Source organism: Pinus tabuliformis, chromosome 7 (genome assembly GCF_031772625.1).
Source record: "Pinus tabuliformis cultivar Carrire ecotype Pingquan chromosome 7, CPIR1, whole genome shotgun sequence".
In the NCBI taxonomy this organism is placed as follows: Eukaryota; Viridiplantae; Streptophyta; class Pinopsida; order Pinales; family Pinaceae; genus Pinus; species Pinus tabuliformis.
Window position 1 is genome coordinate 310057955 of NC_142293.1, and position 72089 is coordinate 310130043.

The following is a 72089-nucleotide window of genomic DNA, read 5'->3' on the forward strand; positions in this document are numbered from 1 at the left end:
AAAATGCTCATGTGACATATGTTTGTTGATTCTTGTATTCATGGAAAGCAAGCTCGACCAACCGGCCAGCCGCAATCTAGTTAGCATCAATAGTAGTTTTTGTCTCGAATTCAAGACTAAATGAAATTGAATTAACATTAGACATAGTTCTAATATGCTTAGTGAATAAAGGATTAAAAGCACTTGATTCAACGATTCAAGGGATTTCAATATTTTAGAAGTAGGCGGGTCCAAATATAGAAGTTTAGTGATATTTTTATCGATGATACCAATTCCCTATTGTTACAATCAAAGCACAGAGTCTAAAGTGACATGAGAGATAAAAAATAAGAAATCACGTCACCAATGATTCAAAGATTATTTTACAAATTTCTCAATCTCTTTTTTACAATATATCTGGAGTACTAATTTTCATATGTTAAATAATATATACACAAAATACCTAAGATAATATTTTTAGGAAAAATGCTATGTTAGTGAGAGAGTAAAATCTGTCATAATGTCCAAGTAAAATTGATTATATAGGTCAATGAAAAATTTATCATAAGAGTTCAAAGGTCAAAATAACTGATATATTTATTATTCATAGCAATGACATTGTGCTACAAAAAATGGATCATTGACTCCAAATAGTACATATATCCTTCACCATTCACCAAAGATTCATTATCACAGATCAGCCATTGAAAACTATTAACATGTACTATGATAAATAACAATCAAAATAGCTTGAAATGGAAAAACAAGTGGCTACAAAAACCACACACGCTCGTTACCATTTATGGTTGGTGACAAAGAGCCAAAAAATTATTTGGCACCATAGTTATAGCACTTAGGATTAGAAGAACCATAGTTTCCTTACACTATAGTTAAATTTGCAATTTTTTGCAAGTTGATATGCATTATAAGAGTATACAAAAAAATTAGAAAACATATATAAGATGTATGTTTTGTTAATTCATTAGATCATAAATTCACAATTATATATAATTGCAATCCAACACTATATAGCTTAGGAAATAAAAACCTTTGTACAAGAAAGCCAATCAACAAAAGCACATAACCTGAAAAAATACTTGTGCAAATAGAAAAATAATTTTTCTGGAAGATTTGATATATGCGAACAAAAAGAGAGAACACAGATGTTTCAATGCTCCTGTAGAGGTATTTTTTTTGACACAGAACATTTCATTGAACATATACAAAAATTAAGCAATTGAGGTACTTGTAGCTTTTTTTTCTTTTCCTTAACACAACACAATTTCAGAATTTACAGAAAATGAGAATTCAATTTAATATTGCAACAATGGAAAGCAAAACATGCGTATGTATATAATATGGTATACTAATTTTTTTGGAATTATATGATGTTATTGTGCAACTAAGATATTATGGTCCTATTAACAAAATGATACACTGGGTTGGCAAAAATTTTCGAAAGAACAAGTCCCTGTAGTAACTATGCACATTGGTTTCCATCTATGTCTCGGGAAAAACAAGCAAAAAGTTATTGAGCACCATAGTCGGAGCATCTAGCATCAATAAAACCACAATTTGCCTAGATTATAGTTAAATTTGCAAAAAAAAATTCTGAGTTGAAATGCATTTTAAGAGGAGACAAAAAAACAAGAAAACATAAATGAGATACAAATTTTCTTAATTCATTGCACAATAAATTTGCAATTGTATATAACTGCAACACAACACTATATAGCTCAGAAAACAAGAACAAAAAAGCTAATCATCAAATGAACACAACATGAAAAACAATTATGCAAATAGGAAAATAAGGAGGATTTGATGTATGGGAAAAGAAAACCAGAACACATATATCTCAATTCTCTTGTAGTGCCTTCTTTTAACACATAACATTTAATTGAGCATATACATAAATGAAGACATTGATACACATGCAACTCTTTTCTTCCTTTTTTTTCCCTAACACAACACAATTCCATAATTCACAGCAAATGAAAATCCAAGTTAATATTTCAACAATGGAGAGCAAACGATTGACTTATATATAATATGGTATAATAAGTATTTTGGAGTTACATTATATTACTGTGGAATTGAGATATTATGTTCTTATTAACAAAAATAAGATCATAGCTTGACAAAATTTTTGATATAACTGAAATATTATATTGCATAGTGTGAAAATTGGTCTCTTTTTCATTTGCAACAGGAAAATATGTCTGATTCAAAAGTTACAGGAAAAAGAAAACAAGAACTAGTTATGTAAAAAAATTTTATTCTTGATTGAGGTATTGTAGAAAATATCCAGAGAGTATTGGACTACCTGTTTTTTGTGTTTTGTAATTCTAGAACCTACAATAAAAGCAAAACTATACATTAGTGTTGTTGCAAGCATTTGTGAATTATGAGTTGGTGAAATACAGGGAGTAAAAATGGAAAGAGGAAGAATATCTTAACTGTCAAAATGTATGAACTTGATGTACAAAGGAAGATATATATATATATATATATATATATATATTGTCATAACTCTTTTATCTCAGCAATAATGTTGTTAACTGTTAAATTAAAAAGACCTTGAATACAAAGTTTTCTTAAATTGAAAACTATAGATGATATGCTTTGCATGTATTGTTGAAAGCTTGTCTCAACAATAACTGAGCAATGTTCTTTTAGCTGTGACATTTGCAACATAAAATCAATTTTGCAACTATCTATTTCCAGTGTGCATTCAACTTTATGCTCACAATTAAATTTTGTGTCATCTCCACAAATTGTGCATTTAGTCATGTTTGGATGAACACTTTGTTTGCATTTACTGCAAATTCACTAAAAAGGAGGAGAGAAAGCATTTTTGGCTTTCAACACTCCTGCGATCTATTATTTTTTATTTATTTATTAGAAAATTGAATTGTTAGGTTCAAATATATATCATCAAAATGCAAGATTTTGTACATCAATGTAAAACTATTGTTACTCGAACAAAGACACTATTAGGAAACATACCTTTATTCTTAACATGACAAAAGATAATAGATGCACTCTTGCAAATTCATCATTCAATGGCTCAACAAAAATTGTTGATCTAGAGAATAACTGTTGACTGCTTTTCACATCATTTCTAACAATGCTTTTGAATAAATAGAGCGGAGTTGTCTTTGATGCCAATTCATATTGTATTTTGAAAAAATGTTCTCTATGACTATCATTCAATAGCAACTGCAGTGAATCAAGTAACATATTTTTTGTTAAGAAATTTGTGCAAGAAATAATGAGATAATTTCTACCTTGATAACAATGGAACACAAAGATACAAGAACACAGTTTCAAAGAAACTATTAGCTTTTGCTGAAAATGCAAGTATAGTTATTGTAGCAGGAGACTTACAATTACATTGTCATCTGCAGCTTCACCATCTTTTATATTGAGTTCAAGTCATTTCTTATTTGCTGATAGCCTATCATTATTGCTCCTATTGAACCAACTACATATGTATCATTTAAGACAAGAAGACCGTGTATTGTTGTATCTCAAGCTAGTTTACGTTTTTTGTAAACATGTGCAATTGATTCAACCGTAGTTTTCTCCTGTAACACTATGCAACATTTTTCATCTCCTCATTCATAAATTCCCTTGTTTCTTATCGCAAAATCTGTAATTCGAACATTGTTTCCAACAGTAAACATGTTTTGGAAACTCTCTATAAGATTGTTTCTCATGTTCACTATGATAGTCAATTGACCATGGCTATCAACCAAATCAACATGGAGCAATGCGCCTTTGCAAGAGAGTTAGGGATTTTAGTTTGTGCTGGTCCATAAATAACCAAGATATCACCTTCAAAAGTCTTTGCATATGCTCCTGAGCATATTTCAATGATTGATGAGGATGTTGGTTCCATTGTTTTTGTCCTATTTTTATGCAAACTTAGAACAATATGCTCTAAAAAATATTGCCATTGATTTAATGCAAATATGTCATTTGACTATACAAATATTCAGTGCAACACAAATCTAACCTTTTTGGATTCTCATCTTCCACCATTTCTTCTTTGAATGATTGTTTGTTAGAGCTACGTGTTTCCATGATATTGTTCCAAATGACTGGATCTATCATTGCCAAAAAATGAAAATGCAAGTGATTAAGTCTGAAACAAGTGTATTAAGAACCTTTAAAAGAATGTATGCTCTAAAGTGATATATATATGTATGTATGTATGTATGTATGTATGTATTCTATTTTTATAGTACTATTAGCCATTGTTGGTGGCTATGTAGTAAATGTGCATAAGTTACAATAAAGAAATGTTTTATAGATTTCATTGACAAGTACACATAAAGTTCATTCTTGGAATGTGTTATTAAGAATCACTATGGCCACAAAAACATTTTTTTTGTCAAACGTAGTTGAACAAGAATTAATGAAATATAAACTAGAAGCTAAAGCAAATAATACTATTCAATATATAGAACAAAATGTCACAAAGTGAAAACCAAAATGCGTAAATTCCATGCTAACTATGACATAAAAAATTACAATTATGGAAGACAAACTGAACAAATTTATGTTGATGGTTCAAAGACTTACTAGAATTTGATATTTGCATTTTTTTGTTGTTTCTTGTTGTGCAGAATTCCTTTGTTTTTCAATGCTTGCAAATCAAATCATATGTCAAAGGTTCACATTTGCGAATGTGACAAATATTTTGACAAGTCAACAATGAAATTGTAGAGCATGAACATTGCCAAAATGAATGAAGCCAACAACAAAGATATGGTAAGAAAAATTGTATGATGATATGTCTAATAAGCATCGAAGACATGGAAAGAAACAATATTAGCTGAAAGGTTTGTCCAAAAGTGGTCTAGCATTGAGCTATAGTCAATTGTTGTTTTTTTGTATGAATATTGAAGTCATTACTTTGCATAAATGAAAGTAGTTTTCTTTTTTGATGGCTATTTTCCAACATGTCCAAATTGGAATCACCAACAAGCAAAATTCGGTAGTTGTTGCATGTGCGATCTAAAATGAACTTGATGAAATAAATTATTTCCTTAATGCTTGCATTTGGTGCAATGTATACATTTGCAGCTATAATAATTTTTTTTTTCAACATGGAATGTTGCAATTTTTGATTCAATTTGGCTTCTTGTATAAGTGAAATGATTGTCAACTACAATATTTTTCTGTAGTATGTGAGAATTCCATGTACATGGTATAAATATATGCAGTGATATTTTCTTGAAAAAAATGGATTTGATGGAAGCGATTTTGTTTTTGTTTCTTGGAAACAAATAATTTCAGCACTCATTAGATCATATTCAACAATGATATCTTCAAAATGCAAGGAGAAACTACGAGTGTTCAATGAACATATTGTCAAATCGTCATTTGTTTTACTTTGATATATGCTATATTCAAGCTCATAAGAGGCATTTTGTCTAAGTCTATTTAGCTCAATAGCAACTTTGTCATTGAGGTAAAAGTTCTTATGTTCCAATTTGTTTAAAAAATACAAGGATTTAATATCTTTGACATGAGAAAGTGCAGTATAGACGAGTCCATGTTTCCTAACTCCTTTTGGATCAAAAACCAATTTGTCCATTTCTAACCCTTGTGATTGATGCATAGTTCGTGCACATGCCACTTGAATAGGGAATTGTTCTCTTGTAGAACTAAATTTGTTGTTTATTCATTATTCGTACAAACTCTAGTAATAGGTGTTCAGGTGGACATTATTCCATCTTTGTACATATGTGCCAATTTTTTTTCCTGTTAAATAGTGCCAATAGCTGGATCAGTAAATTCAATCCAAATTGCGCCATTTTCAAATGCCGTGGATGCACTAAAAATTCCTTCAACACCATTGACCAAGCCATCCTGAATATTGTAATTTCTGCTAGTTAGTTCAATAAGAATAATTTCTTTGAGCACAATGGAAGATGGCAACTACATTTTGATGTTTTTATTGTCATTTATATTTGTTGATTCAATTTTTCTATCTTATGCATTTAATATGATTGCTTCTTTGTTGATGAAAGACAACATTATTTCATTATGTTCATGTACATTCTTGTTTAAATAGAAGAGGTATGGAAAAGTTGGATCATTTGGTGCCAATCTATAACAATGTTTGTTCAAGAATGAAATATCATCATTAGTATGTGAACATGTCCTAATTTTGTTTAATATGGACACAAATTCTTTATTGTCTTGTCACATTACTTGTTTTAGTTCATAAGTTTTCACATTTTCTTTCCAAAATTTGTAAGGAACACTAGTTACTTTAAGACACAATTGTTCAAATATCCAACAATCACGTACAGGTTGTGCTTGACATAGGTCACCATGAAATATTATGTCAAGGTTCCCAAACAAGGAAGTTGGAGTATACATGATTTCGCGAGTTCGCTTGTCAATGTTATGTAGAAATCGAGAACCAATTAATGAAGCCTAATCTATCAAAAAAAATTTAAGTTGTTCATATTATTTGCTCAATACATCAAGTGTATTAGAAGCCAATGGCACCATGTGGCATGGTGAAAATGGAAATGCAAAGTTGAATGGACTGTGATACCAAATGCAATGTATGCAACTTTGCGAGTGATTGCAAGTATTAGACCCTTTATTTTCAAGGGCTCACTTTGTAAGTCTTTGTTATAAATACATACTAGTAAATGGTAAAGTGCTTGTGCAGTGAATGGCTTTCCTATACCTACACCTCCGGTGATGAACAAATAGAAATGCTTACCAAGATTATTTTTTTTCCATAGAACTATTTGTTTGATTATTGATTGTTGCTCTTGATTTAATTGTCTCATAATTTCATGGTATGCCAATGTGTCCAAAACAAAGGGATGCTTAATGAATTCATTATTTTTTGTATATTTAGTTTGAGTGTTTTTGAATTTCATTTTCTCCTACAAGTCTCGTTGAATGTCATATTTTTCATTAGAACAAGCCCTATTGTCAGTTTCTAATGGAAAGTGAAGCACAAATATTTCATCACTTTGCGAAGCAATTATAGTAGAAGCAGTTTCAATATCACGCCATGGCGTGGTTAAATGAGAAAATTGCTTTTTAGTGACATCGACAATGTGTTTATGCTAAAAGTATGCTTTAGCCCATGTCTCTTCATTTTTCTTTAATATGTATTCAGACTCTTTGTATGGGATGTAGTGCATCATTTTTTCTCTATAATGGTTTTTTGGGTCCATGTGTTCATTGTATCGAATGAACCTTATGACAAATGGATGTCTTTTTTTTTTATGTTGTTTTTGTGATTGAATAAGAGGAAACATATTCTACCAAGAAAACTTGTTCAAGGGCAATGGGTCGTGCAACATATTTATCAATGGTTGTCATGCAAACAATATCTTCAAAATTATCGTGTTTTTGTTCTAACAAAATAGGTATTTTTAGAACATATGTTTGTTTTTCAGCTGGAGTAATGTTAACGAAAATTGTTTTTCTATAAGCTGAATACAAAGGAAATGACAAAGCAATGTGGACTGCTTGTCGAGTTAACATTTGTTTCATATTTAGCATTGTGTTTCCAAGTTTGAGAATAGTCTCAATTTTGTTGTCTCCATAAGATATGCAATTTTCTTGAATTTTTTTGAATGCAGTTGTCATGGAACGATCCATTTTTGTCATATAAGACCTGTAATATGTTGCTGCAGCATATGCATCTAAAATAAATTGAGCATTTGTGTTTTCTTATCACAACGAAGGGATTTTTTTTACAAATGAATTTATCCACACATTACAAGGATTTCTTTTGAGTAGTACAATTGGACGAGTAATACAAAATCATAAGAGCATGATGTATTCTTGTTTTTTAATTCCAAGGTCAGCTAAAAACATATCAAATGATTGAATTTAAGCTTCTATGATCCATAATCTGAGTTTTTAGAAATATTTTTAGAAAAATCACATTAGAAAATCTTTGTTGACGCGTTTCGAACGAACGAGTGTGGTTCATCGTCAGGACAAGTTGAAAAAATCAGATCATGGCTATATGTTAAATAGGGATGGCAGATCTTCCAACGGTTAGGTTTGACTGGAAAAATGGCTATATTAGGCTTAATTGGACCAAGGCCACAATTGATTAAGAAACGGCTAGATTAGGTAGGTTAAAAATTATTTAATTATAATATTATTATCAATGAAAAAAATACTAGTATTTTATAATGCCATTTTTTTTTTCTCAGTAAAAACTAATTCTATTAAGAGAACGTATGGTACAATAAGAGATTACAAACAAGAGAAGCAAGAACACAGGCAGCCGGAAAGGATAGGCTATCCACCTCGGCTCCTAAGAGAGAATGAGAAGAGAGCAGAGCTGAGCAAGAAGAAACAAGAGGAACAGAGGAGCAAGAACAGAACAGAGGATTCTACCCAACATGTGTAGAATCAACTATTCGGCATTTTTTCCCTTTCTTTTTACCAACTTTGACCCACTCAAGAGGACTTTGCTGAGCTGGCATGATTTGCAAACTGAGATGAGCTGACGGAGAGGTCTCCTTGTCTGAGTCCGAGGTGGAGGATTCATGATTCCTTTTCTGTGAGACTGGTAGGACGGACGAATCCACAGGACCAGTCGAGGGCGGATCCTGTTCCGACGCTGCTGCCACACCTTCCTTATTCTCTTCCTCTTCATCGGAGCTGAAATCAAAATCGTCCATGGGGGGAGGATCATGAGGCTTCCAGCTTTTGGATTTCTGCTTAGGATTGGCTTTCTTCTTTTGGGCTGGCATCGTGGGACAAGAGCTCTGAAGGTGACCTGTATGATGGCAGTTTCGGCAGCGAAAGGCTGTGTTCTCGTAATCCAAAGTTTGAGTCCAATGGAAGTCTCCAATTTTGAGATTGATCTGGTCCGGGAGACCTTTGCTCATGTCTATTTCTGCACAGATCCTGGCAAAAGTGTATAAGCCCTTTTCCCCTCTAGAGATGTCTGTGTCTAAAAAGCGGCCTAGAGAGTTGCCAATCCCTTGGAATACAGCAAAGTGCCATAGATGCGCCGGGAGGTTTGGAAGTCTGACCCAGATGGGGAGTTTGGTGATGACTGCTGTAGAGGGATCGAAATCTGGGAACCAAGGGGTGAGGAATAAACCAACTGCATCTCAGAACCATGGGCCATCAGTTAAGGCTTTTTGATAGTCCTCAGTGAAAGCAATTACTACAATGAAGAATACCTTTGAGCATAACAGAACCTTGCAATTGTTGGTCCAGTTAGAGTGAATCCATTGATAGAGGTCTGTTGTGCGTGGCCATAGCCCATTAAACCTGCAAATAATGCCATGTTCCGCAAAATGTTGGGTTTGCTCATCCAGCGTTGGATGCTTTATTTCAATGGAGGGGGTTTCCTCCAGTTTATCCACCAGGAAAGGCTTGGGAGCCTGAGCAGGTGGAGCTGTTCTCTTAGGCGGCTTAGCATGGACAGCGTCCTTGTATGAAAACGCCTCAGCTGAGGATGACTGTCCTACAGCTCCCCCTCTCAAACGAAGGGTAAGAGCAATGGAGGCATTTCTCTTAATGCTGTAAAAAGACAGGGGGCAAAGATCCTCGAGTTGTTTACCTTCGTGGAGAAGTCGCTGTGCTGCAGAGGGAATCCCCAGCTTGAGTTCCAGAGCCTGCTTGAGGTCTTGCACTTGATCCGATGCTCTCACCCATTGTAGCAGAGTTTTGCCAGAGATAAGCTTGATCAGGATCTGGAATGAGGCAGAGAGACCAGAGTTCTGCTTGCCTCTGCAGATCTGAGACGAGAGGAGGCTGGAACTTTGAAGGGCCTTCTTTTCCTGTATTTGCCGCAGGGGATTGTGAGGAGAAGAGGAGAGAGTCCTAGGGTCGCCGAGTCTGACATTGCGTTCCACCCAAAAGAGCTTCCAGATGCTCCGTCCGGGCTGATCCAGGAAGGTTAAAGATTTCTGAAGGTCAAATACAGAGTATTGGCTGTTCTGGGGGGACAGAGAAGAAGCTAATAGAAATGAGCGACCTTCCAGGGTAAAGAATTTATTTCCAAGAGCCGCCGCCTGGGGAAAACTGAGAGCATGTTCTGCGAATTCGCTCTTGGCCAATGCATCTGCAATCTGATGGGGGCAGCTGTAGCCAGATGCAGCGGCAGAGGGCTGAGAGCTGGCGGCCCCAAAGTCCAGAGCGGAATAAAACAGAGGGAGGGGAGCTCTCGAAAGAAGCTTGAAGACAGGCGGAACAGAAATGAGAGCATAGACCTGCAATCCCTGACTGAGACACGCTTCTCCATCATCGACAGGGCCGAGCAGGGGCCAGACGGCGGCCGAAGGAGAGGAGGCGGCGGCTGAGCATCTAGGGTTCATCTTCGGAGTCGAAGTTTTTTCCATTTTATAATGCCATTTAATACATTCTTGGATTATCTAATAAGTTTTATAAAATTATTATACTAAATCTTATTAAATTATAATACTATAATAGGGTAGAATTTACAAAAAAAAAAATTAGCCAAACCATATTATTCAAATCTAAATATTAATCTTATAATGGTTAATATTAACCCCTTACAGTTAGTTATAACAAGGGTAATCATAATTTAATGTATAATATTAATATTTATTACGAGTCAATCTTAATGATATGTATAATATTAATATTTATTTAAAACGAGTCATAAATGCTTTAATATAATGATATTAAGTATAATTGTAATATTATTATAGTAATAAACTTCCTATTATAAATCTAGATAGTAATCTTATAATATTAACTCATTTAGTTAGTTATGACAAGGGTAATATTATTAATGTTTAATATGAGTCAATAGTATTGCTTTAACATTGTCTTTAAATTAAATATTATTAAACAATTGTAGAAAGTAATATTATATCATTAACGATTTTTTGGGAAACTTTTTAAATTAATTCGTTTAGCCATCTAAAGAGAAACAAACTGGTTAGTTAGGATAAGGGCAAAAAAGGAAAGGGGGATTTTTTTTTTAGTTTAAGTTATTAATTGGGGGGGGGGGGGGGGGGGGGGGGGGGGGAAACGAAGCAGAGGGGAGATGTGACTGGGAAGAAAGGGTAGGGATCCAACAACTACTTATCTTCCACCCATCATCCCTATTGAGATTAAAAGGCCTCTTTTCGATTTCAATAGCTTCCCTAAATTTCCGGTGATGAAAATGCGCAACCTTAGCAATCACTTGGGCTTCCTCAATACAAACATGATGATTAGTCTTCTCTGCATGTTCCGCCAGTGTAGAGGACTTGGTTCTCCCATGTTTTAGGTCAGTTGTGTGCTCATTAATCCTTTGGTTAATAGAGCGACCAGTCTCACCAATGTAGGGGGTTCCGCATGAACAAGGAATAATATAGACACCTTTCATGTCCTTGGGGTTGATGGGATCTTTTACTGATCAGAGGGAATTACGAATGGTTTTAAGGGGTCTGAAGGTCGAGGGAACATTATGCTTCTTAAGAATCCTAGCAATCTTATCAGTGGTCCCTTGGATAAAAGGAATAAGAGTTCTTGAAGGCTTTAAGGAAAGCTTTCTGACCGAGGTGTCTGCTATAATTGTTTTCAACAAAGAAATTAAGGAGATGGGATTTCTCTCCATCGAAGCTCTTTTCATTGGAGATTCTCAGGGCACGAGTAGCGAGGGTGTTGAGAACGCCCAACTTCTGAGCTGGGAAATGATGGGAATTGGCGTGAAGGTATTGCTCAGTGTGAGTTTTCTTCCGATATACCTTGTGGGAGAGTGAACCATCTACATTCTTCAAAATTAGAATATCAAGGAAAGGGAGGCAACCATCGACTTCTTGTTCCATGGTGAATTTTATGGCGGATGATTGACTGTTAAGATGCTTGAAGAAGAGATCCAACTCCTTTTGGCCATGAGACCAGATGACATTAGTGTCATCTACAAATCTCTTCTAGAGTTTGGGAAGGAGACGGGCAGAGGCTAAAGCTTTGGATTCAAAATCTTCCATAAAAAGATTAGCAACAACAGGGGACGGGGGGAGTCCATGGTGACACCACAGGTATGCTCAAAGAAGCCGTTTCTTAATCAATTGTGGCCTTGGTCCAATTAAGCCTAATATAGCCATTTTTCCAGTCAAACCTAACCGTTGGAAGATCTGCCATCCCTATTTAACATGTAGCCATGATCTGATTTTTTCAACTTGTCCTGACGATGAACCGCACTCGTTGGTTCGAAACGCGTCGACAAAGATTTTCTAATGTGATTTTTTCGAAAACATATCAAATTTTATGTTTTTTGAATAGGATTTGTCCTGTAGAAGACATGAAAGTTTCTTTTGAATTGTTTGGATATCATTGTTTTCACTACACAAAGGGTGTAAGATACAATTTTCATCAATTGATGGGATAGGGAAACTAAATATACAAGTAGAATTTTTATTTTTTTGCAAGTTTTTTTGTGGTGATGAGTTTGAAATTGAATCATCTGATTCGACAAAATTGTTGAATCACAAGTCAAATATTAATCAATGTAACCTATAACATCAACATCAGGGGATTGTTTATATATTGGCGCATCTTGAATCCAAAATAATCCATGGTCGTGCTATGTTTTTCTACTTTGGAATTCTGTAATAAAAAAATGATCTTGCACTTGACCAAATAGTTCATTTTTTTTGTTATCAAGGAACACAGTGATGAGATTATATGCCTATAATATCGACTACATATGTCTGGTTGATGTTTGATCAATGTGTCAATGCATTCATCATCAAAGTTTTTTGTTTGATTTGTTAAGGAGTCAGTGCTTTGTATTTTTAGTGCATTTATTAATGATTCCCAAAGATGCTCAAAATTGGTGAATGTGACAAAGAAATTCGGTGGGCCAAGCTACCATATCATTTAAAATATATCTTTTCATAAATGTTCAAAATAACCAGGAGATGTGTGAATGCTTCTTAAACATTGATATGCAATTGGTGATTTTAATAATTTATGAATATTTCTTTTATTTTTGACATCTTTAGCAACTAGTTTTTGTCCTTTTAGTTCTCCTTTGCAAATAGAAATCCAAGTTGAGTTAGAAACCTGGTTTATCAAAATACAGATTGCTTTAAAAAATATGTTTGTAATATGTGTTGAAAATTCACTAGACATGTGCGGCAATTCCCATTGTGCAATTTTTCGATGCCAAAAAGCGATTGATAACATTAGTTTGCTGATTTGATCCAAAGAACAATGTCAGGAAGTTCAGTTCTTCAGAGAATTTGCCTTGAAAAATTCCTAGGGGACGAAACTCTTAAGAAGGTGAAATTTGTATTATTCTTGTATGAATATCATGGTTAAGGTGGGCCTCTGAAAACCATGTACAAGTGTTTAAGTTTCTGGCTCTAGATCATTATCTACATTTGGTGTGTCTAGTTCCTTCATTTTTGGACTATCGTTCTAAATATTTTTCCTACTTTGATCAAACTGTTTTTCCCATTCATAGTTGATTACTATTTGTTCTCTCTTGTATAGATATGTGTTGCACAAGTCATGTAATGCATACATCACTTTTTTGGGCCAAATATTTCCAGACAAATAAGCATTCTTGTATTCCAATTTTCTTTTTAGCATAATTCCCATTGTCATATTGTCATCAATATCTCTAGGTAATGTTGTTTGAATTCTATCTAGACTAGAAGGAACATTTATGATTGTTCCTATTAATCCAATTTGTGATATTTTGTAACCAAGTTGTCTTATTTGTGCAAAATCCATTCTTGGTGCCACTAATCTCTCTTCCAAATATGTCAATTGTGCAACAAAGATCAATTTTTCATTTCGTCGAATATGAAGAGGCGATGCAAATGTAGGCACTTTTTCATTGAGTATTGCATTATTACAAGATTTTCACATTTTTTCATTGAGTTTAATGGATTTGAAGTTTGGTGCAAACATCAAATAACAAATAGTATATAATATGTGTTTGTTAATAGATTGCATGTCCTTTCCAAAGGACAATCTATCACAAATGCAACATGCATACGTAGGTGTGTCTTGGATTGATTGCAAATATGCCTCAATTTCTTTATTTGACTTTACATGTCGCTTTTGTGCTTCTTGTATTAGAGCACCTTGTGCTCATATTGCAGATTTCAACTGATGTAAGTGAGTGTACCACTTACTATATCCATTGGAAAAAGAGGTAGAGACTTCTTTGTTATTTTTTGTCTCCATTGAAAAAGGATTATTGTCCTCATTTGATGATGTGAAATCCTTCGATACCTCAAACAATATTTATTTATTTTTTCCTTTTTTTAATTGTATTGTCAATTGAAAAATTCTTTAATTGAGTACAAGATCTAGTAAAACTAGATTCTTTGCTAACAAGATATCTACAAGGTACACTTGAAATTGACTTGCAATTTTCTCTTTCCAAGATTCTTTGGAGAACTTGTGGTGTCTTTTCATTGTGATTAATATTTTCAACATTCTGAATTTCTAGAAGTGCATGGAAATGTGCATGTGATGTAGATATTGGTACATGCATAAGGTACAAGATTTTGGAGCAAGTCTTTGATGAATAGAATATCAAGGAAATATCTTTTGTTCTATATTCCAGATATATATGTTAACATCAAGTAGCTCAAATATCTATTGTATTGTAAAAACATTTCCCTCTATATGTCCATATGCATATGGAATTGATAAGTTTATAATATAAGCTTGCCAATCATTGATGCATTGCCATTGTTCAATGTTTCTAGCATTCAAGTGTTGTTTTAAGCAATTGGTAGCTCTATTGTAATTGCAAATGAAACAATTGTAAACATTTTGTTAATTTGTTTTTCTCATATTGGACATATCAAACCATGGTGCAAATGTGCAAATAGACTCAAATAAGGAGTCATGGTAGTCATTGAAATTTTTTCGATAGATCAAGAAGCCCTTTTCATATAATATTTGCTCAGTTGACAATATGTCAAAGTGTCCGAGTGAGAATTCGTATGGACATATGGATGAGTTAATTAATTTATCCATTGAAGCTACACTATCCACTGTGCTATGTAACAAGAGTGGTTCAAAATGTCCACATGCAGGATTTTGGTTATGCAACAAAATATTATATTGATATCCATCAATGTTTGAATTGAACCATAGACATGCTTGGCTATTTGTAAATAACCAAACATTGAGTGGAACTAACAACCATTTGGAGAACCATTTGATAGAGAACACCCCCCCCCATAAGATAATTGTAGATGGAGCACAAATAGAAGAAGGTGTAAACAATCCTTCCAAGTACATTTCAAGATCATTAACATGATGAATATCCTGAAGATATTCAGGAGTTAATTCTATATGTAATGAATGCAAAGTAGCATCATGTCCATGAGATAAGCAATGTTGGAAGTGGTTTGCAATTCCATGTCATATCTCAGTTGAAGTATAGAAAAAGTGAAGAAGAACAACAAATGAATCAAATAAATAGTCACCACGATAATATAAGAAATTCCCTAATCTATGTAAATGGAATATAGATAACTTGTGATCAATTTCTTGCAATTTTGATCCTTTCAACGCAAAACTATTTTTCATTGCCATGAAGTATATTAAGACAATGTGACAATGATTTATAGCATTAAGAGCATGGATTGCATTGAATGTTCAATTACCAAGTATCATACTAGAACATTTTTAGACCTCTTATATATTATGTAGTCTATGTTATCTTTGTGATTATATTTTTTTCCTTGTTTTTTTTTGACAATACTTCGAAAATGAGTACCTAGCACTATGACAAAGGAGTAGACGAAATGGGCATAAGGAATCTTGAATATTTCATTCTTTGCAATCAAAATATAATTTAAAACTAAAGACATTTATATAATTTAAAATAATACCAATAAAAACGCTATTATCATTTGAACAAATTTCAAAACACAATATTTAATTTGTAAAATTCCATAAAAAAAACTTTGACAATTTCTGTAAATTCTTTTCAAAATGTATAAATCAAATAGAATCCAAACATTAGTTTCAAAAACCAATTACAATATAGCTTTTTATAATAAACAACTTTAATTTAAAATAATAAGCATAAAGCTACTTAAAACAATAATCATATTCAAAAGTTTATTGAAATAATAAACATATTCAAATGCTTATTACCATAAAGTTATCAATTGCACCCTGTCTAAGTTACTAACCTACTGTTGCATTATAAAGACATTATGTTATCAAATAAAATGTAAAGTATTTAGGTTCCTAGCATAATGTAGTATTTGTTTTTTAAAACTTGGTGCAAATGAATATAGTTCCAATTGATTGAGCATACCTATGGTTAACACATGAACATTGCAGTATTTTGACATATACACATCATAGCATTTGAAGTGAGTGTCATAGCTAGTGTGTGCATATGGGTGAACAAAACCCAAACATAATTGGTGGACAAAAACAATGCATGGAGTTAATGGAAAAAGTGACAACTAGAAAAACTAATAATTGATATTTCTATGTAGCAAGAAGCACCAAAGAAAAATTGTAAGTGTTTTGATCAATAAAACACACCACACATTGTTATTTTTTTGCGTAAACACCTATGGAATTTTTTGTCATAAAATTCTAGTATTTTTTCTATATATATGATTTTAGAATTCTTCTATGTAAATTATCGCTTTATGATTTATGATACAATAAAATTAATCACATTAGTTCTATATACTTTGTCTTCATGCATTTCTTATACATAGTTCAAATGTATTCGTGATCACCCACTGATCATTAAGAGATTGACATACTTAGAATGAGAGTACATGAGAACCATAGTGCCTTCAAAAGTAGGATTATTTGCATTATTAATAATAACATTTATAGCATTGTAGCCATCAATTTATGCAAGGTACACAAGGCTTGTGTACAAAGACAAAGTAACATTGCATTCAATGCTACTATATATATATATATATATATATATATATCTATTTTGTGCAAATAACAATGACCAAAAGTGGTCAGTGTGGCTTTGCATCATATTCTTTGCTAGCCATTGAAAGCATTATCTAGTATGCCATAAATAACAAATAACATTCTAGTCACACATGACTAAAGAAATTGCAAATAAAAAATCATCACTCAATTGTAATCATAGTACTATAACTCCATTAAATTGCATATGAAGGTGGGCAATGTGACTTTGTATCATATTGTTTGCTAGCCATTGAAAGCATTATCTACTATGTCATAAATAACAAATAACATTCTAGTCACACATGACTACAGAAATTGCAAATAAAAACCATCACTCAAATGTAATCATAGTACTATAACTACATTAAATTGCATATGTACTTTAGTAAATGTGTCAATTTGAGCAAAAGATATTGCACCAAAATTGACTAGAAATGCAATAATTTAAGCTTCTATAGCCACTCATCTTGGAATAAAGATTCCAAGTAGACATACACAACAAAAATGACTATGAGATTTAGAGGTGCATGCAATATTCACTAATTTTAGCATTATAATTTGTGAAAATTCTTTCTCACATGAGACCTAGTGAATCAACAAATTTATCATTTAAATCACACAAAACAAATTGTTGCATGTTGGCCTTTAACACTCATTCATTGTTCTCTAGATTTGTACAAAGATATTGCATGCAACAACACTAATGTTCGCACGAATTTAAACTCCAACTAATCCACCTACCACGGAAATTGCATTTAAAAACACTCATTGAGTTTGTTCTTCTCTATTTTATTTGCATAATCCAATTTCTAATTATTGGTATCCTCTTCTTCTATAAGATGTTGCAACGATTTTGATACTTGCACAAATACACATTTCATGACTCAGAATTATTCACAATTACATAACACTGTTTTTTAACAGATTCCACCCAAACCAATAGATATCACCTGAACCTAGTATATCATCAAGTCAAATAATGACTTAACAATTTAAATAATATCACTCTTTAAAGGCTTTTAGTATCAACTACAATAAATAATACCAGGAGAAAGTGCTCTAGAAACTAATTCCATTGGTCGAAAATGTTCAAACATAAACAGATCAGACATTGTACTTCAAATCATACCAAACATCAATTGACACAAAAGTCAAATCTAAGAATCTAAAAATATTTGAAAAAACTTATATAATTGTTTTTAAGTGTTTAGACATTAAATGCTATTAATTACTGTAATTGCAAATAACAAAGGTTGTAAGGTTCTTTAAATCCTTCTAGTTCACATTTGTATTTTATTGCTTTTCACTTGTTTTGAAAAAAGAATGCACATAATTGCTACATAAAAGCATTAATACTATTCCATAATTCATTTTTTTAAAGTTTAGCTTGCCACCTAGACATAAATAACATGTAATTTAACCCCAAATGAATGGACAAGAATAAAGTTCATTTAAAGTTTCTAAAAAATCTGTCAAGTTTTGGATATTGCCTCGTCTAGATAAAAGTATCGAGCACTTTAAAATTTAGAACAAATTCAAACTTGCACAGATGTCTACAACATCTTAATTATTAGGATCCCATATTTATAAAATAAAAAGCGCATGCAGAATCAATTATTTCTTAGCTAATATAGCAATCACTTTATCGAATCCTAAAAATATATATTTCAAAGGCCCATTATAAATATTATGAAGACGATAAACTAGTGTATGATCTATTTACATAAAACACCTAGATAGAATAATTTGTACTAGTGATTTGTATCTATGATTCTATATTTTTATTGCTTAAATCAATTACATTTTTTTCTTTGAGAACCTATGTTCATTGAATATCAAGCAATGCATCTTGATTTACAAAAACCACTAATAAAAACAATAAAATGTTTCTAACTATACACCATTAAATAATAATAACAAAAATATACAAGTAATATATATATATATATATATATATATATATATATATATATATATATATATATATATATATATATATAAGACAATATATTTATTAAGTACAAGATTATGATAATTTTCATGTTTATTTACATTTTTTTCTTCTTCTTAAATTCAATATAAATGAGACAACATCACAATGACATTCAAGAATACTAGCTAATAACCAATTATAACATCCATGAAATTTGAATTAAGCAAAAATAAAATAACTTAATATAATAATTTAAAACTCTATTTATTTATATATAAAAACAATACCTACTCTATAGTTTGATAATAAAGCATTCTAGCATTATGTAAACAAGTTAAAGAATATAACATTATTGAAATTTTAATATATGTATTTTATATATATATGAAAATGATTATATATATATATATATGGAAATTACTATAGATATAATTAATTTTAAATTTAATTATTTACTTAATATTTTAAATATTTAATTTACAAAATATATGAATAAAATTCAACTAAAACTGAAATAAAATTTAAATTCACATTCACATCGCTTTAAACTAAGTCATTTCACTCTTATAAAGTTGAGTCAAAATAATTAAAACACTCATTGAAACTTTATTTTATTTTGCAATAATCCACAATTTTAAGAAAATCAATAAAACTTAACAATTTAATCACTTCCTACAATTTAAAATTATTAAGACAAAAAAAAAAAAAAACTTCCTATAAAATGCATTATAAACCAAAAGTTAAATATACTTCAAATGTGTGTTTTAAACATAAATTGATAAAATAGTTAAAAAGTATAAAAGAGTTTAATTATTTTATATACATTTTTAATTAATTTGGTTGTATATTTTTTTGACAAGATTACACACACACATATTATATTTTTAAGTATCTAAATAGACTTAATATTTTAAGGTGCATTATTTAAAATTATAATTTAAATAAATAATTTTCAAATTTAAAACAAAATTGATTTAGGGAAGAAAAAGAAAAAAAAAGAAAAGCTCAAACATAAGAACTATTTGCTTGCCTATTTATATTTATAAAAATATTTAAATTTAAATTAACATTTTTTTTTTCTCTAAATGTCACGCAATGAATGTATAATAACAACTAATTTTACTAGATATTTAACTTTTAATGTATAACATATCAATTAATGATAGACTTGATTATAGACCTCATTTAAGTAGTTTATAAAAAAATATTAATACTAATGAATTCTAGAAAACGAAACGCAAAAATTATATTTTCAATCTATATTGAATAAAAAAGCACATTACAAGCCAAATATGTATGAAGAGAAATAAAACATGGACGAGGGAATAAGTTACAATATGCAGGTAATAAATGTCATCATTACTCTCAAATATCAACACAAACGATAAAAACCATGAATCAAGATAATTTGACCATTGCCGCTCATTTCCTCGTAAAGCAACATAATACTTTAATCTCACATAATATCAAAGTTAATGTATATGTGAATATTTTGATTAAAATAATATTTAAATATAATGCATATCACAACCTCCCTTGAATTTGTTAGAGCTCACACCAGCTTGAGTGAAGTATTGTAGCTGGAGCCGAATTGGTCCAGGAGTGTCATTAGTCGAGAGCATCTAGAGAGACCATTCAAATGACAAGGTTGACCTCTGACCTCATAGTGTGGGTTGACCTACGACTTGCTTTCAATAGGGGCAACACAAGAAATATTTGCGTATAGTTGGGGGTGTTTACAAGGAGTTGAATTTGTCGGGGAGTGTCATAGTACCGTTCAAAAGACAAGGTCAACCTCCGACCTCATAGTCAGCGCGACCTTCAACTTGCTTCTAGGAGGGCCTACAAAAGAAACACACACACACACACACACACACACACACACACATATATATATATATATAGCTGGATTATTTATAGTTTTTTCTTTTTCATATAACATATTATTTAATAAATTTAATTTAAAATAATTTATTTTTTTATTAATAAAAAAATAAATTGAATAAATTATTCTTACAAGATAAATTTATTTAAAACAATTTTACAGAAATATTGTTGTTCTTTTATCTAAAAGTTTAAGATAACAAATCCAAAAACTATGTACAAAATGTAAACAAATTAACATTAAAATATTTAAAAAAATTAGTGTTAAAATATTTAAAAGATATGAACCCGTTATCCCTCCTTTAAAGAAAAAAATAATGTGAATATGGTTATTTTTATTTTCTTTTTCAAATACTAATGATACAAATTAGTCAATAATAAATAATATATATTATTATAAAAAACTATTTGCTTTCTTATTTATAATTATAAAATTTTTATTTTTTATTTTTTTATAGCTAAATGTCAGGCAGTGAAGGTATAATAGCAACTAATTTTACTAGATATTTGACTTCTAATTTATAACATATCAACTCAAGTTGTTTATAAAAAATATTTAAGTTGTTTATAAATAATAATAATAATAATAACAATGAACTTGGATTTTAGGAAACAAAACACAAAAATTATATTTTCAATTTATATTGAATAAAAAAAGTACATTACAAGCCAAATATGTATGAGAAGAGAAATAAAACATGGACGAGGGAATAAGTTACAATTTGCAGGTAATAAATGGCATCATTACTCTCAAATCTCAACACAAACGATAAAAACCATGAAGCAAGATAATTTGACCATTGCTGCTCATTTCCTCGTAAAACAACAGAGTACTTTAATTTCACCTAATATCAACATTAATGTATACGTGAATAATTTTTATTAAAATAATATTTAAATGAAATGGATATCAAAATTAAAATAATATTTAAATGAAATGGATATTGCAACCTCCGTTGAATTTGTCAGAGGTCGCACAAGCTCACATGAATTATTGTAGTTGCAACCCAATTGGTCGGGGAATGTCTAGAGAGACCATTCAAACTGTCTCATAGTGGAGGCCGACCTTCGACTTGCTTTCAGTAGGGGCCACAAAATAAATATGTGTGTATAGTTGTGCACGTTTACAAGGAGTTGAATTGGTTGGGGAGTGTCATAGTACCATTCAAAAGACAAGGCTAACATCCGACCTTCGATTTGCTTCTAGGAGGGCCCACAAAAGAAATATATTTGTATAGTTGGTGTGTTTATAGTTTATTATTTTGTTTTTCCATATAACATATTATTTAATAAATTTAATTTAAAATACTTTATTTTTTATCAATAAAAATAAATTGAATAAATTATTTTCATAAGATTAATTAATTATAAAGTGAATTTATAGAAAGATTATTATTCTTTCTATCTAAAAGTTTAAGATAACTAATCCAAAAATTACGTATAAGTTTTAAAACAAATTACTATTAAAATGTTTAAAATATATGAACCTGTTATCCCTCCTTTAAAGACAAAAATAGCGTGAATATTGCTCATAAATTACAAAAGTAAAAAATCACTAACTTAAACGTCAATTGCAACTTCAATATCGCTCGAAGGTCAGCCTTTTCCAAGATGGGTCGGAGGTTGGCCTTTTCCTTATGATTATTCTCCACACACATGCCGATTGCCTGACCAGGAAGTCGGGCTCGACCTCGACTACGGTTTCGTCTAAGTCGAAAGAAACCCAAAAAATTGACAGGGAGAGGTATGCAATTATTCTTAATTTGATTTTTTTTAAACGTACTCTTACAACCATGGCTCAATCATGCTCATTTATGTATAAAATTGAGAAATAACGTACATTAGAAAATCCCACTATTGGAAACTTATAATACTGGTAGCATTGGTCTTGAAAGTTATCCAATATTGTTGAAGGTTGAATTTTTCCATTAATTCTTTTATGTTCTTGTTTTTCTAGTTGGTAATTATGTGAGATTGTAATTTCTTGTCAGTTAAACTATAACTTTTATTCCAATAAATTTAGTGTTTTGAAAAACAAATTAGTAGCAACAGTGTGTCCTGTGATAGTGGAGTGAATGTAAAAGCCATGAGAAAACTCGCATATGCAGGATCAAACTTTGAACTGCAAATTTAACGATCTAACAAGGGTTATTTATTTGTTTTTTCATATATTTATTGCTCAAGGGTCTTGTGGAAATGGAAAGATCGACCAACTTCTGACACTACAAATTTTAGAAACTTAAAATGCTGCATCTATGCGTCTGGCCCGACTGAGGTCAACGTTATTTTCTTTGCCAACTAGATATTTATGCCAATAGAACTCCAAATCCTTGACTATTTAAAAGACCATGATATGGATTCGGGGTTGAGACCTTTCTCACATGTATTGTGAAAACGGAAACACGTGTCAACTTTTGACATTGAAAATTTTAAAAAGTTAATAATTAACACATCCTTGTGTCTATGCGTCGCGCTCGACTGAGCTCAGAGTTATTTTCTTCCGCAGCTAGGTGTTTATTTCAATAGAACTCCCACCCCCTGACTATCTAAAACACCATGATATTGAGTTGAAGCCTACACCTTACTCACGATCCTTCTGAAATGCAAAGATGCGTATACTTCTGAATTCACAATTTTTCAGAGTGTTAAATTCCTGGAAAACTTCGTCGTAACCACTACAAAAAAACATGGAATCGGGGTGAATAGAGTATTTAAAAGAAGACCATATGGAATCGGGGTCGACACCTTGCTCACAGGACTTGTGGAAATGCAAATATGGGTCGACTTCCGACTTAGTTGTGGTCAGTTACTACTGCTTTACTCTTACAACATTGCACTCAAAGCATCGAAATTCAACCTCACAATGCATTTAACACTGAAACAAATTACTATTAATTTTTTAAAAAGATATGAACCCATTATACCTTCTTTAAAGAAAAAAATAATGTGAATATGGTTGATAAATTACAAAATTCGAAAATAACTAACTTAAACGCTAGTTGCAACTTCAGGATCTCTTGAAGGTCAACCTTTGCCAATATGGGTCAGAGGTCAACCTTTTCCTTATGATTTATCTCCACACACACGCTGAGTGCCCGACCAGGAAGTCAGGCCCGACCTTGACTACAGGTTTCATCTAAGTCTAAAGAAACCCAAAAAACTGACATGGAAAAGGACGCACTTATTCTTAATTTGATTTTTTTTAAACGTACACTTGCAACCATGGCTCAAGCATGTTTTTTTATGTATAAAAGTGAGGAAGAACATACATTAGAAAATCCCACCACTAGAAACTCAAAATACTGGTAATATTGGTCTCGAAAGTTGTCCAATATCATTGAAAGTTGAATTTTTCCATTAATTCTTTTATGTTTTTGTTTTTCTAATTTGAAATTATGTGAGATTGTAATTTCCGGTCTGTTAAACTATAAATTTTATTCCAGTAACTTTAGAGTTTTGAAAAACAAATTAGTAGGAACAATGTGTCCTATGATAATGGAGTGAACTTAAAAGCCATGAGAAAATTCGCATACGCAAGATCAAATTCTAGACTGTAAATTTAACGATGTAATGTGGCTTATTTATTTATTTTTTCGTATATTTATTGCTCAAGGGTCTTGTGGAAATGGAAAGATCGTCCAACTTACGACACTGCAAATTTTAGAAACTTAAAACGATGTTCTATGCGTCGGGCCCGACTGAGGTCGACGTTATTTTCTTCGCCAGCTAGATATTTATGCCAATAGAGCTTCGACTCCCAGACTATTTAAAAGACCACGATATGGAGTCAGGGTCGAGACCTTGCTCACAGGTCTTGTGGAAACATAAACATGCATCAATTTATGACATCCCAAATTTTAAAAAGTTAATAATTAACACATCCTTGTGTTTATGCATCGCGCCCGACTGAGCTCGAAGTTATTTTCTTCCGCAACTAGATGTTTATGTCAATATAACTCCGATCCCTCGACTATCTAAAACACCATGATATGGCTTCATAACCGACACCTTCCTCATGAGCCTTTTGAAAATGCAAATATTCGTATACTTCTAACTTTGTAACTTTCAAAGTGTTAAATTCCTGGAAAAATTCATCGTAACCGCTACAGAAAAACATGGAATCGAGGTCAGAAGACGATTTAAAAGCAGACCATATGGAATTGGGCTTGGTACTTTCCTCACAGGACTTGCACAAATGCAAAGATGGGCCTACTTCTGACTTAGTTGTGGCCAGTTACTACTACTTTACTCCTACAACATTATACTCAAAGCATCGAAACTCAACCCCGCAATGAATTTAACACTGAAACTTTGGTGTTATTTTTATATTTACCCACAAACTCCATAATTTTTTGTTAAGAAATAAAATCACACATTAAACTAGACTTTTCTCGTGGGGAGATCTCAAAAACCCACCAGATTTTCATGGCTAGAATCCAACAATATGCTTACTCGAAAAATTGTTGTTGTCTAAATTCTAAAGTCTAACCTGCAAATTCTACAAAACAATGAACCATTAGAAGTCCAAACTATGCACCACGACAATTAAACCAGAGATTAATGTTCATACATTTACCTGTCAGATGGTCGTCGAGGAGGTCGGTAATCCTGCGACCTAGCACATAACAAAACACCTTCAAGGTTTCGCAGAAAACGTTTGCTGCTTGCATATGGTGAAGTAAAAAAAAAAAATATCCAATGGGTAACTCACTTGGTAACAATGAAAGCTTGAGAGGGGGGAGTTATGACACAAAGAAAACGTAGGCACATAAATGGGAATTCCAGCCTCAATGAGCGCCACAACACCAAGAAGATAAAGTAGAGCCTTTGAACATGAAAAACAACTTGCAACTAATTAGAAATGTGCTTATCGATAATCCGTTAGTAAATTATCCGCCAACACTCTTAAAACCAAATTTACAACAACATAGCTCTAAGCAGGTCAAACTTAACTCCCAACTGTACGCATAATCACTCTTTATTGTACCTCCTCTGCACTATCTGATCAACACGGTCAATCATGCATGGCAGGATGACATCTACCCTCTAAATCCGAAGTCAGGGATGTGGGGGCGGGCTGATGTCGGCACAAGATTTCCCCTAACCTTCACCGGATGTGCTTGACGGTCTCCCATAATACGCCCAAGCTCACTCAGGGACTTATTACTCCAGCTGTTCCAAGAGTCTCCACTAGTTGAACCGCGTCCTGTAGACTCCCTATTTCCATCACTTGAAGTGAAGTCCTTTCTGGAAATTGATCCATCTTCTCTTTATTTGTAATATGAACACCAGACACTCCCCCTTTTTCGTTACGCTTCATTTAGAGTCTGACCCTCCACCCCAAGGATTACGGGAAAGTATCGCCTTCCAGCCTCCCCTCCACAAAGATATGGAATTGCCTAGATCAATGGATAGATCGGGGTAGCAACGATATGATCACCAACCCAAGAACCCAAAAATTTCAAGGAAAAGTTTAATGTTCATTATAGAAATTTGGAAAATTTCCGCAGTGCAGAAAAACTAATAGCTACAACCCGATCATAGATGTCACTATGCAAGCAGTGACATAAAAATAAAGAGTTATGGTACAAGAAAATGATATGTTTAGATCTATTTATGATTTAATGTCAAAAAAAGAATAAGATTTGTGCTATGGGAAGTAAGGTGTATTAAGATGACACTATGTGATGATGAAAACATCATGTTATTTTCACCTTCTATTTTGCAATATATTTTTATTTCACATCATTAATAAGTTTATGTAGACTATACAAAGCTTCTTAATGTTGATGTATTTTCTCCATATGCTAGATGCAAAGAATTCAAGACCATCATTTTTTTCATATTATGTAGGAAAAATATCATTTAGTTAATGATTTTTTATATATTGTTTTTTTCCATGCTCATGCATTCAAATATTTTTAATGATGTTGCACTTTGTACTTGAAATTTCTCTCTCATATATTTTGAAACAAGATGCATGTTTGAATTTTTTTTCTTATAGAAAAGTAATACTAATAAATTAGAACAAGGTGAAATTTTATTACTGTGGAGATCATCAAATAATGGCTCTTCAATAAATCAATGAGAACCATACATGTCATTTAGGGGTGACCAGGGTGGAGTAGGGATCATCCAAGATTCTGAGGGACGAAAGGAAGTAGAGTTTGCTTGGGAATTTGGAACGACCACCAACAATGAAGTAGAGGCAACTATATTCTACTAAAGCCTTTGTATGATAACAAAAGGAAATATTGTAAGTGCAACAATTATGGTGGACTTGTCTATTATCATTAGAACCCTCTCAACATGGTTTGTGCCAAGAAATATAGGTCTTCCTAAACTCATCCAAATAGTAATAGATCAAGCCAAAGACCATCAACTTTGGGTTCTTTCAAGTGTTAAGATCACACTATAAAAACTTGGATTACTAAGCCAATTTTGGTGCCTTCATGGAGGAAGGAACATTAGACATTACTGAGAGGGTCACATTTTATAAAGCAACCCCATTAGTATAGTTAACCATAACTCAAGACAATATAGATCAACCATGTGTAAGTGCATGTACAATGGAAGGATGGGGAATTAAATCTCATTCAAACATCATACTTATTTCACTACCAGCATGAGAAATGATAAGGAGCTCGAGCGTGGGTTTGTTTCCTTTGTATGAGTTTCTTTCTTTGGATGTTGAAGGTAAACCTTTCCGTCTCACTCTCTCATTCCAAAGTTGGTTTTTAGGTGGATTTTTGGGCAACAAACATACAACATCAATGGGTGGGAGAATGATATAGTTGTCACATGCTCACTCGACCCTCAAAATAGACCCTTTTATGTCTATTACAAGCTTGAGGAAACTATGCCACATTACTAGTGTTCTAATAATTAATGTGTAGTTTGTTATCTAGTGATAGTGAAAAGAGGAACAAAGAGATGTGAAAGGGAGCTAACAAATTTTGGAACACCGCAAGGACCATGGCTTTGAAACGGAAGCAATAAGAAGATGATGGGTATGAGAGGTGACTAATTAAACACATGAAGAAAGATAGAGGCATGACTAAAATTTATCATATTTCATATATAAAGTTGTATGGTTAAGTCATAGCTCCATTTATAATACAAAATCTAACCATTTATAACCCACCCCACAAAAAGCAAACATGTCATATTATTGTCTTTCCAATAGGATCAATTAAAATAAAAATAAAAAATTGACATATAAATGACAACTTAGAATTCAAAAACAATGAGATTATATAGTAAGTAGTAAATATATACTAACTTTAAAGAACATAGATCTATCTCAACTCTCAATCCATTAAGCATCTAAAGAGACATGGAAAAATAAAATGTTAGTTTATTGATTTCTTAAAAATCACTAAGTTGTTTATAAGAAAACAAATTCATAAAAAAAAATCTAACGTTCTTTTTCCTTCTATTGAAAGGTTGCACTAGTTGATATTTGCTCAAGTTTTCCACTCACAAATTATACATGCATTATTCATATATTTTGCATGTAACAATTTAGAATAATAAGTACACTAGTCTTAAAGTTTGATTAAAAGCATTGAAATTAAGCAATATCTTTTGAATTTAAATTCCCAATATTTTTTGTTTTTTTGTTTTGTTGTATAAATTACTACAAATTGTATTCATAATCAAAAGAAGTTTACATCAGTTTCCAGAGTTCACATAGAAATCCATTAGCCTAATCAAACAACAACAGAGCAAGATTGCTCATGACTAGATTAGCTAACCCAACAACCAGTAGTAGAGCAAAATCCCAAGACCAAAAAATAACCAACTGATCTACAAAAACTCAAAGCAGGGAGATGACAATTCAACATTGCCACAAAACTTATAGCCAAATAAATCACACAGTGGGCAGACCCATACCATCAAATAAAAAAGGAAAAGGTACACTAGGCTATCCTCCATTGTAGCAAGAGGGCATCTAAAACCAAAATCATGCCCTGAAGAGGGTTCACAATATACCAAGAGTACACAATCTAAGGGGATAAGATGACCCTCCTTGAAAAGCCCCATCCTTTCAACCAACATAGCTCGAAGAAAAAAACCTCCACCAAGGACACATAATTATGCAAATGAAACAAATTCCAAACGCTGCAACTAAACCAAAATTCATGCCAAAATCACTATATCAAGTTCGCCATAGTGAGTCAGTATAATTTATGTTTCTAAAAGTTAGAAAAATCAATTCTTCATCTTTAAAGAGAAACTAGTAAATACAAGCACTGAAAGCACTCCAAAAACATCCCATAGCAAAATTTAGAGATACATGGATCCCAGAGAATCCAAAAGAGATGGAGATGTAGAACATATATGAAAATTGAGGACAAAAATACCTAAAACCTCCTTTTCTATTCATGATCCGAGAAATTAAGGCACGTGTTTGAACGCTATCTTCCAGAGGATCTGTGAGATAACCAAAAGTAGAATCACTCACAAAAAAACTTTCCACACGTGTCAGACATTGATCTACATTATCCAGGAAAAAGCGTTAGTTTCTCAATATACACTTAATGTCCTCCAAGGAAGAAAAAATGTTATAGGTATCCACTTGTTTTTCCTTAAAAATAAGGCACAAGAGAGTCACCATTTGTTGATGAAGCACCTGAGAACTCAGAAAATGGAGTCTCCTTTTCTGGAACTGAGCAGGATCAGGGATCCATTTCATATCCTCCCCTACCAATTCAAATTTTGAGTGATACGGTCGTCCCCCAAACTCTTTTTTCTCCATCAAAAAATTTCCTTTTGTACCTCCAAAGGAACAACATCAAAAAACGTTAAAACCGAGTCATAAGCAAAAGGGAGAACCCTTTTGTGCCTAATATTACTACCACCACCCCTTATACAACTCATTCTTTGCATATGAGGCATGAGGAATGCCACCAAATAACACTATGGATAGATACAAGAAGAACATCTGCCAAAAATACTACAAAAAGGACGAGACAAAGGATCACTAAACCTAGATTTGAAACAACCATGTCATCACCCACACACCACACTACATGACCCAAAGCCAACAAATAGTTGAAACTATCACATTCCAATGACATAACACAAGGCATAGTGATCCATAATATCTGATTTACTGATATTATCCAAGATATTTTCTTTGGTCGATGTTAGAAGAATTGCATGAAAGAGCATGCAAAAACCATATGTGCAAAAAGTTAAAGAAGAGGTAATATAAAGGAGACCATAGAGAAAATACATACAAATGTTTGATGACAGAGTTTGTTTAGTGTGGACTATGTCACCGGGCCCTGCTTCAATAGTGGGGAGGACACTTCATTCATCTCATCAAAAGGAAAGGAAAGTACATGGAAAATACCTCATTATACCTCCAATCATGGGAGTGAATTGAAATTTGATTGCTCAAATGAAAACAATCATAGTGCCAACAGGTCCATCTCGTGCTCTTGAAATTTTTGTCTGTAATTAGGACCTACTTCTTAAAGGCACATTGTTGTCTCGAACTTCATGCCCAACAATTAATGAAGAAGGTGGGTTTTTTCCATGACCCCTGAAGTCTTCTACTTAGATGAAAAAACTAACTACACCATTGCGATGCTTGTGAACTCTGGTTAAAATGAGTATAAAGTTGGCCAAACTTTGCCACCTACAATTTTGGTCCCTCAAGGAATCTTTAAGATTCCTCACATCATCAAATTAGAATATTCCATGCTGGAATCATGCCCTCCTAGTTTCGCCGCTCCGATTTCTGTCAAGTTTAGGGATTTGCCTGTTCTCATCCCGTTCCTCTACATTGAGTTCCAACGCGCCCGCTCATGGCTCCATTTGCCCTTCTTTGTTCCATCGGTCCCTATTTGAATAGTAAATGGGAAAATTTAAATGTAATATCATGGGTGGACTACCCAAAGCCTACCAGTTGGGAAATTTTCTTAGCACGTGTTGGCTTTAGTATTAGGTTTTGATGGGTCTAGAATTCAACCCTCTAGGACTCTTATTTTATATTACAACAAAACCATCAGATTGTTTTATTATAATCATCTATCTTGTCATTCCAACTGCACCATCAACCCGCATAATTGTTTAAACAAACCACCAACATATATGGTGGAAGTTCATCCCGATAATCATCCAAAATAGTTGTTGATTGCTGTTTAAATAAATGTACCAAATTGTTGACAAATTAACGTTGTTTAAACCATTGGATGTGAAATGAATCTGTGTTTCGTCGTTGGTTATTAAACAACCTCCCACCATTACATATAATCATGACCATATATTTTAACTCTTAAAACAATAAACTATTGACCTCCAAACACTGAGCAAGGCAGAACTTGGAACTGTTAGTTCCGCCTTACAGTATATTTTTAAACTAACCGCATGTCCAAACGTTAATCCTCGTCCATTAGTTTGAAACATGAACCATCGTTGACTGTCAAATGTCAATAAAATTGGTTGTATATCTGTTAACATATAAATATAAACAAATTGTTTAGTAAACCACTGGTTAACCATTTGATAACCCCGTCAATTATCGTTTGCTGCCAGATATTAATATAACCGCCTCCGATAATACTACCAACTGTGATGGTTTTGTGCCAGTCCACCAAAGTTGGAAATTTGTAGGGTTTAACATTTTTTGTGATAGTCGAACCATATTGTTATGTTTGTTAAAATATGCCGCCAAATTTAAACTATCGACTATGTTAAACCATGTTGCTAATTTTAACTTTTGGCTATCAAATATAATTAGTTGGGATTGGCCCAACTGGCCACTATTGGGGTGCCACGTAGCACCATCCCATTGGGCCAAATGGTAACACCCCATTGTTCCTCCAATTTTACCCGGTGCTTCTAGATTTGGCAGTGCCGCTATCTTTAGTGGTGCTGCTAATTTTATCTGGCGGTCCGTTAAATTTAGCTCCAAAGCCAAGTTTGACCAGAACTTTGACTAGCAATAACCTCCACATACTAAGTCGATTTGAGGTGTCATTGGTGCTATTAGAATCCTAGAAATGAGATCTACGATCTAACTTTGGTTTCATTGAAATTCGAAGAATTCAATTTTTGGGCCTTTAGGGATCCACTTGGATCATTCCTCCCTATTGAAGGACTTTTGGTCATCCAAAAGTATAAACAATACTACAATCTTGATCTGCATAACAAATGTCTTTGATAGTCCACCTTCCCTTTCCTTCACATTTGTACTTCAGAAATTTGAATGATGAAACCAACACCTATATCCATATGCGAATATGTAGCTTCCAATACATGTACAACTTGCAAGATTCTAAATAGGACCATACTTGCTAAGAGTTTATAACACACTTGGTCAAGTTGACATCAAAAACCATGCCCCATGCTATCCAAATAAAGGCCAAATATCACTATATTTCTTATACAAATGATGTTATACATTCATCACTTTTACAAGATTTAAAAAGAAACATGTGATTTACAATGGTGGCCATGCCAAACTACTTAGAAAAGCTACCCCTTTCTTACCTAACTAGGTTAATGGGATTTCTTCTTGTAGTTGGCTTCCTTGTTGAACTGCTTCATTGGTCAATTCCTTCATAGGTTCTTTCACATGCTTCTTGTCCTTCTTTGGGTGTAGCTCTGGATGGAGCTTCCAACATGTGACTCTCTGATGCCTAACCTTGTTTCAATGACTACAATGGTTCTTCTTCCTCCAGAATTTCTTGGCCTTCTTTGAATGGTTGTTTCTGGTGTGGCTTTGGTGAGGAGACCTTGCCTTATCTCTTCCTTTGGAATGCTCACTAGAAGGGGGTGATGTGCTATCAACATCTTTCATTGTCTCAGACTTGTCGCTTGAGGGTCTTGTCTCTTCCTTTCTGAAATAGCCCAATCCTGCATATCAAGGTATTTGCACCACTTGGATGGGATTCACAATGCCTTGGCCATTAAAACCTAGGCCCTTGCCTTCATATCCCATCTTCTTCATTAACTTCAAACCACTACTTGTAGTGTGATTTTCAAATGCACCAAAATCATTATCATAATGAGAACATGAAACTGAAGAATCACTGATATTATTTACCACAATTGCCAATTTTGAAGCAGGTGATGATGGCTTTGCCAAGCCTTCATTGCTCTTCAAATTTTCCAAGCCCTCTTGTCGCTGAAGTTGCAATCCTTGCTTCTCCTCTTCTTCCTCTTCTTCTTCTTGTAGAAGTCTCCTCAGTTCAACATTCTCTACTTGAATGCTCTGATTGATCTCTCCATTTGAATGATGAAAATAAAATGAAGAAGAAAAACATTCACTTGAAGCTAGCTATGGAGATTCTCCTTCATTTACTAAAACATGGTCCTATTATTTCTCCTTCTTCTCTTCCTTATTTGCCAATTTCTTCTCATAATATGCAAACAATATATCTACCATGTCTGCCATCCAGTGGAAAGCCTTGAAGAGATCTTTGTCATTCTCCATTTTCCTTCTTTGTGTTGCACGTCTAATCTTTGGTTATCATTCACACTCATAACTCACATAACCAAGAATACTGCTCAGATAACAAACGTGATCCATAATCTATGATTTACTAGCATTATCCAAGATATTTTCTTCAGTTGATGTTACTAGAATTTCATGAAAGAGATTGTAAGAACCATATGTGCAAACACTTAAAGAAGAGGCAAGAAAAAGGAGACCATAAAGAAAATGCATAAAAAAGTTTGATAATGGAGTTCTTGAAGTGTGGACTATATCTTTGGGCCTTGCTTCAATAGTGGGGAGACCACTTCATTCATCTCATAAAAAATAAAGGCAAGTACCTAGAAAATACTTCATTATACCTCGAATCTTGGGAGTGACTTGAAATTTGATTACTCAAATGACAACAATCATAACACTAATAGGTCTGTCTCGTCTTCTTGAGACTTTTGACTATAAACATGACCTATTTCGGAAATGTGCATTGTTGTCTCAAACTTCGTGCTCAATAAGTAATGAAGAAGTCAAATTTCTACCATGACCCCTAAAATACATTGCTTAGATGTAAAAAATGACTATACCATTACGATTCTTGCGAAATTCTCCTTAAAATGAGTATAAAGTCGGCTACATTCCACCATATACAATTTTGGCCCCTCAGGGAATCTTCAAGATTCCTCACAACATCGCACTGGAATATTCCTTGTTGGAACCACATCCTCCTGGGTCCACCACTCATGATTTTTCCTTGTATCGGCATGGTTCCTCTACATTGAGTTCGACACCCTCGCTCATGGCTCCATTAACCATTTTCTGTTTCGTCGATCCCCGTTTGCATTATAAATGGACGAATTTAAATATAATGTCGTGAGTGAACTACCCAAACCCTCCTAGTTGGGCGGTTTGGTTACCACATGGTAGTTTCAGTGTTAGGTTTCGATGGATATGAGGTTCAACCCTCCAGGACCCTTATTTTATATTACAACAAAACCATTGGCCCATTTTGTTATAACTGCTTGTCATGTCATTGCAACTATCACTGACTATTAAAACCATCGGACTTTGAACTGTTCAACAAACCGCCAACATATATGGTGGAACTTTGTCCCAATAACCGTCCAAAATAACTTTCAATTTTCATTTAAATAAAGGTTCCAAACCATTTCCAAATTTAACATTGTTTAAACAATTGGATGCAATTGGAATCCATGCTTTATCGCTAGTCATTTAACAACCACTAGCCGTTACATATAACCGTGACCATATATGTTGTCTGTTAAAACAATAAACCATCAACTGTCGTATGCCAAATAAGCCGGAACTCCAAACTGTTGGTTCCACCCAACATTATACTTTTAAACTAATTGTCGGTTCAAACGTTAATCCTCATCTGCTAGTTTGTAACATGAACCATCGTCGAATGTCAAATGCTGATAACTTCTAACATATAAATACAAATAGTTTGTTTAGAAAACCATCGATTAACCGTTTGACAACCTCGCCGGTTATGGTTCGCGACCGAATATTAATATAATCGCCTTTGATAATACCGCCAACTATGGTAGTTCTGTGCAGGTTTGGAAAAGTTGGAACTTCATGGGGTTTAACATTTTTGATAACAGTCGAACCATATTGTTATGTTTGTTAAAATGTGCCGCCAGATTTAAATTTCAACTATGTTAAACCATGTTGCTAATTTTATCTTTTCACTACCGAATATAATTGGGTGGCACTACCGAATATAATTGGGTGGGGTGGGCCCACTCTTGGGGTGCCACGTGGCATAATCCCATTGGGCCATGTGGTAACACCTCATTAGTTTTAGTGGGTGATGCTAGATTTGGCAGTGATTTTATCTTTAGTGATGCTACTAATTTCATTTAGTGATTTACTAAATTTAGCTTCAACACCTAGTTTGACCAAAACTTTCACTGACGATAACTTCCACATACAAAATCAGATTGAAGCGTTGTTTGTGTCGTTGGAATCTGGAAGATGAGCTATTCGACCTAACGTTGTTTCAATGAAATGTGAAGAATTCAATTTTGGGCCTTTAGAAATCACCTTTTTATTAATAGAATCACCTTTTTAGGGGAGGCCTTGGAATCCTCATCGAACCAATGAAATGGATTTTCTTCGTTATGAACTATACTCTTTCATTACATTTCTCTCCACCCAACATCTTCTCTACCTCGAGCTCCGGGCTACGAACTTGGATAAGGCTCATGTTTAGATATTTTGATCAGCGGTGATAATTAAAGTTAACATTTTTGAATTAAGTTTATATATAAGAAATAAAAAAGTTGTTGTATATTTCTTAAAATTTATAAATTAAATTATTTTTACTCCACTTTTTACATTGGAGTGATTATGACACATATTAACAATGTCATTCCACAAATTTCTAACAACAATTTTACATACATTTTTTAAAAAATAAAATAATATAATATATATAGAAAATTATTAAAAAAATCGCTATAAGAAAAAAATAAAATAAATTAGTTTGATTCTATAAAATTTACAAGCTGAACCATTTCACATACACTAACGTAAATCGTTTCCTCCAATGCCACTCTTAAAATTGTTTAAAACTAAATATAAATTTCAACATTAATTATATTGCTATGTAAAACCTAAAACTTATATAGTTCTACAAAGAACCCATGCCATGCTCAAGATTTTCTTTATTACTTTTAATTCTTTATAAATTTTAAATATTTTTTTATCATTTTAATTTATCTATAAATTAGGTGTTCTATTATAATAAGGGGAGAAAACAATTTCTTGGTGGTAGATGATGTGACACCTTAGTCGACGTGTCACACCAAGTGGGATATTGAGTCAGAGCTAAAGTCACCTAACCCCATCATGTAAATCAATATACATGTATGAGTAGGAACATAATTTTAATTTATAATTCCACGTAAATAATTGTATTCCACCATTATTAAAAGATTCATCTTAACTCTCAATCTACCAAGTACCAAGAAAGATCAAATCTCTCAAGATGCAAACTTATCTGAGTGTAAAACTTGAGGATATATTTTCACTTCTAGAGATTTGATTCCTCTCATCCCTTAATAGATACTTAGTTAGATGGATCTATGCTGGCTCTTAATAATATTATTTATATTATATAAATAAAAGTGTTCTCATTTTTAATTTTATTAAAACTTTGATTTAATCTCTCTTAATAATATTATTTATATTATATAAATTTCACACACAGACACACACATATTCAAAGAAATGAGTATGAGGATTTTATTAAAAAATAAAACTGGGATTCATCCCAGAACCATTACATTTCTTCAAAATTATCAATATTCCTCGCAAGTTTTGTTGAGAAATTTAGGGCATCAATAGCTACGCAATTTCTCTACTTATGATAATTGCTTGTGATAGACTTCTTCCTTCTTGATTATGATCTTCTCTTCTTGAGTTATTATTGCGTTCTTTTCATCAAGACAATTACCAAATCATGAACAATAAAGAGACAAGAGGCACAATATATAGGCTTGTCAGCCATGGCCAAAATCTCTCACTCTTTGAGAGGAAAACCCAAACAAAATTCTTCTTATAGAAACTTCAATTAATGAATACCAAGACCATGACAAACACCCTTGACACAAGAGTCCTCCCAAGACCAATTCACTAGCCTCCTCTTCTCTTCTGCTCTTTTGCTCCTACTCTTCTTCTTCTCAACTTCCTTTAGATTTTTGGCCTCTTCTTGTAGGTTAGCAACACTACCATACAAACCCTAAATGATTTTCTCTCCTTGAGTAGTCTCCTCAATATGGAGACTCATTTCACTTCCTTACTCAACTTCCTTGAGCGAAGTCCTTTCGCAAACTTGGTCACCCTTGTACAATTACAAACTTCGGTTTATCCTTGCCAACTTCAGACCTTTAATTTCTCACACATGTGAGTGTAATTTGGCCCAAAAACGATCCTCCAATGATGAAACTCTCCTTCGTTATCTTCTCTTCCTCCTTCGCTGATCTAGAGAGTCTTTCTTGTTATGTATATTACACCTCTTCTTAGAATTTCTTCACCAAATTACTTTCTTCCAAATGAGATTGAGCATGGAAATATATAGTCATTGGTCATGACTGTTTAGGTCGACATGATCCCTTGGAGAAAGGTCGACTTCATCTTCTAGATTTATCTCTTCGTTGTAGGCTAACTTAAGTGAGGGTTAGTGACAAGGTCTTGGAGGGTTACTTACAAAGACAAGTATGACTCTTTAAAATGTGTAACATGTCTTCATTATATGATAATGACTCTTTAGACTTTTATGACTATATGACAATATCCCTGAGGGCTCTCAATGGGAGTCTTTACTAAAAATAACATCTCTTTCTCATGAAACTCATGATGCAAGAATTACAATAATTTCATTTATCTTCTTTATATCTCTTACATAAAATTCACAATTACATGTCATTATGAAGAACGAACCTAGTTAGACTTCTCAACAGGTTTGAGATTGAGCATGGAGGCTCAATCCAATCCGTCAAGTGATTACCCCATGATACAAATTTGAGCCTTGTTCCAACAATTTTTTCCAAAAGATTCCTAATATCGAGATACATTTACAGTCCATTTTGCACTAGTTTTGATTTAATTTTGACTGGCTTATGGTTTTCCTTGGTAAAATATTTTTTCCCTTCTTCCCAACTTGAGTTCAACCCATATTTTATGTTGTATCTGATGTATCACACTTGGATGAGTGAGAGTTATTATCTTCTATTTCTTCCTTATTTGCCTGATCTTCCTAAGAAATTTCTTTTCTAGGTGTTTTCCTTGAGTATTCAGAGGGGGATCTGACTTTCACTAGGGTACGTTGCGCTCCTTTTGTTGTTGAATCCAAATCATCCTCATACACATCTTCCTAGCTAGTTTTTATTTCCTTTGGTGAATCTTCTTGGTCAATAACTTCTTCCTGTTTTTCCTTTTCTTCTATCTGATCTGTTATTGAATGTTAGTTTTGCTGTGCTAATTTGAATTACAGTTTTATAAACAAATGCTTGTCCATTACTTCCTGAGTATAGGTTTCCTTAGGTTGTTTGTGGATGTAAACAGGTAAATTTGATCAAGTTTTATGTGAAATACATGAGAAAAATAGCATAAAAAACAAGTGCTAAACAACAACAATGAAAAGTACAACAAACCATCAATTTGAACACTTAACACAATGTTTTGATGAAGGAGTTCACCCATCCTGGGCTACATCTCCTTGGTCTAGCTTCCATGGCTTGGGCCTCTGTATTAGCTAAATATGGAAAAAATGTTGTTTACAAAGCTCTACTACTCCTGAAACCTATTTCAATGTGTTCAGAATGTCGAAATTAGCTAGGAACACCTTTTCCTGAGCTCAATTTGGTCGAAATTTGCTCCAGTTATGACCCAAACTATTTTTCCCTAGAAAACCTCCTCCAAAACTGGAGGAACTCCAGTTAAGCCCGCTATTTTTGGAGTTAAGGCTGAAATTGGTGGTACTTCCAAGAATGCCGATGAATTAAACTGGAGTTTAATTAAAGTTAAGCGTGATTAACTATCAGTTAACTGCGGATTAGCGCTAATTGTGTGGTTAGTTTAAATGTTAATTTGGTGGTTTGACATGGTTTAGTCACATAGCAACATTAACCATTATGTTAATTCGATGGTTGTTGCAATCTCCACACGGTCTCCAAACTATGGGCTTGCAGTTAAGGTGATGTGTTCACATGGAGGGGGCTGGCCCGCGGGCTAGCTCCCTCCTAACCCCCAAACCACAAACCATTGAAATTTAAGTTTACGTGATGAAAGTTATGGTTAAGTCGCAACAGGTAGCGAAGATGGTTAATTCCTTGGCCTGTGCAGAGGAGGTCACGGGGTTGAACCCTGGTGCCTCCATAAAAATTTTGATGTGCACCATAACCCGACCTTTGCGGAGGGACACGTGGCAGCCTCCGGGCTTGCCACTTTTCCCCTCTTCATTGGTCCTCCATTAACTAACCAAAATATGCCATGTCACCTCACTTGACAACGAACCAAAACCTGAAACTTGGCGAGCTCTAACTATATGTTGACCAATGTTGACCTTGCACAGTCACCTACCACGTTAGCAGTATGGACTGCTGATTGTACAATGACTGTGCAATTTTTTTAAAACATTTCTCCTGTTTGGCAAAGCAGACAAAACTCAATAACTTCCTCATATGAACTTGGTTTTCAGTGAGACAAGTTGTGTTATGATTATTTATTTATTTATTTTTATTTTTCTTTTATTTTTTATTTTTTTATTTTCTTCTTCTTCTTTTTTCTTTCTTTTTTATTTTTATTTTTATTTTTATTTTTATTTTTTATTTTTTATTTTATTTTTTTTAATTTTATTCTTTTTTTTTTTCGAGATGGATGCGGTTGTTCAAGTTTCGAGCCATTCTAAGAACTTTGATTTTTGAGCTAAATACTGAGTACTTGATCATTCCTCCCCACTAGAAGCCTTTTGGACCCCAAAAGATACTATCAATTGTTTATTGGGTGAGGGTACATCTCCCTCACCTTCTCGATATGAAACCATTTGGATTTAGAAGGGTTTTGTCTATTGAGTCCCACTCTAAGGTATTCGACATTCCCTCTCTTTGAAGTTATGTTTCTTCTGTCAAGTATGAGATCTTGTTGAACTTCATCAAGATTTTCTAGTGAGAAATCATCTATTGATGGAATATGAACATGGTCTCTTTGATCATCAATCAAAGGAGGCTCAAACAATCTCAAATTATCAACATTAACAATAGAGTATATTTGCATATAAGGAGGAAAATCAAGCTTAAATGCATTGTTACCAATCTTTTCTAGAATTTTAAAAGGACCATAATGGATTGGATTAAGCTTTTTACCTTCCCCTTGAAGTCTCTCTTTGCTAATATATAACTAAACTTCGTCTCCAACTTGAAATTTGTGATCAATACAGTGTTTGTCATGCCTTACCTTATAGTTGCTTTGACTCTTTTCCAGTTGTTCTTGCACTGTGTGAAGTATCAACTGAATTTTCTCTATGAACTTCCTTACCTTATCGATGTCACTGTGACCATCAATGGCGACATCTTTCTCAAATATGAAGTCCAATGGAAATCTTGGCAAGTACCCAAAACATGCCTCAAATGGTGATGTGTTTGTGGAAGTATGCTTTGCCCTGTTGTATGCATGATGTATGTAATTCAACTGTTCATCCCACAACTTGGGATGTTTGTTGCAATATCTTCTAAGAAGATGAATGACTATTCTATTAACCACCTCGGTTTTTCCATCTGTTTGCAAAGGCTATACTCTTCTTCAAATTTGTGTCCATCATGTCCCACAAATTGGACCAGAATATCCCTACAAATTGAGAATCTCAATCACTTAAAATCGAAGTAGGAAGACCAAAATGAACCCAAATGTTTTGGAAGAAAAGATGAGTTGTTTTTCAACTGTAATTTGATTTTTACATGGTGTTAGTATACACATTTTTCTGAACCTGTCTACAACTACATACAAGTAATCATGACCTTTCCTTAACAATGGAAGACCTCCTACAAAATCCATTGAGATACTCTCCCATGGACGTGAAGGTACCGGAAGTGGAGTGTACAATCCTATTTTCCTATTGCTAGGCTTACTAGTTGCACACAAAGAACATCCGCTAATGAAATGAAATATATTATCAAACATGCGTAGCCAATAATAATACCTTTGGAGATTTTCTACTGTCTTGCCTACACCAAAGTGTCCAGAAATCAATGAAGTGTGTGCCTCCCTATGATACTGTTTCTTGCTCCCTTTGGAATACACAACTTTCCCAAGTGATACAACAAATCGTTATGTACATGGTAATCCAACTCTTCAATTTGGTTTCCTTGACTTAAGCTTGCATACACATCTTGAAAGTCATTATCATATGCATATTTCTCAATGTAACTTTCATGCAAAACATAATTATGCTTGAGTATAATAGATGAATTACAATAGGCCTTGAAATCATATCAACTATCTTATTGTAGATTCCCTTTTCGTACTTGATAACCAAATGAAATTGTTGTAGAAAACCCATCCATCTGAAGTGTCGTGATTGATACAACTTTGGCTGTGACTGTAAGTACTGTAATAGTTGATGGTCGATATAGATAATGGTATCCTTCCCCATTAAGTAGTGTTTCCATTTTTTTACACTTTTTACCAATGCATAAATTTCTTTGTCATAAGTGGGATAGTTAGTTACAACTCCATTAAAAATTTCAGAATGAAATGAAATGGGCTTACCATGCTGCATAAGAACTGCTCCCATGGCGTAATCACTAGCATCCGTTTGAATCTCAAATGGCTGCCTAAGATCCAGAAGAGCCAATACTGGTGCTGAACTGATCTTTTGATTTAAAGCATCAAATTCTTTGTGCTATACATCTCCCCAGTGGAAGACTTTCTTGACACTAGTCAATGCATGTAATGGTGTTGCAATGGAAGAAAAATTAGCAATAAATTTCTTCCAATATTGTGGTGCCCCTAAAAATCTTCTTACCTCTATAACTATATTGGGCTTGGGACAATTTAGAATGACCTCAACCTTGGAGGGGTCTATCTTAAGCTCACCTCCTCCAACAATGTGTCCCAAATACACTAAATAAGTCTTGCCAAATTCATGCTTTCACATATTTAAAAACAACTGTTCTTTTCTCAAGACATCAAGTACTTTGTTTAAATGCATGACATATTCATTTCTGGATTTGCTGAATATGAGAATATCATAAAAGTACACAATGAAAAAGTAATCTAGAAATGGTCTCAATACATCATTCATAACTCTCATGAAATCAGTTGGAGAATTTGTAAGACCAAAAGAAATAACAAGCCACTCAAACAATCCTTGTTCAGTTTTAAATGCGGTTTTCCAAATGTCCTCTTCAGCTATTCTAGCTTGATGATAACCAATTCGTAAGTCTAACTCAGTGAAATACTTTGCAAACCTCAATTGATCAAGAAAATCATCAATTCTTGGGAGTGGATAACGATTCCTTACTGTGATTTTGTTCAGTACACGGAAATCCACACACATGCACCATGTCTCGTCCTTCTTTGGCACCAAAACAATGGGCGAACCACATGGCGAAGTAGATGGGTGTATGATACCTTTGTTAAGCAATTCTTGAATTTTCTTCTTGATTTCCATGCTCTCCATAATCGACATGCGATACATGCCAATGTTTTGAAGTGGAACATCCTGCTGCAGCTGTATCTCATGCTGAATTCCTCTCTTGGGTGGTAACCCCTTTGGTTCCTGAAACATCTCACCATGCTTGCTTACCACATCAAACAAATCAGATTTTAATTTGTCATCACAACCTTCAAAAGATTCATAATCAATATCATTATTTTTCTTGATCATGAGAAGAACAAAATTTTTGCTTGCATTTACTAGTCTCTTCATTTTCCCTGCATTAACCAAAGAAATGTTCAACTTTTTGTGATGGGCTCTCACAATGTACTCCACCCCATTCTTGAGCAATAAGTATTTGTTTTCATGGTGAAAAATATTGCTTTCCTATCATACAAATAAGGACTACCCAAAATGATCCCTGAGATGTTAAGTGGAACTATCCATATCCAACCCAATGGATATGGCTTGTGATGAGGTACAGTTTCAAGGTTAAGCTTTTTGACCAAGTCTTCTGAAATTAAGTTTGATTGTGACCCAATATCAAATAATGCATCAATCTTCGTATGAGTTGAAATTACCCTTACATGAAACAACTCTATTCTTGATTCTTCATTTGGAGTGTTGTTTTGACTGTGTGAGGAAATAGTGCTTGCAACAAATTCTTTTCCTTTTGCGACCATAGCTGAAATCTTGGTCTCACCACCAGAATCTGATCCAAGATCATGTTGTGTGGTAGCGGTCATATTTTGTTTTCCCTTATTGTTTTGTTTCTTAGGCCTTATTTCTGGATGTAATTTCCAACAATGGGCTTCATCATGCCCAACTTTGGAACAACGCTGGCATATGGTTTTCTCCTCTTCTTCCTTCACACTTGCATTCTTCTTCCCTTCCATTTTCCCACCTTCTCTTTCTCCTTACCCTTAAATGGATTCTTCTTACTACCCTCTTCCTGAATGTTATTTCCCCTTACTTCAAGGTGCGTGGCTTGCACACATACCTCATACAAATTGCTTGGATTGAACATAATGATAGTATGTTTTAAATAGGAATGTAAAACCCCAATATATTTCAACAGTGTATCTTGGGAATTCAAGTTTACTCCTAACAACAAAGCCCTCTTTCTAAACTCCTGGGTATAGGCTTGGATTGTTTGGCCCTTGAGTTGCCTAAAATTTTGCCAACTCTTAATGGATTTTTGCATATAGGCTAAAGGGTAAAACTGTCTTTTAATTGCAGAAACAAATTCAACCCAAGAAATGGATATCTTAGTATGAATTCTCAATTCTCATTTCCTCTTGAGTCTTTTCTTCCCACCAGAATAATGCCGCTCCTACTATCCTCAATGAAGCCAATTGGATCTTTATGTCATCTTCTTAAAGGTTCTAAATTCTACAGTAAAACTCCAATTGTCAAATCCAATTGTCTAACTTTTCTGCATTCACCTCCCCATTGTACATGGTAAGTCCAAACTTAATGTCCAATTTGAGTAAGGGAGTTTTTCCTTTTGGGGTTTGGGAATGAGTATGGATAGTTTTGGTGGTGGAAGTGGAATATGTTGTTGTTTGAGATGTTGAGGATGATGAAGATGATGAGGAAGATGATGAAGAGGGTGGAGATGGAGGGGGATTTCCTCCATTACCCTTTGAATCCTTCTTATCATATTTTTTTTTTTTTATCTCCTGAGCTTCCTTCTCCATTTCGAGGCTTAGAACTCTCTCCAAACATTATATTATTCCTCTCTTCATAGAGGAATTTAACCATCTCAGTTAAAGTATACAAATATTTCTTGAATGATTCCTCTTTTGAAGAAAGACCTTCAGTCTCTTTTTCTCCAGACATAATGGCTATGGATTCAAGCTCAATTTCTGGTACTACTTGTACCTCATTAATCTCAATTGAAGGTCAAACTTGAGGTTCTTCAAGTGCAGCTAGAATTGGAACTTTGGGTGGAAATTGTGACCTTGTGGCTCTCCTTCTTCTGGGAATTACCTCAGGAGTTGCAACCAACAGTTTCCCTTCTCCTCTCTACAACTTTAACCTTGTAAGAATCACAATTTTGCAACCATTAAAACCATACTTGCACAAAACTCAAGAAATCAAGCAAATAAACCTTTTCTCTGATACCAAATTGATTTGTTCTTGAATGTTAGTTTTGTTGTGCTAATTTCAATTACAGATTTATAAACAAATACTTGTCCATTGCTTCCTGAGCATATGTTTCCTTAGGTTGTTTGTGGATGTAAACAAGTAAATTTGATCAAGTTTTATGTGAAATACATGAGCAAAATAGCATAAAAAACAAGTGTTGAATAGTAGCAATGAAAAGTAAAACAAACTATCAATTTGAACGCTTAACACAATGTTCTAATGAAGGAGTTCACCTCTTCTGGGATACATCTCCTTGGTCTAGCTTCCATGGCTTGGACCTCTGTATTAGCTCAATATGGAAAAAATGATGTTTACAAAGCTCTACTTCTCTTGAAACCTATTTCAATGTGTTAATAATGTCAAAATTAGCTAGGAACACCTTTTCCTAAGCTCAATTTGGTTGAAATTTGCTCCAGTCATGACCCAAATTATTTTTCCCTAGAAAACCTCCTCCAAAACTGGAGAAACTCCGGTTAAGCCCACTATTTTTGGAGTTAAGGTTGAAATTTGGTGGTATTGCCAAGAATGCCGCCGAATTAAACTGGAATTTAATTAAAGTTAAGCATGAATAACTATGGATTAGCACTAATTGTGTGGTTAGTCTAATTGTTAATCTGGCGGTTTGACATGGTGTAGTCACATAGTGATATTAACCATTACGTTAAGTCGACGGTTGTTGCAATCTCCGCGTGGTCTCCAAACTGTGGGCTTGTGGTTAAGGTGATGTGTTCACATGGAGGGGGCTGGCTCCCTCCTAACCCCCAAACCACAAACCATTGAACTTTAAGTTTACGTGATGAACGTTATGGTTAAGACACAACGGGTAGTGGAGATGGTTAAGTCCTTATCCTATGCAGAGGAGGTCGTAGGGTTGAACCCCGACACCTCCATAAATATTTTGATGCGCACCATAACCCGACCTTTGGGGAGGGACACGTGGTGGCCTCCAGGCTTGCCACTTGCCTCCTCCTCATTGGTCCTCCATTAACGAACCAAAATATGCCACGTCACCGCACCTGAAAACGAACCAAAACCTGACACTTGGTGAGCTCTGACTGGATGTTGAACATTGTTGAACTTGAACAATCACCTACCACGTCAGTAGTATGGACCACTGACTGTGGAGTGACTGTGCTTTTTTTTTTTAATTTCTCATGTTTGGCAAAGTAGACAGAACTCAATAAATTCCTCATATGAACTCGGTTTTTAGTGAAATGAGTTGCGTTATGATCCTTTTACCGAGACAGACACGGTCGTTAAGGTTTCGAGCCATTATGAGAACTTTGATTTTTGAGCTAAATACTGAGCACATGATCACTATCTTACCCTGAATATCTTCTTCTTTATATATTATATAATGTTCGATCTGAGCTCCTTCCCACCATTTAGGCCTACGGTTTTATGGACTCTATTGTTCTGCAAATGCTTTGGGAAAATTTGATTACATGCCCTGATTCATAACACGCTTGACATCAAAATGAAAAATTTTCATAATCAAACTTCTAAACCCACACATTGTTTAGAGTTGTTAGATTAATCTTAGAAGGGAAACCCTGTTGAAATCCATCTCAACACTTATTCGAGCATAAGTGTTTTCTATATAAAAAAAAAATTATGGGTTGCAACAATCAAAATTAATTAATTACTGATGGAATATAACATTGGGAGGTTCCAAAGATGCAAGGGAAGGTTCTGGAGCCTGAACCAAACATGAGTCATGGAGATTGACATCATAGCCAGATCAAAGGTGGGGGACCAATGATGCATAAAAAGGCTAGCACTGCCCCAAAATTAGGGCCCAGATTCATAGATATTTTGCTTATCCTCAATATTATAAAAAACCACAACAAAAAAAACCTAAGCTAAGGGTAAATATTCAAATCATCAGTCAAGAGGGTTTTCCATGTATTAGAAATCCACTTGTGGAAATTGGTCAATCATGAACAAAACCAATTAAATATGCAGACCAAACCCTATTTCAAAAAAAATAAAAATAAAAAAAAACAAATTGTTGAAGGCATCTTCTTTCAAAGGAACATTAAGGGTGAGAGCTTCTTGGACAACCAAAATAACAGATCTAGATTTCGGCATGGAACTGTACGTAATTGATGTTTGAGATTTTGCTTCTTCAATATAAACAAATTTATTCTCTAAAACACTAGAATTCACCATTGATTAGAGGGTTGGAGAAACCCTAACAGCTGCTCATCTCCACGAAATAATTTGTTTTGATAAATTTTGTTGAATAATAAGTTGGGGGTGATACTCCTCTGGTAGTCCTGTGGAATTTCTTCTCCAAATAGTCTAAAGGTATCCTCAAAGTGGAGGATGGACTCTACCTGACTTTGTGTGTAAACCTTTACCGCTTTAGGATCCTATACTAGATTTGCATGGGTAGAAGTGAGGATAGATGGATTAGGATTCTCTAGTCTGATCCAAAGTGTCTCCTTCAGTTCTATGTCAAAGGATCATTTTACTTCTTCTACCCTAACCACTTCAGTCCTTAGCCAAGATGTTAGATCCATCAACTGTGTATCTCCCAAATATGGATTTGGGCCCCATATTGTCATATTAATAAGCACAAGGTTGTGAATGTAAAACTCAACAACATTGGACTTGTCTTCAATGTTGCACAGAAGGATAAAAAAATGAATTTTTTGACATCTTATAGAGGGAGGGATCCTCTTTGTGCATGTAATTTTATATGAAATTGGCACCACTTATCCTAATTTAGAAACAAGGAGTAGGTTTTGGATGGTTGCCTACAATTCATTACTTCCAAAGAAAGATGTGCCTTGGTGCCCAAGTTTGTTTCTAGAGTTGTAACTTTCATTTATTTATTTATTATTTATTTATTATTATTATTATTATTTTATTTATTTATTTATTTTTTTTATGTAAAAAGCAGTATGTGTTTGCTATAATTGGGCCTTGAATTGTGTGTTTTCTCTTTCCAAGTAATAACTTGTAATGAATTCATCAAATTGAAGAAATGACATCTATTCTCACAACCTTTTCATTTCATCCTCCATCTTTCCAACGTCAAAAACTCCCATTGATATAGATTGGATAATTATATTATTGTTCATCCACCTCGATGATGTCAAAGTGGAAAAAGTGGAGGAATCAACTCACAAGACTAATTTTACCCATGGGACCCATTTTGGCAAAACAATGTCTGAAACCTTCTAAGAACGTTTTGAGGTAAACATTTTTTGGGGTAAAACATTGATGCTTTAGTGTGTGACCTTTTTTTCTTATTCTACACATAAATGACTTTGTGTCAATCATAGTTCGTATGCGAAAGTTATGCCACTCGGAAGTTGAACTTTTTGTTTTCACCACCATAATTTGAGAGGATGCCACATCATCCCCCATTATTCATGAAACATCAACTAGTCATGTGATTATGATGTAGAAGACTCTCGAAGAGTCTATATCATAACTTTGGTTAAGAGTTGAGGTAGTCAAAACTAACCATTAGGAGGCTATCAGGCTGTGTTATAACCAAGCCACTAGGAGGAAAAGATATTCCATTCTTTTGAGTGCATTTGTTCCATAACTGAGAAAAAATAGCTAAGAGGGATAAGAGATAGAGCACACATAGAGGATTTGTGCTTTTTAGCAACCCACGAGCTGCATGCCATACTTCTTTGTACTCACAACCATATTTCCATTCAGAGAAAGAGAGTAGGGCGACCTCACCTTCTAGTTGAGTTTTTCTCATTAAAATGTTTCCGAGAGCATATCTTATTGCAAATGTGTGTGTGAGCTTTTATTTTTCTACTCTCTATTTTCCGAACAAATTTAAATTCGAATGTATGCACTATTAATAGTAAATGTACAGATCCAAAAATCTAATAAAATTGTAATAGTGTATAATTTCAAACTTTAAATATAATTTTATCAGATCTATTGTGACGAACTTTCCAATGGAATATCCATGACAATTTACGAATCATATTGGTATCAGAGTCAGTTTCTTTGAGTGTATTGTGGATATTTGTAGGGGATTTAAATCAGTTGGGCCAAAATTCATAAAACCCTAATAATGGCTGACGAATATGTGAATAACCCTCGTGATAATGTAGAGGTGAGTTTTTCATGATTGGAACGACAAGTCATTGCTATGTAAAAAAATAATTTGGTAATTTTAGATTAATTAGGAAAAAGGGCACGATTAGAAGGTCATGCCTTATATTCATGTTCTATTAATTAATGAGCTTGTACACTCCATCTAGTATCAAAGCCAAGATCCTCAATCATTTTTTCGTTGGGAAAGCCATCACAAGTCTTTTTTTACCAATTATTTCTGCCTTCTATTATTTCTATGTTGGCTGCTTCCACCACTCCACCCTTCACGCCCGTTATCTGCCCACAACCCCGCACCTTACCCGAATCTCGTTGATTGTTTCCCTATCCGCTTTGCCTACTTCCTGATCGTCTGACCACCATTCAATGACCATTTGTATGACTGCTCGTCAGTCTCGACAACTGACACTCCGTACTCAGGTCCACCATCCACCATTTTTATTGATTTTGTCGTTTGTCATTTTTTATTTGACCCCCAAACCATCGCAACACTCACAATATCTCTCGTGTATTTTTATTGTACTAATCAATTACATCGTTATAGATAGTTATAACTATATAATTGTATTATACAATTATAAAGTTTTATAATTATCAAATTATATATTTTATAACTATATTGTATAGTTATAATTATAAGGTTTTGTAATTATTAAATCATATATTTCTATGATTATTTAATAAAAAATAAATTAGAGTCAATTAAGGAAGAAGGTTAAGTTGGACAAATATACGCCACCACATACTCTATCAATGTCTTCATCAATGACAATGGATGATTTTAATAAAAAATTGATAGATCGTGAGAATAAGGTCACTCGACATACCGAAAAAAATAGAGGAGCTCTAGGACACAACGAAGAGAATAGAAAATCAGCTCGAGAAAAATCATAATGAATTTAAAAATGATCATGCAATCCTTTCAAATAAGGTGGATTAAAATCATAATGCAACATCAATAGCTCAGGATCAAGCAATGGTGATGTTGAACTATATTTGTGAAAAGTTGAAAATGAAACCTGATCAACTACCTCAGAATAATGAAGTTGCTCTACATCCATATTCTTTGGATACATCAAACTCATCTGACTCACATCAGACCCTCAAGTCACCAAAAACATCTTCCATGCCCAATCAACAAAATAGTAACACGAATTTTCAAAATATGTAGCTTTGGAATCAATACACAAATATGCATCTCTCGAATCAATACCCTTTCTTCACCCCACCACTTGCTACATATTAATGAATATCAAAACTTGAGCTCTCAAAATTTTATGGTAACGAGAAATACAATGTTTCATGGTTCAATAAAGAAAAAGAATACTTCGAGATTTACGGTATTGACAATGATGATGAAAAGACCAAGCATGCATCCATGCAAATGGAAGGCGAAGCATATAATTAGTATATGTGGTGGAAGAAAACAACACACACTATTAGTTGGAAGAAATTCAAAAACACATTCTTGAATAGGTTCTAAGGTGTTATGAAACCAGCTCAAGAAAAAGATAGAAAAGATAGATCAACGCCTTAGAATTCAGCCTCTTCGAGGGGGCAACCTCCTTTACATTACATAAATGAACAATTCTTGGATGATTCAAATGAAAAAACCTCCTTTCTATATATAGGAGTGTAAGGAGTCACAATATAACCCAGCCGACCTAACAATAATAATATAAAGCCACAAAAATAACAATAGAGGGATTCTATGGGGCACAGTAATAACAATATGGGGATAATAGGGGCACAACAATATTAATAAGGGGTACAACTACAATAGTAATGGGGTAATCACTAGTATTATAGGGATCCAACATGCCCCTCTCCTTCAAAAAAGTGTTGTCGTCAATGCTTGAGAAGTTTTGGATGCTTCTGTATAAAATTCTCATCTTCCCATGTGGAATCTTCAGCGGATAAGTTCTTCCACTTGATAAGATACTTCGAAATTGATCGATTTCGTAGCTATCGAGTTCTTGTTTCTGTGACTACTTCCAGTTCCAATATAATTTTTACTTCCTCGTCAAGTTCTGGCAATATTGTTTGAACTGGGAGCTTGTCACCTATAACCTTCTTTAAACATGAAACATGAAAAACTGGGTGCAATCGAGAAGCTGCAGGAAGCTCCAATTTGTATGCCATAGTACCAATCTTTTGCAACACCTTGTATGGACCATAATACTTTGGTGATAATTTATTATCCTTCTTAGCTTGCTTGAGGGAAATTTTCTTATATGGTTGTAGCCGTAGGAATACCCAATCACCTACATCAAAACTTCTTTCGCTACGATGTTGATCTGCCTGTTGTTTCATTCTATTATGTGCCAACACGAGGTTATCCTTTAAGAGTTGGAGGACTTGTTGTTGATGTTCGATGTGATGTTCCACTGCTTGAACCTTAGAATTTTCTCTTAAATATGATGTGATGGATGGTGGGTGATAACCATAAAGTGCCATAAATGGGGTCATTTTTGTTGCTGTATGGAAGGAAGTGTTATACCACCATTCAGCCAGAGGCAACCATTTGACCCATTGTGTCTGTTTATCAGATACAAAGCAACGAAGATATCCTTCCAAACATTTGTTTACTATCTCAGTTTTCCCATCAGATTGAGGATGATAAGATGAGCTATGAGCTAACTGAGTACCAAGACAAGAAAATAATTATGTCCAAAAATTTCCAGTGAAAATGGGATCTCTGTCACTTACAATAATCTTTGGGTTTCCATGTAGCTTTTGAATTGTTTCCATAAATGCAGTAGAAACTGTACTGGCTTTAAATGGATGTGATAATGCACAAAAGTGTGCATACTTGGTAAGTCTGTCAACTACCACCATGATGACACTCTTTCCCTCAGACTTGGGTAAACCTGTGATAAAATCCATTGAAACCTCCTCCCAACGTTGGCTTGGAATGGATAAAGGTTGTAATAGACCCGATGTCTTAATTGTTTCAACTTTATTTTGTTGGAAAACCAAACATTCCGCCACAAACTTTTGAATATCTGATTTAAGGCCATCCCAAAAAAATTCCTTCTTAACCCTGTGGTAAGTTTTTAAAAATCCTGAGTGCCCTCCTAAGGGAGAAGTGTGCAATTCCATAAGAATCTTTTGTTTTAGCTGGGAATTCTTACAGAGGTATAAGCGATCTTTGTACCATAACGAATCATTTTGCCAGCTAAATGTATCAGACATACTGGAATCTTGTTGTAACTTTCGAATAAGTGCCCACACTTCTTCATCATTCTTCCATTCCTCCCTTGCTTCGTTTATCCAATCTGGTTGGATAATAGAAATGGTGCACAACAATGCTTCCACATCCTCATCCTTTCTTGAGAGTGCATCTGCCACCACATTTTGCTTCCCTTTTTGTAGATGATTTCAAAGTCATAACCCAACATCTTTGTGACCCACTTTTGTTGCTCTTCAGAGGATAATCTTTGTTCTAAAAAGTATTTAAGGCTATCATGATCCGTTTTTACCTTGAAGTGTCTTCCCATTAGGTAGGGTCGCCATTTCTTAAGTGCATGGAGTATTGCCAACATTTCCTTCTCATAAATAGCTTTGTGTAAAAACTTTCCCTTGATTGGACGACTTTCAAAAGCAATGGGTCTTTCATCTTGCATTAAAACAACACCAATTCCATTTCCTGAAGCATCACATTCCACAATAAAGGTTTTTGTGAAGTCCGGTGTAGCTAAGACCGGTGCTTGGCACATTGCCTCTTTAAGATGTTCGAAGGCCTTTGTTGCTTCTGGAGTCCATGAAAATGCATCTTTCTTCAATAATGTTGTTAGAGGTGCTGCTATTCTCCCATAATTCTTAACTTGCGATAATACCCTGTCAACCCGAGAAATCCTCGCAGATGCTTTATGGATGTGGGGATTTTCCATTCCTTAATGGCTTTAATTTTGCTAGGGTCTACCTTAACTCCTTCATGAGATACAATATGACCCAGATATTCCACCTCTTGTACTCCAAAGAAACATTTGGATCTTTTTGCATATAATTGTTTCTCCTCCAATAGTTGTAGCACCTTGTCAACATGTTCAACATGATCCTTCCAAGACTTGCTGTAGATTAGTATATCATCAAAAAATACTAACACAAATTTTCTAAGGAATGGTTTGAAAATTGAATTCATCAAACCTTGAAATGTTGAAGGTGCATTGGTAAGGCCAAAAGGCATGACCAAAAATTCATAATGACCCTCATGAGTTCTAAATGCTGTTTTCGGAATGTCTTCAATCTTCATTCTGATTTGATGATATCCTGAACGAAGATCCAACTTGGTGAAGTAAATTGATCCATGCAATTCATCCAGTAATTCATCAATGACAGGAATGGGAAACTTATCTTTAATAGTGAGCTTGTTGAGCTCCCTATAATCCGGACACATGCGCCATGATCCATCCTTCTTGTGCACCAATATGACTGGAGCAGAGAAAGAACTTTGACTTGGTTGAATTATACCAGCCTCTAGCATTTCTGCAACCATACGTTCAATTTCACTCTTTTGGGCATAGGGATATCTGTACGGCCTGATGTTTGGAGGAACACTTCCTGGAATCAGATGAATAGCATGATCATGATCACGAATAGGTGGGAGACCTTTGGGAGTCTCAAATACCTTGGAATGATTGTCCAAGACTTTTTGGAGATCTGGAGAAATAGATGATTCCAATGTGGAAACATCTAGCGAACATAATTGTGCAATTACACCTCTTTGTTCCTTTTTTAGAAGCTTTGTCATACCATTAGAGCTGATTATCTTTCCCGGTTTTCCTGCAATACCCCTTAATTCAACTTCCTTTCCTTCCACAAAAAATTTCATGAAAAGTTCTTGAAAATTAAAAGCTATTGTACCCAAGGATTGTAGCCATTGGACTCCTAGTACAACATCAGCACCTCCCATTGGAATGGAAAGCATTGGGCTAGTCAATACATATTCTCCCATGGATAGCTTGATATTATGGCACTTTCCAGAGCAATTTATTGTTCCTCCATTTGCAACCATCACTTGACACTCTGGTGCTGGATATAGGAAGCAATTCAATTCTTTTGCTACCTTACAATGAATAAAATTGTGGGTACTTCCTGAATCAATCAACACTATTACCTTTTTCTTCTTGATTTGTCCTTCTATCTTGATGGTTTGAGGAGTGGTAATTCCCGCCAATGCATTACAAGATATGGTCGGATTCATTTCTTCTTTATCTAGGCTTCCTAGAGTATATCCTCTTCTTTTGACCTTTCTTGCTCCTTTTCTTCTTCCTCTTCACAATCTATGTAGAATAATTTCTTCTCAGCACACTTATGACCTTTAGTGTATTTGCTATCACAACTGTAACAAAGCCCTTTTGCTCTTTTTTCTTCCAATTGTTGTGGTGTCAACCTTATAGGTTGTGGAAGACTAGCGGCAACAACACTTCTATCTTTATAGTTGTGAGTGGTATGCTTCCTGGTTGCCATAATTTTGCTTTCCATTTTTCTTGCTAACCTGAATGCCTTCTCTAATGAATCAGGTTCCCAAAGGCGAACATCATGTTGGATATTATCCTTTAAAGACCCTATGAACACATCAATCCTATGCTCCTCTGGAATATCTTTTACCCTTATGTTCAATTTTTGGAACTCCTCAATGTGCTCCATTATTGAACCCTTTTGTTTGAGACTTATCAATTGGCTAAAAAAAGTGTTGCTTTTTGTATCCTCATAATGTGCTATCAATTCTTCCGTAAAAATTGCCCAAGTGATAAATTGTTTACGAGAGCAAAGCCATTGATACCATACAAACTGATTTGGTTCCAAATATAAAGTTGCAATACGTACCTTTTGTGTGTTTTGCACATTATTGAGATCGAAAAATTGCTCCATCTGTAATATCCATGTTGCGGGATCCTTGCCATCAAACTTCCTCATATCGATTTTTGGAATATGGTGGGTCTTTGATCCAACATTAGAGTCTATGGAATCATGATTAACATTTCTTTTGTTCTCATCATGAGTTTCCTTTACTACCCTTTCACCATTAGTGACCCTTTCTTGTAGCAACTTATTCATATTTTTCTTCAATTATTCCATGTTTGTCTTCAAATCTATCTTCAAATCATCCATCTTAGCTTCCATGTCATTCATCTTAGCTTCTACACCTTTCTTTAAACAATCCATCTTAGCTTCTACACCTTTCTTTAAACCATCCATCTTAGATTTTGTTCCTTTTTGTGCAAGGGACAATTGTTGCACTTGGTCTTGTAATTTTGATATATCATGTTGCATTTCTTCCTCTTCTTCATGAGTCATGCTAGAGCTTTCAGGTTCCTTACTAGGTTTTTGCATTTTCTTTCCTCAGGGCATCAGTTACTGATAATAATGCTCTACTATACCCTTTGAATTCCTTCAAAATAAATTTTCAAACCAAGCTTAAGCAAAAATTTAAGAAAATCTACACACCTTTTTTCACTTTGTAGGAGCTCGATATTGCCTCTGATGTATCTCTGTACTTTCCAATCATCTAGATCTGAATTTGTGACCTATAGTAGCCCTCTATGTCCTCTTTCCAATGCCACAAGTCTGACCCAAATTGGATTCTCCAAGGAAGAGTTATATTAAATCTCCCACAGTGACTTGATTATAGACTAGTTCAGTAGAGCGAAGTTGTACGACGTGCCTCGAGTCACTGTTTCGACCTCTGGATCTGAAAAATGCATACAAGAGACTAAAGTCTGTCCTCTTTCTATAACTTCTTACGAAATTTCAATCTGATCCCCAGAGAGAAAGTTATGACGCTTTTACCTAGGTCACCTGTTTGGAATGTAATTCAGGAGTCTGCAAAAAGACCAACTTCCTCAGATCATATCTCAGCAAATGTAGCACGAAAAACTCTGAAATTCGGACCCGAGGTTTAGTACGATTTCTTCCCAAATGGTTTTTTTTTCAACTTCTGAAAAATTGCAGAAAAAAAGTTATAGCGAAAATTCCACGATGACCTGTTTGGAGCAGCGAAACCCTAGAATCCAAAGCTCTGATACCAAATGTTATGAAACCAACTCAAGAAAAAGATAGAAAAGATAAATCAACGCCTTAGAATTCAGCCTCTTCGAGGGGGAAACCTCCTTTACATTATATAAATGAACAATTCTTGGATGATTCAAAAGACAAAACCTCCTTTCTATATATAGGAGTGTAAGGAGTCACAATATAACCCAGCCGACCTAACAATAATAATATAAAGCCACAAAAATAACAATAGAAGGATTCTATGGGGCACAGTAATAACAATATGGGGATAATAGGGGCACAACAATATTAATAAGGGGTACAACTACAATAGTAATGGGGTAATCACTAGTATTATAGGGACCCAACATAAGGTGTCAAAGAAGAAGAGTTCTTCACAAAACTCACCAGGATGCAACAAAAAAGATTTGTGGATGAATACACTAGAGAATGGGAAACTCTAGTTACATGAGTAATTGGGTTGTCAGAGACTTGTCTTATTCAATCGTACATCATGAGACTTAAACCACATCTCCAGGATAAGGTTAAGCTTCATGACATCACTTATTTAGAATAAGCAAGACAAAAAGAAAAAGATGTAGAAAAGAAGCTCGAAGGGATACAATCGCCAAAAGTTGAAAGAATATTTTCGAGACAAATATTTCCCTAAACTGTTGTCGTGGATAATATAAAATATGTTCCACCACAACTATGTGAAGGAGGAAAAAATAATTTGGAAATGAAAAGAATGAAAGAAGGTAAGTGTAAACGTTTTGGCGAAAATGTAGGAAATTACAGGGTAAGTTCCTCAGATAGAACACCAAAGGACACCGCTCACAAACATATCACAGATCAATACATCAGTATTGTTGACATGGTTAAAACCCTCAAAGAGGGAAACAGTCCACGGCTTGAGCCAACATGGCCACTTCAAGCAATTTATTAATAAAAGAAAGAAAATTTACATAAGCTTCTCTCATGAACGGTCACCCTACAAATGACCCTCCATGCTTTTTAAATAGAGTTCATGCGACCAATCAGGTGTTAAGCCACAGATCAAGTGTCGGTAATACCGAGGAGAGAATGAACTGTCGGATCACTTCATGTCTAGAACATATTGTGACCGTCGGATTGTAAGTTACAAATGTACATAGTAAAGAAACACACCTTACCTAACTCTACACTAGACCAAGTTATACTTAACTATTTCATATGCATCTGAATATCCTAACATCGCCCCTTAAGAAAAAAATGGGATAGGATTGAAGGATGTACAAATATGACAAAATAGGAAAAGGAAGGAGGCATTAGATCCTATCCCGCTTAGTGACAACTTCCTGAACTCCAACCATAAATCAAAGTTTAGTAAACTTCACCTCTGTGAGAGCCTCTGTAAAGATGTATGCAACTTGATCATCAGTTGAACAATAATGCAGTTCAAGAACATGGTCATGAATGAGCTTTCTGATGAAGTGCACGTGTAGTTTAATGTGTTTGCTGTGCTGATGTTGGACTGGATCTTTGCATAGTTGAATGGCACTTTGATTATGACACCAAAGTGTAGCCGGATGTTGCTGCTGAAAGCCAAACTCCGACAGGCTCTGAAAAAGCCACAGGGCTTCCTTACTAGCTTCTACGATGCCACGATACTCTGCTTTTGCTGAAGAAAGAGAAATGGCACTTTGTTTCTTGCAAGCCCATGTGATAGGTCTAGAACCAAGAGTGAAGAGATAACCTGCAGTAGACTTCCAATTATCAGGGTCACCATCCCAGTCAGAATCAATGAAACCAACCAATAGAGGAGATGCTTCTGCACTATAATGAATCGCAAACTGAATTGTAACTCAAACATAATGAAGTATTCTTTTAGCTGCTTTCCAATGACTTTCATGTGGGTTTTCCATAAACCGAGCAATAAGGCCAACATCAAAGGAAAGGTCAAGATGGGTATGGGTCAGATACAAAAGTTTCCTACAAGGTGACGGTATAAGGTAGCATCAACTTCAGGGGAAGTATAAGTGACTGAAAGTTTGACTCCAAACTGAAAGGGAGAAGGGGCTGGCTTACAATATTCCATGTGAAAGTGGCGTAGAAGATCACATGCATACTTGGAATAGGAAAGGGAAATACCTTCCTTGGATTGCAAGGCTTGAAGACCAAGAAAATAATCAAAGTGTCCTAAGTATGTCATTTCAAACTGCTTTTATGGGCTGGACTTCACATGGTTTATAAGGTTGGGATCACTACCAGTAAGGATAAGATCATCAACATAAAGAACAAGAATGATAAGAGACTTACCCACTTTCTTGGTGTAGACAATATTGTCAGAATGACACCTAGAAAAGCCAATATCTAGAAGAAAGCTATCCATTTTGGCATACCAAGCCTAAGGGGCTTGCTTGAGACCATAAAGGGATTTCTTAAGCTTACATACAAGGTTGGAGTTTGTTTGTATAAAGCCAGGAGGTTTTTCCATATAGATTCCCTCATGTAAGTCCCAATGCAAGAAGGCATATTTAACATCCATCTGATGGAATTCCCATTTGAAAGAGGCAGCAAGGGAAAGAACAAGGCGGATAGAGTTCATTTTGGCAACAAGGGAGAATGTTTTAGTATAGTCAATGCCTTCAACTTGTGAAAAACCCTTAGCAACAAGACGAGCTTTATGTTTATCAACTTTTCCATTTGGTCCATACTCGGTTTTGTAAATCCATTTGCATCTAACAAGTTTTCATCCCTTTGGAAGAGGAACAAGATCCCATGTATCATTTGTCAATAGTGAACGATATTCTTCATTCATAGCTGTGTCCCAATCTAGATGGCCTGAAGCTTCTGCAAAGGTGTCAGGATCATGATTCGCTGGAGCTTGAGCCAGTAAAGAAGAAACTCTATCGAACTGAGAACATGTACGTCACTGATATGTGGGATCACCTGCTGCATCCTGAGTAGCACAGACCTATTTTGGAAGCTGAGGAGCTGAAGGAGGATCTTGAGAAGGTGGGGGAGGATTGTCATCCTCACTGTCATCATTTGAAGAAGAAATATTTTCAAAAGTAGAAGGGATGGAGAGAGGTGGCACATCCGCCGAATTAGGCTCGTAGGCCGATATATTTTCAGAAAACTTTACATCTCTTCTAATGAAAACATTTTTTTGACTTAAGTGGAATAATTCTATATTCTTTAACATCTTCAGAATATCCAACAAAAATACATTTTTCACTCTTAGGTTCTAAAAGCTTTATGTTTCTCATTTGGAATATGGGCCCATGCTTCACTTCCAAAAACACGAAAGTGACTTACATCTGGTTTAATTGAGCTCCATGCTTCTTCTAGAGTGATATTCTTTAAAACCTTAGTAGGAGTGCGATTTACTATGTAATTTACACAGTTAATTGCTTCTGCCAAAAAATTAAGACTAAGTCCTTTAGATTGAAGCATACAAATAGCCATTTCCTTTAAGGTGCGATTCTTCCTTTCAACTACACCATTTTGTTGTGGAGTATATGGAATAGTATGTTGCATTTGAATTCCATTCTCAGTGCAAAAGTTGATGAATTTGACATTAACATATTCCCCACCATTATCAGATCTTAGCTTAAGAATTTGATGTCCAGATTGTTTTTCAACAAAAACGTTAAAGGCAAAGAACATGTTAAATACTTCACTCTTGAGTTTTAAGAAGTATACCCAAGTGTGTCTGGAGAAATCATCAATGAAAGTTAAGAAATACTTGTAGCTAGAGAATGAAACAACTGGAAGTGGACCACATAAATCACTATGCACAGGCTGTAAAAGGGCTGAGGCATGCCAAGAGGCACGTTTTTCAAAACTATCCCAATGATGTTTTCCAAGTACACATCCGGAACAAACACCATCTCTGCAAGATACCATAGGAAGACCTGTCACCATATTTTCTTTACATAGATTTTGAAGGGAGAGATAATTTAAGTGACCAAATCACTCATGCTAAAGTTTTCTCACTGTTATGAAACCAGCTCAAGAAAAGATAGAAAAGATAAATCCACGCCTTAGAATTCAGCCTCTTCGAGGGGGCAACCTCCTTTACATTACATAAATGAAGAATTATTGGATGATACAAATGACAAAACCGCCACCAAAATAACAATAGAGGGATTCTATGGGGCACATAAATAACAATATGGGGGTAATAGGGGCACAACAATATAAATAAGGGGTATAACTACAATAGTAATGGGGTAATCACTAGTATTATAGGGACCCAACATGCCCCTCTCCTTCAAAAAAGTGTTGTCCTCAACGCTTGAGTAGTTCTGGATACTTCTGCATAAAATTCTCATCCTCCCATGTGGAATCTTCAGCGGATAAGTTCTTCCACTTGATAAGATACTCTGAAATTGATCGATTTCGTAGCTGTCGAGTTCTTGTTTCTGTGACTGCTTCCGGTTCCAATATAATTTTTCCTTCCTCGTCAAGTTCTGGAAATATTGTTTGAACTGGGAGCTTGTCCCCTATAACCTTCTTTAAACATGAAACATGGAAAACTGGGTGCAATCGAGAAGCTGCAGGAAGCTCCAATTTGTATGCCATAGTACCAATCTTTTGCAACACCTTGTACGACCATAATACTTAGGTGATAATTTATTATCCTTCTTAGCTTGCTTTAGGGACATTTGCTTATATGGTTGTAGCCGTAGGAATACCCAATCACCTACATCAAAACTTCTTTCACTGCGATGTTGATTTGCCTGTTGTTTCATTCTATTTTGTGCCAACACGAGGTTATCCTTTAAGAGTTGGAGGACTTGTTGTTGATGTTCGATGTGATGTTCCACTGCCTGAACCTTAGAATTTTCTCTTAAATATGATGTGATGGATGGTGGTTGATACCCATAAAGTGCCATAAATGGGGTCATTTTTGTTGCTGTATGGAAGGAAGTGTTATACCACCATTCAGCCAGAGGCAACCATTTGACCCATTGTGTCTGTTTATCAGATACAAAGCAACGAAGATATCCTTCCAAACATTTGTTTACTATCTCAGTTTTCCCATCAGATTGAGGATGATAAGATGAGCTATGAGCTAACTGAGTACCAAGACAAGAAAATAATTCTGTCCAAAAATTTCCAGTGAAAATGGGATCTCTGTCACTTACAATAATCTTTGGGTTTCCATGTAGCTTTTGAATTGTTTCCATAAATGCAGTAGAAACTGTACTGGCTTTAAATGGATGTGATAATGCACAAAAGTGTGCATACTTGGTAAGTCTGTCAACTACCACCATGATGACACTCTTTCCCTCAGACTTGGGTAAACCTGTGATAAAATCCATTGAAACCTCCTCCCAACGTTGGCTTGGAATGGATAAAGGTTGTAATAGACCCGGTGTCTTAATTGTTTCAACTTTATTTTGTTGGCAAACCAAACATTCTGCCACAAACTTTTGAATATCTGATTTAAGGCCATCCCAAAAAAATTCCTTCTTAACCCTGTGGTAAGTTTTTAAAAATCCTGAGTGCCCTCCTAAGGGAGAAGTGTGCAATTCCATAAGAATCTTTTGTTTTAGCTGGGAATTCTTACAGAGGTATAAGCGATCTTTGTACCATAACGAATCATTTTGCCAGCTAAATGTATCAGACATACTGGAATCTTGTTGTAGCTTTCGAATAAGTGCCCACACTTCTTCGTCATTCTTCCATTCCTCCCTTGCTTCATTTATCCAATCTGGTTGGATAATAGAAATGGCGCACAACAATGCTTCCACATCCTCATCCTTTCTTGAGAGTGCATCTGCCACCACATTTTGCTTCCCTTTTTGTAGATGATTTCAAAGTCATAACCCAACATCTTTGTGACCCACTTTTGTTGCTCTTCAGAGGATAATCTTTGTTCTAAAAAGTATTTAAGGCTATCATGATCCGTTTTTACCTTGAAGTGTCTTCCCATTAGGTAGGGTCGCCATTTCTTAAGTGCATGGAGTATTGCCAACATTTCCTTCTCATAAATAGCTTTGCTTAAAAACTTTCCCTTGATTGGACGACTTTCAAAAGCAATGGGTCTTTCATCTTGCATTAGAACAACACCAATTCCATTTCCTGAAGCATCACATTCCACAATAAAGGTTTTTGTGAAGTCCGGTGTAGCTAAGACCGGTGCTTGGCACATTGCCTCTTTAAGATGTTCAAAGGCCTTTGTTGCTTCCGGAGTCCATGAAAATGCATCTTTCTTCAATAATGTTGTTAGAGGTGCTGCTATTCTCCCATAATTCTTAACAAACTTGCGATAATACCCTGTCAACCCAAGAAATCCTCGCAGATGCTTTATGGATGTGGGGATTTTCCATTCCTTAATGGCTTTAATTTTGCTAGGGTCTACCTTAACTCCTTCATGAGATACAATATGACCCAAATATTCCACCTCCTGGACTCCAAAGAAACATTTGGATCTTTTTGCATATAATTGTTTCTCCTCCAATAGTTGTAGCACCCTGTCAACATGTTCAACATGATCCTTCCAAGACTTGCTGTAGATTAGTATATCATCAAAAAATACTAACACAAATTTTCTAAGGAATGGTTTGAAAATTGAATTCATCAAACCTTGAAATGTTGAAGGTGCATTGGTAAGGCCAAAAGGCATGACCAAAAATTCATAATGACCCTCATGAGTTCTAAATGCCATTTTCGGAATGTCTTCAATCTTCATTCTGATTTGATGATATCCCGAACGAAGATCCAACTTGGTGAAGTAAATTGATCCATGCAATTCATCCAGTAATTCATCAATGACAGGAATGGGGAACTTATCTTTAATAGTGAGCTTGTTGAGCTCCCTATAATCTGGACACATGCGCCATGATCCATCCTTCTTGTGCACCAATACTACTGGAGTAGAGAAAGAACTTTGACTCGGTTGAATTATACCAGCCTCTAGCATTTCTGCAACCATACGTTCAATTTCACTTTTTTGGACATAGGGATATCTGTACGGCCTGATGTTTGGAGGAACACTTCCTGGAATCAGATGAATAGCATGATCATGATCACGCATAGGTGGGAGACCTTTGGGAGTCTCAAATACCTTGGAATGATTGTCCAGGACTTTTTGGAGATCTGGAGAAATAGATGATTCCGATGTGGAAACATCTAGCGAACATAATTGTGCAATTACACCTCTTTGCTCCTTTTTTAGAAGCTTTGTCATACCATTAGAGCTGATTATCTTTCCTGGTTTCCCTGTGATACCCCTTATTTCAACTTCCTTCCTTCCGTAGAAAATTTGATGAAAAGTTCTTGAAAATTAAAAGCTATTGTACCCAAGGATTGTAGCCATTGGACTCCTAGTACAACATCAGCACCTCCCATTGGAATGGAAAGCATTGGGCTAGTCAATACATATTCTCCCATGGATAGCTTGATATTATGGCACTTTCCAAAGAAATTTATTGTTCCTCCATTTGCAATCATCACTTGACACTCTGGTGCTGGATATAGGAAGCAATTCAATTCTTTTGCTACCCTACAATGAATAAAATTGTGGGTGCTTCCTGAATCAATCAACACTATTACCTTTTTCTTCTTGATTTGTCCTTCTATCTTGATGGTTTGAGGAGTGGTAATTCCCGCCAATGCATTACAAGATATGGTCGGATTTATTTGTTCTTCATCTAGGCTTTGTTCCTGGAGTATATCCTCTTCTTTTGACCTTTCTTGCTCCTTTTCTTCTTCCTCTTCACAATCTATGTAGAATAATTTCTTCTCAGCACACTTATGACCTTTAGTGTATTTGCTATCACAACTGTAACAAAGCCCTTTTGCTCTTTTTTCTTCCAATTTTTGTTGTGTCAACCTTATAGGTTGTGGAAGACTAGGGGCAACAACACTTCTGTCTTTATAGTTGTGAGTGGTATGCTTCCTGGTTGCCATAATTTTGCTTTCCATTTTTCTTGCTAACCTGAATGCCTTCTCTAATGAATCAGGTTCCCAAAGGCGAACATCATGTTGGATATTATCCTTTAAAGACCCTATGAACACATCAATCCTATGCTCCTCTGGAATATCTTTTACCCTTATGTTCAATTTTTGGAACTCCTCAATGTGCTCCATTATTGAACCCTTTTGTTTGAGACTTATCAATTGGCTAAAAAAAGTGTTGCTTTTTGTATCCTCATAATGTGCTATCAATTCTTCCGTAAAAATTTCCCAAGTGATAAATTGTTTACGAGAACAAAGCCATTGATACCATAAAAACTGATTTGGTTCCAAATATACAGTTGCCATACGTACCTTTTGTGTGTTTTGCACATTATTGAGATCGAAGAACTGCTCCATCTGTAATATCCATGTGGCGGGATCCTTGCCATCAAACTTCCTCATATCGATTTTTGGAATATGGTGGGTCTTTGATCCAACATTAGAGTCTATGGAATCATGATTAACATTTCTTTGGTTCGCATCATGAGTTTCCTTTACAACCTTTTCACCATTAGTATGTATTTCTTGTAGAAAATTTGTCAAATCTGTCTTCAAATCTGCCATGTCTGTCTTCAAATCATCTATCTTAGCTTCCATGCCCTTTATCTTAGATTCCACACCATTTATCTTAGATTCCACAACATTTATCTTAGATTCCACGCCATTTATCTTAGCTTCTGTTAGCTTTTGTGAGCGTGACATTTGTTGCACTTGTTCTTGTAATTTTGATATATCATGTTGCATTTCTTCCTCTTCTTCATGAGTCATGCTAGAGTTTTCAGGTTCCTTACTAGGTGTTTTCATTTTCTTTCCTCGGGGCATCAGTTACCGATAATAATGCTTTACTATGCCCTTTGAATTCCTTCAAACCAAGCTTACGCAAAAATAAAAATAAAAAACTACACACCTTTTTTCACTTTGTAGAAGCCTGATATTGAATCTGATGTATCTCTATAATTTTGGATCATCCAGTTCTGAAATTGCAACTTGTGGTAGCCTTCTGCGTCCTCTTTCCAATGCCACAAGTCTGACCCAAATTGGTTTCTCCAAGGAAGAGTTATGTGAAATCTCCCACAGTGACTTGATTATAGACTAGTTCAGTAGAGCAAACTTGTACGACGTGCCACGAGTCACTGTTTCAACCTATGGATCTGAAAAACGCCTGCAAGAAACTACAGTCCGTCCTCTTTCTATACCTTCTTACGAAATTTCAATCCGATCCCCAGAGAGAAAGTTATGACGATTTTCCCCAAGTCACTTGTTTTGAATGTAATTCAAGAGTCTGCAAAAAGACCAACTTCCTCAGATCATATCTCCGCAAATATCGCGCGAAAAGCTCTGAAATTTGGATGCAAGGTTCAGCACAATTTATTCTCAAATGGGTTTTTTTTTAGACTTTTGAAACATCACAGAAAAAAGTTATAGTGAAAATTCCACGATGACCTGTTTGGAGCAGCGAAACCCTAGAATCCAAAGCTCTGATACCAAATGTTATGAAACCAGCTCAAGAAAAGATAGAAAAGATAAATCCATGCCTTAGAATTCAGCCTCTTCGAGGGGGCAACCTCCTTTACATTACATAAATGAACAATTCTTGGATGATACAAATGACAAAACCACCAAAAAAATAACAATAGAGGGATTCTATGGGGCACAAAAATAACAATATGGGGGTAATAGGGGCACAACAATATAAATAAGGGGTATAACTACAATAGTAATGGGGTAATCACTAGTATTATAGGGACCCAATGCTCACTTCATCATTATAAGCAAAAAATACCGAGGGAAGAGTTGATGACCCAAAGTTGTTAAACTTATACAACCTTGTAGAATCATCAACAATGCCAGTATCTAAAATCTATTTAGGATCTCTTAGGTCCTTAATTACAACATCTTGAGGTGAAAATCCAACGGTTTTACCTTCACCTGAATGAGTTATCTGGTATACAAATAGAAGGTTGTAGTATAAGGTTGGAACACATAATACATCATTAAATTGACCATTGTCTAGATGAACAGTTCCAGTCCCTACAACACTAAGAGATCTATCATCACCAACATATATATTTTTGGTGTTACAATCATTTAAAGAAGAAAACATGGCTTTGTTTTTGGCCATGTGATAAGAAGCTCGAGAATCAATGAGCCACTCATGAGAATGAGAAGAAGAAGACACATTTAGTGCATAACCAGACCGAGATGCTTGATAACCACATGCAAAAGGTGCTATTCCTAAAGATGAAGTTGAAGTTGAAGAGTGCTCCAAATGGATGTTATGCTTCTTCATTGCTGCTTCCAAGGATTCCATCTTTTTAAAGCATTTTGATTCTAAGTGGCCATCTCGATTACAAAAATGGCAATGTCTATCAGCCTTATTCCCTTTGCTTTTATTTGCCTTATCATTTTGTTGAAATGAGTTTTCATTTTGAGACTGAAATTTCTCAGGACCCTTGTTTGGTTTAGGACCATTCTTTTTAGGATATTGGTTCTTAGGATTCTTTGAATTTGGTTGTTGCTGGGTGGCTAAGGCTTTCTTAGAAGAGTTTCCAAGATTAATAAGACCAAGATGTAAGATTTTTTCTTGTTCTCTTATTAAAGAATCACAAAAGGCATCAAAAGAGGGGGACTTGTAGTCTTGTCCTTGAGAAATGAAGGCTTCTACAGTAGAATGGAAGGTGGAAACAAACACAGAGTATGCTGGTCCCAACTTAGTAAGAATGGAATAGATAAGGCTACCATCTTCTTTCTTAACCTTAACACCTTCCAAGAGAAGTCTAAGGGTCTTGAACTTGGACAAAAAGTCTTCAATGGAAGAAAAATTATTGGGGTCCAACGTAAGCAACTCATTTTTGAGTTGATAGGCTCTAATTTCATTTTTAATTCCAAAAACTTTAGTAAACTGTTTCATTGCTTCATTTGGGGTATCAAGTTTTGCAATATGGAATTTAAGGTCTGGAGAAATAGACATCCCTATCAACCCACATGCTTGATCTTGCCTATTTTCCCATTTGGCTTCCTTATCTTTATCTTTAGGTTTAGTTTCTTAGCCTTAGGCTATTATGTAAAGACCTTTACTTCTAAGTAAATCCACAATGTAGGACCACCATTGGAAGTAGTTGGTGCTGTAAAGAATAACTTGGCATGGAATTTCCATTTTAGTAGAAACTTAAGCTGTAGTTGCTGAAACTAATTGTTCCAATAGAAAGATTTGGAAAAATTAGGCTGACTAAAAAAAAAGGGCTCTGAAAACGGCTTTCGGATGAAGAAGTTATGACCTTTTGAAGAAAAGTTGTTGAAGATGCCGACGAAGTTCGTGAATGTGCGGAAGTGAATGCTAATGTTATATTTAAAAAAAAATCCCCACCCCCGCCCTTGTTACCGGGAAAACTAGTGTCTATTCAGAACTGTGAGTCCCACTATGACGGGTAGCTATCTTAGAAACAAACAAACTAAATTTACTTGTATTTTCCTTTACGAGAGATAGATGAGAAAGAAGCAGAGAGTACCAACCTCAGCCTTTCGCTTGGCTCCTTGCTTGTTTCCTTTCCCCTTTGATAGAATCTCGCCACTACTTCCTTACTTGTCCCGCTTCAAAGAACACCTATAGAATCACAACAACATAATACCATCAAAGCATAGAGATCTATCACTGTAAACAATATAGGATCAGATATATATTGACCATAAAAATGCATATATCAACACAATATTTAGAGATACACAAGAATATGGAGGAAAACTCAAATAACATTATTGATAAAAGTAGTAGAAGAGAGGATTACAACCACTTGTTCTGACCCAGCGCCATCCTCCCAGCTTGAAAGTCCTCTTCACCTCATACAAAGAAAGATCACCCAACAATGTCTTCAAAGAGAAACCAACAAAACTTCTTTGCAAATTACCAAATTCCAACCTCTGGATCTCTAGGATGAGTGATCCATATATAGATACTTGCGGGGGGGTGAGTTAGCTTCTGGGATTTTGATTAGTGTCATCTCTCTGATAGTTCTTGGTTCCACTTGGAGATTTCATGATCTCTTACTCATCCCTGGGAAAATTCAGGGAGGCAAGTGTCAAATGAGCAGCTTCTAGAAGATTCTCAGGGTCTCCACCTAGCAAACTGCTTGTGCCATTTGTCTACTCTCGATCATCACACCCTATAGAAGGGATTTCTAGTATGCATCGAACTTTTTGCGTGTGGAAGGTGAGATGCCTCGCATCCTTAGCACTGGGCAGTCTGTATGGTCCTGCTTGACCAGTTCTGAGTAGTTTTTCATGGAGGACTTCTGGGAGATGATGTAATCAGCTGATCTTGCTCCTTTAGGGTATGAAACAACAATTTTAGGGACTTAGAAGCCCTTGATTTATGGACATATGTGATTGGGGTTGCAGTGCCCAAATATGTCTATAACAGTTGCCCCCTAAAGCATGAGGTCGTAAATATTTTGATGTCGGGTGAAATGTTTTATAATGAGGATCCAAGGTTTTTCGAACTGGAAGGTGAACTGTAACAAGATACAAAACAATACATTATTTTCATAATATTTTCATGATCTGGCTGAGGTGGGCATTCCCATGCTCAGCTTGATAAATTCATTTTCATGTACATAAGACAGACAACCGTTTGTGTGCAGAATGATGATTCTGGTAGAGCCATCATCCCTTAGTTTGGATGATTATCTGTGCAGCAATGATGTACATTTGATGTCTTTATTTTCCTGAATATATCGTAGCCCGGATGGATGAAACTAGATCTGGGGTCTTCAAAACTCGTTCAATCTTCACCCAAAATTACAAGTCGATCCATGTGAAAAGATGTTCTGATGTCGAACATGGAAGGACATTGCCTGATTACCAGCCAATGATTTAAGCTGTTAATAAGCATGAGAGGAATCACTGATGTTGATGATGACCCTCAAGGTACTGCAGTACAATTCATGTGGTGTGAATACATGAGTCGATGTCGAACACCACACAAAATCTTTCGGTCGAAGGCCATTAATGTAAACCTGTCGCCGTAAGTGAGAAACTTGCCATTGAGGCATGCAAGCTTCAAAGTACTGAAAGGGTTGTTCCTAGGTCGGATTCTTGGATAATGAGCTGATGTCGACAAGAAGTGACCCATCGTAGGAGGGCATTGATGGATTCCACATCTACGACACGGAATGGAGCAAATGATTTTGTAGAGGTGAAAACAATCTGATGATACAAGGTTTAGGGTGGCGATCATGAAAGAATGAAGCATGAAGGTATTGCAACGGATGAGACACAAGCTGGGTAGGTGAATTCTCTGAGCGACTTCTCTTGAACATATCAGCGACACTGAAATGGATTGGTAGCGTTAACCCCAAAAGTGGATGGTATGGTGGACCAATGGTGATATGACCGGTGAATGGAATAACCCAACCCGACTCAATCATGGTGATGGAGTGAAAGTGTCATGTTCAAGAGCGACTTGCTACCAATAAAGTTTCTTCGAGTTTTCTTCCCAATTTTCCCCAGTCATTTCTGACCAGTACCTCTTTATTTTTGTCAAGATTGAGGAGGATAACATATGCTTGTTCTATAATTTTCCCTTCGGGCAAACCCGTCGCTATGTTTTAACGAGCCTAGTGACAGTGAAACTCACTCTTGTTTGAATGGACAAGTTTGTCACTATTGTTTTAACGAGTTTAACGATAAGGATAACTTGGTCCTTTTCAATTTTAGAGAGTCTGAAAAGAGACAGAAAGAAAACTCCAATATTCCTTTTTCGTAGTATAATCCCTTAAGTATGAAAAGTATAAAAAAATGTGAAAGGGATGACTTTTCAATAGTTTTAACGAGCCGAACAAGACAAACGCTTGATCTTTTTGTGTAATAATCCCTCAGGTCCAAAAAGATTAAAATTTAGAGGAGCGATGGCACTTTCAATCACTTTAACGAGCTGGAGAGGCCAATTGCTCGACAATCTTTTCATATTTTACGAGTCAGATGAAAAGAGCTTAAAGGAGACTCATTTTTGAGGAACGAGTAATATTTTTGGGTAGCAGTTGGTTCCAGGTAAGGATTGGAACTTTTCCAATCACGGCAGTCTTAAGAGGATGGCTAACATAATCACTCGCCGCAGCTATTCGTCAAAAGGGGTAAAAAATCAAATGGAGTCGTATGATCGGCTAAAACAGAGTGGAGGTGATGGTAAGAACACGACCAAGGCTCAAAAGCTGATGATAATGCGTTCACAATGGTTATTTACTGGAAGTGGGTTCATTTTTTAATGAGCTTAAACTCTAGTGGAAAATATGTTGATTGCTAGGTTTAATTTTTAATGAGCTTGAACTTCGCGTAAAACTACTCATGATAATGGTCCTTGATATTAGATTCACTGTTAACACTATGTTCTTTTGATAGTCGTACTACCTGTTCAATTTCTCCATCAAACTGATTAGAAATGAGGACATATGCTTGAAAAATGAGTTAAAAACTAATACGCTACTTAAATTACCTGAAAGGTAACTTAAAAATAGTTTTTTACCTCTCATTTTACCATTTCATTTGGAGTTGTGACTGTTGGAGCTCTGGAGGTGTTTTCCCCCTTGATTTTCATCAGTTGATTCTGGGAGATTCTATGGACGATTTTCGGCACCATTTGGACTAGGTAGGAGCTAAACCTGAGCTCTTCAATTGCATTCTTTCCTTTTTGAATTCTGAGCATGTTTTCCTGCTTTTCTGGGCCCCTGGGGTTTGAACATTTCGTTCTGCCCCCATCGCACCTAGTATACATCGAAAGGTGCGATGCATCCTAGGCTGGCCACTGGCCAGTCAGGATGCATCTCACCTAGTACACAGCTAGGGTGCGATGGGCGCAAGGAGGAAAAATTTTGCACTGATTTTTCATGGAAATTTTGCCTTTTTTTTGCCAAATCAGGATCCTAATTCTTCCCTTGTTTGCTTTTCAGAGATTCATCAGAGCAAAAATGGTTGTTACATGGCATGAACACGAGCATGAAGAAGAGGACATGGTTGCCCTACATGATTCGGGTACGGTAACTGCATTGCGGAACTGTGGCTTGCATAAGTTCTTCTGCATGTCTAGAATGAGGCAACAAAACAACTTGTTGCAATATTTCCCCGATGCATGGGATCCTACCAACCAAGTGTTTCAGATAAGATGCAAATCCATCCCCATGACTATTGAGGACATCTACTTTTTGACCGGTTTATCGAGGCGTGGTGCCCCTCTCTCATTATCAGGTTCTGCCCATGGGGGTGAATCTGTGAGGGATTATATTCACCGATATTGTAGAGAAGGATCTTAGCCGAGCAGGGATGGCAAGATCAGTATCCGAGATGTCACAGACCGGTCCTTGAGGACTATTTTATTCACCTTTGCTAGATTGGCTGGTAGCACGACCCTTCACTTGGCCAACAGGTCCTATATGTAGTACGCCTTGGAATGCCTCGAACCCAAGGTATTCAACTGGTGTGACGCAGTAAACAATGTAAACTTTGAAACGGGAACTGATACTGTTACTCGTTTCGTAGAGATAACAAAAAAGTGACTTGATTTTGAAAGGGGTGATGCAGAACGAACATGTTTTTTTTAGAGCATAGTTTTTGGAAGGCATGTCATGGGAAGGATAGTTTTATGTACATTACGTTTTAGAATGGTAGTGATTTTCATGCTAATTTTGAAAAGTGAGTATTCTGCATCAACCCCTTTTTGTAAAAGCCCTGTTTTTTGGCATAAAATTTTCTAATGTATAAAATGTAAATAATTATTTTGTAAATTTGATCATGTTTGAAGTGGTTGTTTTCTTCACATTTTCTTGTTTTTTATTTTAATTTTAACTTTTTTTTTAGTGAGGTTTTTATTGTTTTGCATTTTTAAATTAGAAAATCGATATTTAGAATTTTCGATATTCTACATATTTATACATCCTTAATTAATTTTTAAATCCACATGAAATAATTGTTTCTAAAAAACAATATTTTTTAACAATGGACATAAAAATAACCATTTTTAACATAAATATAACTAAAAAAATACACATTTTGATAATTTTTTGCTAGAATTGAAATGTCAAAATCACAATTTTTATACGATAATTTTAACTAAGAATGGTTAAATAATAGATTTTTTTATGAATTTCATGTCCAAAAACTAATAATAATCATTTTTTTTTTCAAAAAATAATGATTAACTTAAAAATCAATGCGAAAATCACATATTACAAATATTGAACGGATAACAACCCTAATTGAGTGTTTATTCTTCTCATAAAATGTCAAAGTCAAAACATTGCAAATCTTGATTTACAAGCATAACTTAAATTTAATCAACAATGTCACGTAATCCAAACTCTTCGTCCTCTAGAGTTTCATCATTGTCTTCTTCCACAATATTTTCTGCTTCCTTTTGCTCATTTTCCTCTTCTAATGGATCTTTGATGTCTACAAATCTCCCAATGTATGTCTTTCCAAACATTCCATGTAATGGTGGTGGGGTTCCTTTGCCTTTTTTACCACACGTGATTCACTAAAGTCCCATTTCTTCAACCCAATTTCTTGCATTG